Here is a 72,089-nt window from a genome sequence, read left to right on the forward strand (position 1 = left end):
GGCAGTTCTACAAATTCAGAGTAGCAAATCTCCTGGACCGGATTCATCCCAGAGTACTGACAGAACTGAAAAATGAACTTGAGGAGCTATTGTTAGTAATATGTAATTTAATATGTAATTATGTAATATGTAATTATCCTTAAAATCGAGCGTGGCACCGGAAGATTGGAGGGTGACCAATTAATGACGATTTTTTAAAAAGGTTCCAGAGGAGATCCGGGAAATTATAGACCGGTGAGTCTTACGTCGGTGCCGGGCAAAATGGTAGAGACTATTATAAAGAACAAAATTACAGAGCATATTCAAAAGCATGGATTAATGAGACAAAGTCAACATGGATTTAGTGAAGGGAAATCTTGCCTCACCAATCTACTACATTTCTTTGAAGGGGTGAGCAAATATGTGGATAAAGGTGATCCAGTTGATATTGTGTATCTGGATTTTCAGGAGGCGTTTGACAAAGTACCTCATGAAAGACTCCAGAGGAAATTGGAGAGTCATGGGATAGGAGGTAGTGTTCTGTTGTGGATTAAAAACTGGTTAAAAGATAGAAAAGAGAGAGTAGGGTTAAATGGTCTGTATTCTCAATGGAGAAAGGTAATTAGTGGGGTTCCCCAGGGGTCTGTGCTGGGACCGCTGCTTTTTAACATATTTATAAATGACCTAGAGAAGGGATTAACCAGTCTTCCAATTTCCTAAGGTCTTCCTGTAATATTTCACAGGCTGCATGTGTTTTCACAACCTTGAATAGTTTTATGTCATCTGCAAATTTAATCACCTCACTTGTCATTCCAATTTCCATATCATTTATAAATATATTAAATAGCACTGGTCCCAGTACAGATCCCTATGGCACTCCACTGTTTACCCTTCTCCATTGAGAGAAATGACCTTTTACCCCTGTTCTCTGTTTTCTGTCCAATAACCAATTCCTAATCCACCCAGATCCTTGCCTCCTATCCCATGACTTTTTAATTTTCTCAGGAGTCTCTCATGAGGAACTTTATCAAAAGCTTTCTGAAATTCTGGATACACTACATCAACTGGCTCACCTTTATCCACATGTTTATTCATGCCTTCAAAGAAATGAAGGAAATTGGTGAGGCAAGACTTCCCTTAGCTGAACCCATGCTGACTCTGTCCCATTAAACCATGTTTGTCTATGTGTTCCGCAATTGTATTCTTTATAATAGTTTCCACTATTGTGCCTGACACCCACATCAGGCTTACTGGTCTGTAATTTCCTAGATCACCCCGCCTGGACCCTTTTTAAAAATTGTAATCACATTGTTCTATTCAAGCCCTCTATTTATATATTTATTTGGATTTGTCTTACAGTTTTCCAATAGCATTTCAGGGGGAGTTATATTTGGGTACAGAAAGTATTTCCCTGTCCCCAGATAGCTTACAGTCTATGGGGATAATAGTCAGACCACTGGAAGTAGCCTGGCTAACTCCAGTGGTCAGCGGTGAGCCCAGATAGTCAATGCTGGGCCATTTCCGGTGCCCAGCATGGAATACCTGGTTTATTTTTGGCTAGTTTAAACTTAACCAGCCAAGACAATATTCAGTGCTGGCCGGTTAAGGTTATAACGACCAAAGATAGGCCTGCTATTTGGGTGGCCTGATTTGGCCAAACTTAAGCTGATGATTCGCTGAATATTCACAGTTAGCCAGCAACATTGCACAATATAGCCACTATACACTGTGAATACTCAGTGGAAGATAGCTGGCTATCCACCACTGAATATTTGTAGATAGCTGGTTAAGTGCTATTTAACTGGCTAGGAGTCGTTCCTGGATAGTTAAATAGTGCTGAATATTGGCTGGTAATTCGTTACCTGAGCAATGACCAACAATGTGGTAGGTAAGATTTTCAGTCATTCATTTTGGAATACAGAAACTCAGGGGAACAGTATTGTAGATGATTGGGTTAAGGTACTAACAATTGCCAAACAGAGTCATCTAGGAGTTATCATATCTGATGAATGCAAGGCTGACAAACAGCAAGACAAGACAGTGGAGAAAACCAGTGGAATGCAAATGTGCAGATACCTGAGCTTTTATTTAGACCCCCTTCCTGTGTACTTAAGTCCCGGCTTTCTCTGTAATTTAGTATGTGTACACAGTTCATCACTAGGTGTTGCTATTGTGCAATGGGTAGGACTCCTTTTCCCAAAGGGGCCATGAATGCTGCCTTCTCTAGCAGACTCAAGCAGCTGAAGCCTGGCCTGGGAATCAAAACTGTACATCTCATATAATTGCATGCAGCACTGTCACTGAGCCGTAGGCCAGCCCTGATTTCCTTTTTTCTTAACATGATGAAGGTTTAACAAAAATGGAGATTATGGAATTCTATATATTTTTTTATTTAGGCCATTTAGCAATTGATAGAAATTATTTGAAATCACAATATCATTACTTCTACAGTAGTGTTTAGGTGGAAGTCAGATGCAGGACTTGATGGTTTGTTTACTAGCTTTTGCCAGTATAACTTGGATTGCCCTGTTGAAATACTTCACCATGTTATTTACAGCCAATTACATGGGATGAATGTGGCTGCTAAACATACTTTCCATTGGTTATCTTCTTCATAAGTGGATTAAAAGTAGCATCCCAGTTTTCATGCTGGGTTACGTCAGATGGTATTTATAATTATGACTACAAAGTCAATATAAATGAAGATAGGAAGCAGTAGACAGGAGAGAGATAAGGAATCATATTAGTAAATTTCAGTACACTAGCAAGTGCAGCTTAATTTGAATTTATTTCATGTCAAATTGTTAGATTTTTTTGCCCTGGCAATCAATCTGTGTTGTTCTACTACATGTTCGCTAGCTGCTGAGGTTTTGGGTTATCCTATTTTGGAGGAGACTCAAATTTCAGGTAGTCCAAATGCTGGTATTCTAAAACAGACTTGAAAAGTTCCTTAGTACTCTGTAAACTGAGTTTGGCATCTAAATAACACTATCAGCTTATTCCTGCTAAATTTTTATTTATTTATTAGGATTTATCTACAGCCTTTTGGAAGGAATTCACTCAAGGCAGTATACAGAAAGAATAAATCAAACATAAGCAATAGACAATTGCAGCAGTAAAAATATTCAAATAACAATACAAAGTGTGGCATTCTCCATTGAGAATTACTTTGAATACTCAAAAATCAAAAAAATATAATGGAGAGCAAAAATAACATGAAACAAAATACTAAATAGTTTGCTCTAAATCATGACTTTAACCCAAGAGATTATCTATAATATAAATATTAAAAAAAAAGGAAACCTCAACATTTAGCCAGGGATGTCTACTGGGTAATTTTAAACTCCAGGCCAATCAGAGCCCAGTCAACAACATTTGAAAAAAGCTGGTTACATCACTCAGCATTTCCTTATCTGTGTTAACTATGGAAAGAAAGGTTAGTTCTTTGTAACAACTTAAAACATAACATGCACCATCTGCTGGCCAAACTAGAGAAATACACTTCAGAATTAATTAAGGTGCCCTTTTACTAAGCCGCGTAGGCGCCTATCCAGCTCATTTTCGAAAGTGATCGCCGGCCATCTTCCGACACAAATCGGAGATGGCAGGCGATCTCGCAACAGCGGCCAAATCGGTATAATCAAAAGCCGCTATTTTGACACCATTGCTGCTTTCCTGTCGCAGAGCTGGCGAAAGTTCAAGGGGGCGTGTTGGCAGCGACGCGAAGGCGGGACATGGGCGGGGTTACAAAATGGCCGGCTTTAGCCCATAATGGAAAAAAAAAGTGACGATGAAGAGCATTTGGCCGCTTTTACTTGGTCCCTTTTTTTTCAGGTCCAAGCTTCAAAAAGGAGCCCGAACTGACCACATGACCACCAGACGGAAGCGGAGATGACCTCCCCGTACTCCCTCAGTGGTTACTAACCCCCTCCCACCAAAAACACCCCACTTTAAACACTTTTGTTTCCAGCCTGTATGCCAGCCTCAAATGCCGTACCCACCTCCATGACAGCAGAATGTGTTCTGTCCTCCGACAGCCTTTTCCTGCTTGTGATGTGGCTCTGGGGTGAGTGTGACACCTTTTCTGTTATTTGCACTGCAGAGTCACATCAGCAATGCATTGTGGTGGGTGTAGGTATTGGTAGTTGGTAGGCTCTACTCCCCTGGTGCTTTTCCCCTGCTTACTGGTTCAGAGTGTGCCCTGTTTTGTTTCCTGTTGTAGTTCATGCAGTAGTAGCCATTTTTGTAAGACAGTTTTAGATCCCTTTCCTGTGTTACCCACGTTAGAGAACATAGTTCTAACCTTGAATGGTGCTGAAAGAGGGCATTGTACACCATTGTGCCAGCTTTGACCTACTGCTCATCTTAGTACCAGGGGACTCTTTGCCAGTGGGGCACAACCTCTGATCTGCAGTTAACTGTGAGTAAACGTGGTTATTTCAAGAAAGGACTTTTTCAGAGAGATTAGTCTTCAGGTGTGAACTGGTGTGCCAAAGTTATACAGCAGCAATACGTCCTAGAGGCTGTATGCAGGTCCCTGAAGCAGTTTTAGTGCGTGCAGTACATTTGTGGGTAGTGGGTGTTTTGGGGGGGGGGGTTGGGGGGCTCAACTCCCAAAGTAAGGCAGCTATGCACGTGGGAGCTTTTCTGAAGTCCACTGCAGTGACCCCTAGGGTGGCTGGTTGGTGTCCTGGCATGTCAGGGGGGCCAGTGCACTAAAAATGCTGGCTCCTCCAACGGCCAAATGTCTTGAATTTGGCCGGGGTTTGAGATGGCCGACATAACTTTCCATTATCGCTAAAACACGAAGCCGGCCATCTCAATCCCCGGCCAAATCCAATGCATTTGGCTGGTCGGAACCGTATTATCGAAACAAAAGATGGCCGGCCATCTTTTTCGAAAATACGGGTCTGGCCAGCTGTTTGCGGCGCCGCCAAAATACATCACCGGCCATGTATTTCGCCGGCGCCGTTCGATTATTCCCCTCTATGTGCGCCCCATGCACGCCAAATTGGAGTTACCGCCTGGTTACTGCGTGGCCCTTGCGGTAATTTCAATTTTGGCATTTGTCCACTACGCGCGTCTGAAAAATATTTTTTATTTTCTGGCGCGCGGCAGCTACACGCGTCAAGTGGCATTTGACGCGCATAGACCATTACTGCCTGGTTATCACATGAGACCTTACTGCTGAAAAATAATTCTGCGCGTACCCAAAACACGTCTACACTACCACAGGCCATTTTTCAGCACACCTTAGTAAAAGGACCCCATAAGGCAAGAAAGTATCCAAATACATTTTACAGGCTTAAAATTCACTTTCTTCACACTTGGGGTGTCCTATCCTCCTGCAAAACAGAGCCTCAATGCAGGGTGAACGTTGGATGAGTAGAGGAGTTCACAAGCTGAGGTACAGGTCATGGTTACAGCTCGGGATCTGAAGATGAAATCAGATCTCTTTTGGTGTCCAGAGATGCTTCTTTTATACTATTCTGGTAGAGACCTTATGTCTGACAATAAGGTAAGCACCTTCTTTTGTTCTGGATATTCTGACCTCAGAAACCACTGACATGCAGTTCTTGGAATTCAGGGAACGTTCCCAGACCCAGGCACCATAGTATCTGGGATAAGTCAACCTGAAGTTGACACAAGAAGTTCAGGGCACAGAGGTTGTGCAATCATGATATCAGCTAAGTAGTCCAGAAAGAGATTCCTGCTGAAGAGCAAATTCAGGCTAACTTTCACCCTGCATTGGGGCTCTGTTTTGCAGGAGGCTGTCAGGCCAAGCTCTGTATTATAGTTATATAGGCAGGAGCTTAGACCCTACAGCTGGACTAGTGAGGCCCCAAGATCAGGATGTTCAACAGCGATTTCCGAATGGGAAAAAAAGTCCAAGCCTAAAAAGAAGGACACCCTAAGTTAGACCTGTTTTAGTCATGTCCAGGGTACAAAAAGGTGCTCTGATTGAGCAACTGACCACTGGAGGGATTAAGGCATGACACCTCCTTAATTTCCCAGTGGTTGCTGTCTCCCTTCCTCTCCTCTGAAAGGGGATACCAGGCACTATGACAGCTTCAGGTATTAGAGGAATTCTTAGCAAAGCAAGAAGTAAATTTGAAGAGTAGCCTAGTAGTTTGTACAGTAGACTTTAAACCAAGAGACCCAGTTCAAATCTTAACTCTTTTTCTTTTTTTTAATTGTGAGCCCTCCAGAAACAGAAAAATACAGCCACCTGCAAGCCTGAAGGCTAGTGAAGTGGTATACATTCAGGTACAGTGTGTATTTTTTTTGTTCCGAGAGGGCTCAGAAGTACAAAATAAAAGAGATAAAGTGGGTTTTGAACCTGGGTCCCTTGGCTTAAAGACCATTGCACTAACCATTAGGCTGCCATTCTTCTAAGAATGCTACCAAACAGATGTCCTTGTCTCTGCTTTTTTGCCATTCATATGTTGGATGTTCTAGTTTGTAAAATGGCTGTTCATGCTGGCCCATCTCACATATTTTCGAACAGGAAATCCTACCATATTTCCTGTTGGAATATACATGTGAGACGGACGTCTGTTTTGGATGTTATGATTTGGGCATCTCTATTCTGAAACTAACCTCCCAATATTCAGGCTGTGGTGGTTGGCATTTTTTAAAAACACCAGCCACCATGGGCAAAAAATGTCACGATATTCAGCAGCAATACTTGGTTAGTGGCTGCCACTGAATATATGGATACTGCAGTGAGTGCCCACACTATCTAGGTAGCAGTAATATTCCACAGCTATCTGGATGTACTTAGGACAGTTTCTTTTGCGGTCTTACGCTATCCAGATAGTTATCCAATAGTGATGATGAAAATTAGTGTGGCCTGGATAACTTTGGTCTTTGCCCTGGATATCTTTTTTGAGATGCGGTGACCAGAATTGCACACAAAGGCATTATAACGTCCTCATTTTTGTTTTCCATTCCTTTCCTAATAATACCTAACCCTTATTCACTTGTTTAGAACCCTTATTTTATCATCCTCACTTTAATATTCCCTTATCTCTTATTTGTCCTGTTTGTCTGTCCTAATTAGATTGTAAGCTCTGTAGAGCAGGGATTGTCTCTTCATGTTCAAGTGTACAGCACTGCGTACGTCTAGTAGCGCTATAGAAATGATAAGTAGTAGTAGTAGTAGTAGTATAAATGCTTATGATTGTTGACCCTAAGTAAGCTTCTGTCCAAGCAGCCTTGTCACTAACCTCTTCTGAAATGCAAAATATTAGGAAGGTCATTCCTGAGAGAGGGACCTACAACACACAAGGTTGGAACAATCTTGCTTGTGAGACACAGAACTCGTAAAAGCTTTGTTCCAGAAAACCATAGCATCCTTCTACTCTGTTGAATAGAGAAGCTGTCCCTTCGATAACAAGGAACAACATTCTGCAGCAAATGAAAAATCAGACAGCAAATTTTAAACATAATCTGATGTCCAACAGGGAGCCACTGCAGCTATGAAAATGAACAGGAGATACGCTGCCTAATAAAGTTCTGAATCATCTGTAAAGCCTTAAACTTGGAGATTGTGAACCCAGACAACAATGAATTGCAATAATCCAGTTTACAGAACAGCCTAACCAGAGAGCAGATTTTGGGTAGGCACTAAATGTCCTCTCCACCCTTGTACTCCCCCCAAACTCAACTTTTAAAAGAAATTATAAGTACCTGAGCTGACAGGGATCCCCAAACGTGGTACCCAGAAATACGTGGCAGTTGGCAGCTCCTTTCTAAGATGCCAATGCCGGCATTCCTGCACATACCAAGTTTCCTTGGGCCATGTCTTTTTAACATTTTGTGAGAGATTGCAGTAAGGTTTGCCTCTTTATGGATGATTCCAGGTTCTGTAATACAGTAGACCTATTCATCCAACTGGTAGTCTGATTCAAGTCCTTGGCCTATCAGTGTAGGGTATTCAGGAAATTGTTGTAGCAGATTCTCTTGCCATGGTCTGAAGGGTGATGAAAACAGTAGGAAAAACATTCCTGTCATAAAACATTTAAGGACAGGGTTAAGGACCTCAATATGCATACGCTGGAAGAGAGGCGGGAGAGAGGGGATATGATAGAGACGTTTAAATAACCTCAGTGGTGTTAATGTACAGGAGGTGAGCCTTTTCCAAATGAAGGGAAACTCTGGAGAGGGAATAGGATGAAGTTAAGTGGAAACAGGCTTAGGAGGAATCTATGAAAATACTATGTCATAAAAAGGGTGGTGAATGCGTGGAATGGCCTCCCAGTGGAGGTTCTGGAGATGAGGACTGTGTCAGAATTTAAGAAAGCTTGGGACAGGCATTTAAGATCCCTTAGGAAAAGAACAGTTAGTGGTTACTGAGGAAGGGCAGACTGGATGGGCCATTTGGCCCTTATCTGCCGTCATGATTCTTTGTTTCTATTCTATCTTTCCTTTGCTAAGGAGGAGAGTTCTCTAGTGAATAAAATCTTATCACAGAGCATGGGGTTTGCTTTGGGATGAACTGTGAATGGAAGGCCTCGATAATGTTGAATAATTGTCCTACAATCATTTAAAACAGCAAGATAAGTTAAGCACACATCTGCAAGGTGAACAAGAATAAAGGAAGATAAGGGTTGTTTTTTTTAGGGTCAGTCAAGTTTTCAATCCACAATCTTATAAAGAAGCAGGCAATATAGATTCATTATTAACAACAAAATATAATATGATTACAAGTTATCTAACCCTAAAACATCCAGACACTATAACATAACGTAACATCTGGTCTTATATCACACCTTGCAGTTCAAAGTGGGTAACAGTAACATCAAAAGCCAAAACAATCCTCTGGAAAGACAGTTGAAAAAGAACAACAATTAAAATTAAAATTATAGTTACAAATCTTTTTGTAGTACAAATTTCTGAAAGAGCAGAGTCTTAATATTCTTCCTAAATCAGATAAGAATGAGATAATCAAAATGTCCTGGCAAATTCTTTCCAGTGACTGGTGGCTTGAAATGTCAGTGTCATTTCAAATATTTTTAGTCTTTTCCTTTCGCCAAGACAATTTAGCCTTCTGTCCTTTAAGAAGACAGCAAATTGGAAATGAGAACATAAATACTTTGACACCAGTCCATGTAACATATATAAAAAAACATGCTAAATAAAAAAAAGCTCTAGCCTCAATGGACAACCAATGAAGTTTAACATAAAATAAACAAATGATGTTGTATTTAGTTAAGCCAAAAATCAGGCATACTGCTGTGTTCTGTACAGTCTGTAGTCATTTCGGTAGACCTTTACTACAGCCCAAGTAACCAAGATTACAGTAATCCAATTGTGAGAGTAAGAGCGCCTGTAACAGGAGTTTGAATTGACCTTTCTCAAAGTAGTTTCGGAGGCAGCGAAATTTCTTCATCAGGAAAAAATGATTTCTTTACTAGGGAGGAGATTTGGGCTTCTATAGAAACTCAACTGTCAACTAGGACACACCCAAGATCTTTATCAGCGTAGACATCTTGTATTCTACTTGATTAATAGGAAACTTAGGTTAAGATAGGATTTTAAAAATGGAAGATAGGGAAACCATTTTTCTCTGAGATGATTGCACAGTGATAGGCCCAGAATGATGCAAGGATTTGCTGGTTCTCTGCAATTCACCTTTGGATATTGTTTTTAAGTTATAAATGAGCCCACCTGTTCACGACAGGGCCACCAAGAGACACAGCCAGGCCCAGAGCAGGACCAACCCCCCCACCTGGGCTGCTGCCGCACCCCCTTCCACACACACACACACACACACACACACACACACACACTCGTGATGCCCCCACACTTGAGCTGCCGCCACCTTACCTTCCTGTGTCTGATCCTCCCTCAGTCTGTCGTCTCCTGCTCCTGTGTGCTGAGTCTCGGGTTATCATATTAACACAATCACCCAGGTCCTGGCACACAGGAGCAGGAGAGAGACAGACCCAGAAGCAGGCAGACCTTGGAGGCCGGGCCCGGGGAATCTTGCTCCTCATACCCCCCCTTCCTGGTGGCCCTGGTTCAGGAAGAACCAGGGCAATGTTTCCATTTGTGCAGATGTGTTTTAATATGTTCTGGGTTGAGCTGACATTCTCCTTGAGTTAGGATATGCAGCCCCAGGTACGTTAATGTCATTGAGGAGCTGGACGAATGAAAAGCTCTGAGAAGGGGGCTGTGAAGTGAGGATATTGGAAGTAGTCAATGGTAAAATGACAAGATGTCTGAGTAACCTCACACCCCCCCCCCCCCCGGACCTTTCCTTCTACCTCAGCAAAAGCCCTAGGACTATGGAATGTGGAGGGGGGGGGGGCGAGCTTCCATTGGGGAACATTATAAGAGTTTGCTATAAAAGACTTGAACCTGAAGAAATGGCTAGGTAGGTTAGGGGAAAAGTCTTATTGACTGAATCCCCTATATCCAGGATAAGCAGTTTGCAGAGAGGCCTGTTCTTGTCCCATGAAGCCTGAGCTGAACCTTATCTCAGAGAAAAAGCTGTTGTGAGTTTTTACTATTGACCTTTTATATAGTAGAATAAATATGTCTGGGGAACTTCTGTTAAGATTGCCATTGAGTTTCACTAAAGGAAACCATATATTTTTACTGAAAAGAAATGTTTTCTCTTACTCTCTGTGTGTTATAAGCTTATAAAATGTATTGGATATTTTCCTGCATTAATTATGTCTTGAAGTGCATTTCTCCTATTTGGCCAGCAGGTGGTGTTTCTTTGTTGTAAGCTGTTACAGAAAAAAAATGAATTTTCTCTCTTTAGTTTAACACAGATAGGAAGCAAGAAGCAGTATATTTTTGAAATGTTCTTGTTCTGGGCTCTAATTGGCCCAGGAGCTCCTTTTCATTTGGAGAGTACTGGCTTTTGCTCTAGTCTTAGCCAGGGAGAAAAAAGAGACAGATTTCTTTGCTGAGGCTCGGTGAATTATATGTCCTTATCTTCCCAGGTAGATAAAAAGAAAAACAAAAAAAGCAACAGTCTACTTGCTACATCAGATCTACATGCTAGAGTGACAGATGCTAGACCAACAGCAGCTGCAGCAAGAGAAAGACCAATTGCAGCATGAAGAGTGTGAATTCCAGCAGCAGCGTGAGGAGCATGAGTGGGAATTCCAGCTGCAGAAAATGAAGTTGGAGATGGAAGTGGCTCACTTCCATAACTCTAGCCCAACCCCTGCGCCAAGGCCCACGGCAGATCCACAGCCCGGATCAGGCCCAACTTGTTTTCGCAGTTTGATGATGTCCGAGGTGACATTAATGGATATCTAACTTCCTTTGAAAAAATTTGCCACCTCAATGAGATTCTTTAGAAAGACTGGGTGCGCTATCTGGGAGGAAAGCTCATTGGTAGAGCACTTGTGGCATTCCAAGGATTATCCATGGAGACATGCTCCCGGTTTGAGGAGGTCCGCAAAGCTTTGTTGAACCGTTATGCTATTACCCCTGAGACCTACAGACTAAAGTTCCGGACTTTGCAAAATGGGGCGGATGATACTCACAGGAAGTTTGTGATTCAGCTAAGATACCAGCATCAGCGGTGGCTCAGTGGAGTTGAAGTTAAAACCCTGGAGGACTGCCAAAACCTGATGGTTCTGGAGCAGTTTCTTCAGCGCTGTTGTCCAGAGATGACAGAAGATGTTCAAGATCACCAGCTCCATACTCCAGAGAAAGTGGCTGAGTTGGTTGACATCTTCACGGCTAACCGGCTCTTGTTGGCAAAGAGAAGCTGTCCATATCTGCAGCAGCCAGTACCTAAGGGCAGCTAGGGCCCTAAGCCAAATATCTGTGAAACCTCAGACTGTCAGCAAACCCTCCAGTGTTCCCCAAAAACCTAAAGACTTTAGGCATGAATGTCTTTGTTATCAGTCTGCGTGTACAGGACATTTGAAAATGGATTGCCCAGGTAACCCCAAGCATGAACTAAAGAGCATTCCTGTTCCTGCACCAAGGCTGGCGGCTTTCATGGGTAGCTCCAGTACCATGAAGGAGACCCACGCAGTTGCTGCAGCACAAAAAGTTACTAGCCATTCATCAAGCAAGGAAGCAGATGGATTTCCACAACACTACAGCACCTCAGTAACTGTGGATCAGATCATGTGGCTGGGCTTGTGGACACTGGCTCTAGAATGACTTTGTTACGACCAGAGCTAGTGCCGTAAGATGCTATTCTACCAGGATGCACTGCAGAGGTAGTGTTAGCCAATGGATCCAGAGAGACTGTACCCAATGCTCGCGTATTCCTGGATTGGGGTACCAAGCCTGGATACAGAGAAGTAGGAATAATGAAAAACATGCCGGTACCAATGCTTTGTGGGACCAACATAGGTCCAATGAACATTACCCTTGATAGCAGAGTCAGCATTTCCGCTATGGTGACCTGTAGCCAGGTCCGGGTGGCCCAACAAGCAGAAGCAGCAGAGATTGTTTCTCCAGTCTACTACTACTACTACTTAGCATTTCTATAGCGCTACTAGGGTTACGCAGCGCTGTACAAGTTAAAACATGGGGAAGGACAGTCCCTGCTCAAGAGAGCTTACAATCTAAAGGTAACCAACTATGTAGTCAGTGTAGTCAGTGTATCATGAATGGGGAAGGTGGTTAGGCGCCAAAAGCAAGGGAGAAGAGATGGGTTTTGAGTAAGGACTTAAAGATGGGCAGGGAGGGCGCATGGCGTATGGGCTCGGGGACCAGGCATAAGGTGATGCGAGGCAGAAGGGACGGAGTCTGGAGTTAGCGGTGGTGGAGAAGGGTACAGATAGGAGTGATTTCTCCTGAGAGCGGAGGTTACGGGTGGGGACATAGGGGGAGAGGAGGGTAGAGAGGTAATGGGGGCTGCAGATTGAGTGCATTTGAAGGTCATTAGGAGAAGCTTGAACTGAATACAGTAGTGAATCGGGAGCCAGTGAAGCGACTTGAGGAGAGGGGTGATATGAGAGTATCGGTTCACGCGGTAGATAAGACGTGCAGCGGAATTTTGGACAGATTGAAGGGGGGATAGGTGGCTAAGCGGGAGACCAGCAAGGAGAAGGTTGCAATAGTCAAGACGAGAGGTAACGAGTGAGTGGACGAGGGTTCGGGTGGTCTGTTCAGAGAGGAATGGGTGGATTTTGCTAATATTATAGAGGAAGAAGCGACAGGTCTTAGCTGTCTGCTGGATATGGGCAGAGAAGGAGAGGGAGGAGTCGAAAATGACTCCGAGATTGCGGGCTGACGAGATGGGGAAGATGAGGGCGTTGTCAACAGAGACAGAGAGTGGGGGAAGAGGAGAGGAGGGTTTGGGTGGGAAGACAAGGAGCTCAGTCTTTGCCATGTTCAGTTTCAGGTGACGGTTGGACATCCAGGCGGCGATATCTGAGAGGCAGGCCGAGACTTTGGCCTGGGTTTCGACTGTGATGTTGGGAGTGGAGAGGTAGAGCTGGGTGTCATCAGTCCAGATCCTGAGCCAGTCTAGGTTGGACCAGCTGACCAAGCGATAAGAGGAGGTGCTCCAGTGCTTCCAGCAGCACCAGTTCCAGAGGTGACTGGGGTCATGAGTATGGAATAGCCTGACTTAACTGACACACCTATTGATTAGACTGTTGACCCTGATTTGTCAGAGTCACCAGTAGAGACCCTTCCTGTTAAGGATACTGATATAGGACAGAAACATGTTTTTCAGGAAGCACAGCGCTTTGACCTGGAAACCCTGAGGCAGAGGGATGGTCAACCAACCAGCGAGACTTGCAAAGATCGTATCCTATGGAAAGGGAGCTTGTTGTACAGAGAGACTGATTTTGCTGATCCTAATAGGCCCTGGACAGAATGCAAGCAACTTATAGTGCCCAGGGCATACAGGGAACAAATACAGATTGCACATGATATTCCACTAGCAGGAAATCAGGGGGTGACACGCACACACACTAGATTGACCCAGAACTTCTATTGGCCAGTAGAATCTCAAGCTGTAGTTGATTATTGCCAAACCCAAGATGCGTGTTAAAGAGTGGGTAAGACCCAAGATCACCTCTGAGCTTCCCTGAAACCTTTACCCATTATCAGTGAGCCCTTTGAGAGAATAGCTGTGGATATAGTGGGGCTGCTAGCTGCCCCTAGCCCGATTGAGAAAAGATATATATTGACAGTGGTGGACTTTACAACCAGATATCCTGAAGTGGTAGCCTTATCCTCCATAGAATCAGAGAAAATTGCCACTACACTGCAAGAAATATTTTCCCGGGTAGGATATCCATGAGAAATACTCTCAGACCAAGGGAGAAGTTTATGTCTGAGCTGATCCAAAATCTGTGGGCACCAGGGGCGTATCTGAACTGCGGCGGTAGGGGGGGCCAGGGCCAGAGTGAGGGGACACATTATAGCCCCCCCCGCCGCCGCCATTGCCGATCCCCCTCCCCCCAGCCGCTGCCATTGCCAACCCTCCCCCTCCGTTGCTCGCCTACCTTCGCTGGCGGGGGACCCCAACCCCCGCCAGCCGAGGTCCGCGTCCTCCTGCCGCTGCCGGCTGCCTTTAAAGAATTCCGTCAGCTGGCGGGGGACCCCCAACCCCCGCCAGCCAAGCCGAGGTCCTTTCATTTTTCCACTGAAGCTGGCGCCAATGAAACTTTCTTTTGAGTCTGACGTCGCTGCACATTGTACGTGCAGGACGTCAGACTCAGAAACAGAATGAAGCTGTTTCTGAGTCTGACGTCCTGCACGTACAACGTGCAGCGACGTCAGACTCAAAAGAAACTTTCGTCGGCGCCAGCTTCAGTGGAAAAATGAAAGGACCTCGGCTTGGCTGGCGGGGGTTGGGGGTCCCCCGCCAGCTGACGGAATTCTTTAAAGGCAGCCGGCAGCGGCAGGAGGACGCGGAGCTCGGCTGGCGGGGGTTGGGGTCCCCCGCCAGTGAAGGTAGGCGAGCAACGGAGGGGGAGGGTTGGCAGCGGTAGGGGGGTCCAGGGCGAAATCTGCGGGGGCCCAGGCCCCTGAGGCCCCACGCAGATACGCCCCTGGTGGGCACACTGTGAAGTGAAATTTGTACGTACTACACCATATCACCCTGAAACTAATGGGTTGGTGGAGAGATTTAATGGAACATTAAAGCACATGTTAAAGACTTCTGTGGAATCAGGAGACCATGACTAGGAAAAATATTTACCCTACCTACTGTTTGCATACAGAGAAGTACCTCAGGAGTCTACAGGGTTCTCCCCATTTAAGCTGCTTTATGGCCGGAGGGTGAGAGGGCCCCTTGACTTAATAAGAGAACATTGGGAGGGGAAAGTTGATACCTCTGATACCCCTGTAATTGAATATGTAGTTAATATGCAGCAGAGATTAGAAGAACTTCTAACTTGTGTGCTTTGACAGAGATAACTTGTAGGCAGCCCAGACTAAACAACAGACCTGGTATGATCGTAAGGCCCAAAATAGAGAGTTTTATGAGGGCCAGCAAGTGCTTGTGTTTGTCCCAGTACATCAGAATAAACTTCAAGCTAATTGGGCGAGACCTTACAATTCATAAGGCACCTGAATAATGCAACCAGCTATGGACTCTCAAGACAGAAAGCAGCGCATCTTTCATGTAAATATGTTAAAGGCCTATGTAAATCGCACAGCCATGGTACTAGCTGTGTGTGGCCCACCAGAAGAGTGTCAGAATAGTGAATCCATATCTGACTTCCTACAGAGACATTATCAGAGGGCTTTGACACTGAAGAGAGACCATCTAAATGTACAGACTATGGAAAAACCTTCAGTCAAAAGGCAGAACTACAAGAGCATGTATAAAAAGACACATATTTTACATGCTCTAAGTATGAGAAAGATTTCAGTATGAAAAAGGAGCTAACATGCACATGAAAAATAGTAAAGAAACTGTATTATGTACAAGTACAGAATATGGGAAAAGCTGTATCAATAAAGCAAAACAGAAAAACACTGATGAGAGAATATCTTCATGTCCTGCTTATGACAGTAGCTTCAACCAGGAAAAAAGCTCCACAAGAAATGCAAAATTTCACCCAGGAGAGAGACCAGTTTCAAGTACAGGTTGTAAGAAAAGTTTCAGTTGCTGGAAATTATTGTCAAAGCAGCATAGAACCCCTTCAGGAAAGAAAATGTTCACATGCTCTTAATATAGGAAAAGCTTTATTCATAAATCACAGCTAACAAAGCACCAGAGAATCCACACAGGAGTAAAACCATTCACATGTGTTGAGTGTGGTAAAAGTTTCTGTCAGAAGATACTCCTCACTATTCACAAAATGAAGCATACAGGATTAAAATTTTAGCATATCCTGAGTGTGGTAAAAGCTTCTGTTATAAGCACCGGAAGGACAATGAACATGGCAAAGCTGATGGCCTCTCCATAAAGGAAGAGCCAGAACCACCCTGATAGGGGCAAAATTGTTCTCACTCCACTAGTGAAGAGATCTGGCTAGACATAACATCGCCTGCAAACTACCGTCCAGTGGCAAACATACCCCTTTTACTAAAGTATTAGAAACCTACATTAGTAAATAACTCTCTCTTTATCTGAAAAAATGTTCTATTTTACACTGGTCACAATTTGGCTTCAGATCATCACACAGTATGGGAACATTACTGCTAGTTCTAACTACATATGTCAAACAACACCTATGCAAAGGCGACCAAGTAATTCTTCTCCAATTCAATATATCAGCGGTGTTCGATGCCGTTAACTACACATTGCTACTTGCCTGATCAGATAGGAATAACAGGGACTGTGCTCAAATGGTTCAGTGAATTCCTTTCAAATAGAAGCTATTCTGTCAAGCAAAACAACCAACTTTCCAACTACTGGTCTACTAACTGTGGGGTCCTGCAGGGACCTCCCCTCTCACCGATCCTGTTCAACCTCTTTATGTCATCCCTTGCCTCAATACACCTGGAACATAATGAACTACTATTATCCTACGCGGATGACATCCTGCTTCTCTTACCAGTAACAGCATCAAACAAAGATCCAACTCTGTCTGTAATGAATAGTATGACTGCTGTTAGCACCTGGGCCCTCACCAATAAACTGAAACTGAATGCGTTCAAAAACAAGGTCCTGTGGTCAATCAGGGAATTGAGGTCTCATCATCAATATGTTTGTCCAGTGGTCAAAGCAGTACAGTCGAATCTGAAACCAGAGTATTAGGGGACTTGCTTGATTCTTCACTCACCTTCTCTTCCTATATTAATCAGCTAGGGAAGAAAACACTATTCAAAATGAGACAGCTGCGACTAGTCAGACCTTGGACAAGGGGCTGTTGGCAGGTGAAAGCAAGTTAGATCAGAGTAGCAAGGGGAGGAGAGGTAGTAAGGAGTAGAAGGTATGGAGAAGAGTCAAGTTACATGAGGGAAAGTTCTGGAGGCAATGAAAAGGGGATGGCTATTGGAGGCAGTAGGAGTGGCGTTTGCCAAGGTGCAACTGCCATTTTGCAGGCTGCTCCAAATGCTCACTACTCACCATTCTCCTTCTTCCTTTTCTTTCTTTCTTTCTGTCCGGCCACTCTTTAGACTTTTCCTTTGGGCTACTGGTGCCATCTGTTGTCAGTCCATGCATATGGCCCTGTAACTAACAGAGACGAGGTGGGTAAGGGTTTGACCTGAAGCAGAAGAAGGTGTGCTGATGGGAGTCAATTCCTTGTGCTGGGTGAGTTCTGTCGGGGTCTGTGGGTCATTTGAGTACTCTGGCCTTTTGCCAAGGTGGGGGGAGCCTCTGCTGTCTGATTCTGCAGAGATGGCATGGGAGAGTGATGTGCAACAGATCAGCATGCCTTTTCTTTTAGCTCCTGTCCCCCTCCCTACCCCCAGGGTAGGATGAACTGGAGATTGGGTTGCTCACAAACCAGCTTTCAGATCAGTTCAATTTCCGAAGAGTGGCAAATGGAAGCTTGGTTTCAGGCATTTATATCAGGTCTCTGGCAATTCCATCAGGACATCAGTCTTCACTTGTGCTAAATGGATTTCCATTCTCATAAGTGCATAAGTATTGCCATACTGGGACAGACTGAAGGTCCATCAACCCCGGCATCCTGCTTCCAACATTGACCAATCCAGATCACAAGTACCTGGCGAGATCCCAAAACAGTACAATATATTTTATGTTGCTTATCCTAGAAATAAGAAGTGGATTTTCCCCAAGTCCATTTTAATAATGGCTTATGGACTTTTCTTTTAGGAAGCTATTCAAACCTTTTTTAAACCCTTGTAAGCTAGCTGCTTTTACTACATTCTCTGGCAATGAAGTCCAGCGTTTAATTGCATATTGCGTGAAGAAATATTTTCTCCGATTCATTTTACTTTACTAATAAGTAGCTTCATTGCATGTCCCCTAGCCCTAGTATTTTTGGAAAAAGTAAACAATTGATTCACATCTACCGGTTCCATTCCACTCATTATTTTATAGACCTCTATCATATCTCCCCTCAGCTGTCTCTTCTCCAAGCTGAAGAGACCTATAGGAGGCATATTTTCAAAGCACTTTGGGAGGCTAAGTTCCATAGGTTTCTATGGAACTTTGGGAGGCTAAGTGCTTTGAAAATGAGCCCGCTAGCCTCTTTAGCCTTTCCTGCACACAGTATTCGAGGTGAGGTCGCACCATGGAGTGATACAAAGTTGCTTTCTATCGGTCTAGTCATAACAAAAATCTGCTTTCTGTTGGTGTAGTAATGGAAGAGGGTAGGGGCACACATTTAAGTCCTTGTCGCATTGCCTTGGGACATCTGTCTTCAGGCATTTCCATCAGGACATCTGTTTTCTTTTGAGCAAATGGATTTTGCATTCCACACACTGCTTTCTATCTGGGCAGTCTTGGAAGAGACACACATCTAATTCTTTACTGCATTGCCTCAGGACACTAGGCTAAGAGGCAAAGCAGGTTTCTACCTGCATTGATTCCTGATTATTCAAGGAGGGAATACACTGCAAAGTTGTCTATGGGCATTTAACTCAGGGCTCCAGATGAGGAACTAAGGGTTCTAGGACATACTTGTGGGTGTATGTTGTTACATACACCAGGACAGAGTTCTCCAGCAAGGTTATTTGCGCAACCCTGTTTTCAGCCTCGGGTTGTCACAGAAAAATACAAGTTGTGTTGCTGTAGTGTACCTACATCAGCGCATGGGTTCTCATTGTCCTATCACAGTTTGTGTATGGTATTTACATTGGGACATCTGGTTTCATGCGCATGAAAGTTGTCTTCAGTGCTAGTTCTTTATTGAGGGAATACACATTGAAGTTGTCTAGGGCATTAGGTTATGAGGCAAAGGGCTTAAGTAAACTTTTGTTGGCAGAAGTTCTACCTGGACAGAGTACCCTACCGGGTTAGTGGCATAAACCAATTTTCAGTTGGCAGTAGTCATTCAGAAATTCACATTGAATTGGAGTAGTATTAGTCTCATCAGCACAGCAGGTTTTTTTTTATTCATCAGCAAAACACTGAAGAATTACACGTAAAGATGGTTATAGCATTCACCTCAGGACAGCAGGTTTTCAGTCTGGTATGTATTTTCATTCCTGTGTGTCCATCAAAAGACATCGGGCTTTCAGGTTCTTTATATACCAGTGGCAACTGAATGAACAGCATGTCAATAGCCTTTGGGCATGGCAGGTTTGCTTACACATCACTTGCACCTGCATGTACACCCCTTCAATAGAATGCAAGCAGGTTGTCTTTAGTGTCCTCAAAGTGCAACCAAGTGTTGAAGCCCAAAATAACGAGTCCTCCATGCCTTCTGTTGATAACATTTGTTATGTAAACCTTTGGCTTTCATCGGTCTCTTCCCTGATCTTTTGGAAGTATTTACATTTTAATAATGACTTTTTGCATGGAATCTATAATGAGCCTTTAATTGGGATCAAAATACTGGTGCAATGATTGAGTAATCAGCTTCCAGCAACTAGCTGAAACAAAGTGCAGCATTCCGAGCACTTCACCATAAAATTTTAATTAGAGGTTTTGTTAGATATTTTAGAAATAAAATAAAACATAGAAAACAAAATAAGATATGGGAAGGAGCATGAAAAAGCAAATGAACAAACTTATGTTTGATATTTTGATATAAGAAATTCTCCATTGGTTAATAAATGCATATATGGGTGCCCAATGATATAATTGCCCTTATAACAACTTGCCCCTAACTGTGCTTTTAAATACTGACATGTTTAACCTCTGAAAATATTCACCAATATGAAGGTGAGCTTATCTTACTTTACAGTTTTGCCAGCCAAAGAGTTTAGAAACCCAGGGTTCTGTTTATCAAGAAAGCAAACAACAAGTGCTTGCTTGATATAGCTATAAAAGCCACATCACATCATCATTTTTATTTAGCCTGAAACCCCACCCTTACTCATCTGAAGGGCAGTATGTATCTAGGGTCGTTCAAGGTGATTTTTACTCAGGGAAAACTCTCTGGAGGTAGCAGATTTGTGATTTAGGAAAAGAAACATACATGCCTTCAGAGTAGGAAACGGAATATTTCATTCAGTAGATTTTTGTTTTTTTAGAACGACAATAACTCTTAATTATAGTTTCACAGTTTAAACTACTGATCTTGGATGGTGCCAGTGCTTTGCAGTATAGCTGAGCAACTATCTTCAGATGGCTTATGTAAGATCCAACTAGTCAGCACGACGTGGATTTAATTCTGAGAGGCATGAACAGGTGGACGCCTCGTTGCTTAACATTGGAAAGATGGACCCAGATTACTGTTGATCTATTTGCAGTGGTTCTGAGAAAAAGAAAGGGTTAATGAAGAAGTTCCAGGGGCAATATTGAATGTGCAGCTGAAGAGGAAGAGGGAGGAACATGCTGACATGAAAAGAACAAATTATCCAGTTGCCGCAGAACCCTACAAATACATTTAAACCTTGGACTCCTGGAAAGGACCAGTAATCCGAGACCACTGTTTCTCTTTAGCTCTTATATATTAAATTTAATAATAAATGACTGCTGTGCAGTACGGTGTTGTGAGATTCCAACCCACTGCCTCTTGCTGGGTTTGGTCAAGGTGACTGCAAAAACAAGGTCTTTCTATGTGAAGCTGCTAAAATCACATGATGAACTAGATCAAAGTACAAAACATTCTATACTGCTTATCCCATAAATAGTGGATTTTCCCCAAGTCCATTTAATAATAGCTTATGGACTTTTTCTTCAGGAAGCCGTCCAAACCTTTTTAAAACTCCGCTACGCTAACTGCCTTTACCACATTCTCCGGCAACGAATTCCAGAGTTTAATTACACATTGAGTGAAAACGTTTCTCCGATTCGTTTTAAATTTACCACATTGTAGCTTCATCACATGCCCCCTAGTCCTAGTATTTTTGCAAAATGTAAACAGACACTTCACATCTACCCGTTCAACTCCACTCATTATTTTATAGACCTCTATCATATCTCCCCTCAGCCGCCTTTTCTCCAAGCTGAAGAGCCCCAGCCGCTTTAACCTTTCCTCATAGGGAAGTCGTCCCTTCCTCTTTATCATTTTCATCGCCCTTCTCTGCACCTTTTCTAATTCCACTGTATCTTTTTTGAGATGCGGCGACCAGAATTGAACACAATATTCGAGGTGCGGTCGCACCATGGAGCGATACAAAGGCATTATAACGTCCTCATTTTTGTTTTCCATTCCTTTCCTAATAATACCTAACATTCTATTTGCTTTCTTAGCCGCAGCAGCACACTGAGCAGAAGGTTTCAACGTATCATCAACGACGACATCTAGATCCCTTTCTTGGTCTGTGACTCCTAACATGGAACCTTGCATGACGTAGCTATAATTTCCAGCACCGGTATCCCACCCAAATCTTCCTTGGTGAAGACCGAAGCAAAGAATTCATTTAATCTCTCTGCTACGGCTTTGTCTCCCCTGATCGCCCCTTTTACTCCTCTGTCATCTAGCGGTCCAACCGATTCTTTTGCTATGTGTTTTGGCCACCAATGCAATCTTTTTTTCAAAGTCCCTCTTAGCCTTCCCTATCAGTGTTTTGCATTTGACTTGACATTCCTTATGCTATTTCTTATTATTTTCAGTCGGTTCTTTCTTCCATTTTCTGAACGATTTTCTTTTAGCTCTAATAGCTTCCTTCACCTCACTTTTTAACCATGCCGGCTGTCATTTGGTCTTCCGTCCTCCTTTTTTAATACGCGGAATATATTTGGCCTGGGCTTCCAGGATGGTGTTTTTGAACAGCCTGATGCAAATTTTTGACCATCGTAGCCGCTCCTCTACGTTTTTTTTCCACCGTTCTTCTCATTTTATCATACTCTCCTTTTTTAAAGTTAAACGCTAACATTTTTGATTTGCTATGTATACTTACTTCAAAGCTAATATCAAATCTGATCATATTATGATCACTGTTATCAAGCGGCCCCAGCACCATTTCCTCCCGCACCAGATCATGTGCTCCACTAAGGACTAGGTATAGAATTTTCCTTCTCTCGTTGGCTCCCGTATAAAGTAATAAAGCGATACACCTGACCATGACTTTCTTTCTCTGTCTTTTTTGTCTCTATACTGCTTTTGTTCAGTGCAACTGTCGCAGGGGTACTGTTGTATCTGTTTCCAAGTTCTTTTCCGCTTATTTTTCTATTTTCCACCTGTGCCTAATCTCCGCACTGGGAACTTGTGGGATGGTGCTCCTGATTCTTGCTGTAGATGCTCACTCCTTATAGAGGCCAAGGTGACCCTTGCAATATGAACTAGGCAACACCTAGTATCACCTGACACTAGTGCACTATTCCACTTTATTGCTTTCTAAACCTGGGCTTTCAATAATGTATGGAAGGAAAAGTTACCCAAAACCTTTAGACCTGGGAAGCCATATAAGGGGCTCTTTTGCAAAGCTTTGGCAAAAAGTGGTCTTAGCGCATCGTTACATGGGTTTCTCCTGCATGCTGACCATTTCTACCGCAGCTGGAAAAAAGCCGATTTTCCATTTTCCGAATTAATGGTCATGCGCTAATGTTGCCATTAGTGTGCAGCTATTAACAACAATTAGAAGCTATTTTGTAAGTGATAAAGGCTCACATGCTAATCATGCAATGTTGCTGCACTAACTGATTAGCGCAGACATGCCCACCCCCAGGCATGTCCTCTTGGCCAAAAAAGAAAAAATGATTTTTTAGTGCATGGGTAACATGTGTACGTGTGCACCTTACCGCTGGACATATCAAAGGGGCCCCACAGTATGCCATTTTAAGCTGTTTAAAAATAATGTTACTCTTATCCTGCCATAAAACTGTCTTTCATTATCTTATATTTTGACCTTCATTACAAGAGCCTGGTCACATACTTAAATTTCTAAACTGTACTGTGGCAATATCTGAATGTAACCCTGTTCTAATTGTATGTTTGCATTTCCATTCCATTCTATTGCTTACAGCCTGCTTAAATCAACCAAGGAATCAAAGCGGGTTGCAGAAAGAGAAACCATCAAATTTAAACAGATCCTAGATATTTATCAAACAAATAATACTTCAAAGCCTTTCTAAACATTAAAGGGCCTTTTCACTAAGCTCCCTAGGTGCCTAAGCATGCCAGTTCGGAACTACTACCCAGCTACCACGTGGCCCAGGCGGTAATTTCATTTTTTACACATGTCAGAAAATATACAGTATGTTGTTTTCCGGAGCATGGCGCTAACCAGGCAGTAATCGGCATTGTATGTGCGCAGATGATTACCGCCCGGTTAACACGTGAGTCCTTACCGCTTAATTGAATGGGTGGTGGTAAGTTCTCAGGCCCAAAATGGAAATGTGCCAATTTTCATTTTGCCACACGTCCATTTTTGGCCAAAAAAAAGGCCTTTTTTACAGGTGCATTGAAAAATGGATCTACGCATGTCCAAAACACACACATATACTAGTGCAGCCATTTTTCAGCGCATCTTAGTAAAAGGACTCCTAAATAGATTGGGATTGTCTGAATATAGACAGGAATAATATTCCAAATCTTACAAGATTGATTCCCAAACAGACTGTCATGAAAATATTTATAGTGCACATCTTTGACTGAAGGAAAGTCAAGTCTCATAAAAGAACTAGAGCGGACCACAATCCTATCAGAAGGAAAAGTTAACAACTGACCGTGAGAAACTGGGCAACAACCTGTAAGATCTTATAAACAAACAGGCCACTTTAAAATCCACCCGAGCTCTTACCGGCAACCAATGAAGTTCTTCCAATAAATGTGATACTTGATCATACTTTCTGCGTTTGTATATTAATTTTGCTGCAGTATTCAACAACTAACATAGTAACATAGTAGATGACGGCAGAAAAAGACCTGCACGGTCCATCCAGTCTGCCCCACAAGATAAACTCATATGTGCTACTTTTTGTGTATACCTTACCTTGATTTGTACCTGTCCTTTTCAGGGCACAGACCGTATAAGTCTGACCAGCACTATCCCCGCCTCCCAATCACTAGCCCCGCATCCCACCACCGGTTCTGGCACAGACCGTATAAGTTTGCCCAGCAGTATCCCCGCCTCCCAACCACCAGTCCCACCTCCCACCACCGGCTCTGGCACAGACTGTATAAGTCTGCCCATCACCATCTCCGCCTCCCGCCACCGGCTCTGCCACCCAATCTCGGCTAAGCTCCTTAGGATCCATTCCTTCTGAACAGGATTCCTTTATGTTTATCCCACGCATGTTTGAATTCCGTTACCGTTTTCAGTCTATTTAACAACTTTTGATGTATGCCAGCATACAAAACACTGCAATAGTCAATATGCGATAGAAATATCATTTGAACTATCAGTCGAAACTGCTCTGGAAAAATAATTGACTGCACTGCCCTTAGTTGGTGTAGCCTAAAAAATATGATTTTATTCAAGTTATTTATCAGATGTTCCATATTCAGTTCATTAGTTTTTATTAGGTAGCTGTCACATAAAAGCGCTAAACACCAGTTGTCAAGGCTATTCAATCTGTCTGTGATCTCATGCTCAGTCCATGCAGGTTTTATGCATATACATGCTAAGGGCAGAAATTGCAAGCAAAATACCAGCTGGTTTTCTAATCACCACCAGATGAAAAGGAAGATCCATAGTACTGCAACTTGGTAAAGTGTTGGTAAGGTTACCCACTATTGCTGGCGGATAAGGCAGTGGCGTAGCTATACCTTTCATTTTGGGTGGGCTCACAGTTAGGATGGGTGGGCCTCCTAAAACTACCCCCCCCCTTTGTCCTGCATCTCTCTCCCTTTTCTCCAACCCCGGATCCAGTATTATCCCCCTGCCCATGGCCTGGCAGCCCTGCAGGTGTACCTCAGCATTTTCTCTGGCATGGCAGCAACACACCTTCATTGTCTGCACCGCCGCCACGATCCTGCATCTATCTCCCTATGTCTCAGCAGCAGCGGACTAGCGGTAGCGATTCATGCTGCCTCCTGCTAACCCGGAAGCGTCTCCTCTGCCGCGCGCCTGCGTCCTGCCCCAGAAGAAACAGGAAGTTGTAATAATGGGGGCGGGATGTAGCTGAGGAGATGCTTCCGGGTTAGAAGCAGAAGGCAGCATGAATCGCTACCGCTGGTCCACTGCTGCTGAGACAGAGGGAGGTAGATGCAGGATCGTGGCGGCAGTAGGCAGCGTCTGGGAAGCAGATGCAGGATCGGAGCTCAGCCTGCTCCCTCCGCTGCCGTTCTGACAAAGGTGCTCCACTGCTGGGTGGGCCTGAACCCAAACTGGGTGGGCCTAGGCCCACCCAGGCCCACCCGTGGCTATGCCTCATGGGATAAGGAGGACCCACAGTAACATTAATCAAATTGCTGATGAGGTAAGAAGGGAACAAAGAGTAAGAAAGTAGAAGGGAGGGATAATCTAAAAAGACAGAAGGTAGAGATCCCTATGAAACACTCCAAATGCCAACTATATTACATGTGGAGGGGCATAATCGAACGGGGACGACCATCTCTAAGGGCGCCCATCTCTAAGGATGTCCCTGTGAAGGGGCGGGGAAACCGCTATTATCGAAACAAGATGGGCGTCCATCTTTCGTTTCGATAATACGGTCGGGGACGCCCAAATCTCAACATTTAGGTCGACCTCAGAGATGGTCATCCTTAGAGATGGTCGTGCCCGGTTTTCGGCGATAATGGAGACCGAGGACGCCCATCTCAAAAACAACCAAAACCAAGCCATTTGGTCGTGGGAGAAGCCAGCATTCATAGTGCACTGGTCCCCCTCACATGCCAGGACACCAACCGGGCACCCTAGGGGGCACTGCAGTGGACTTCAGAAAATGATCCCAGGTGCATAGCTCCCTTACCTTTTGTGCTGAGCCCCCCCCCCCCAAAACCCACTCACCACAACTGTACACCACTACCTGTCATGGAGCTGGGTATGACATTTGAGGCTGGCATAGAGGCTGGCAAAAAATTTTTTAAAATTTTTTTTTAGGGTGGGAGGGGGTTGGTGACCACTGGGGGAGTAAGGGGAGGTCATCCCTGATTCCCTCCGGTGGTCATCTGGTCAGTTTGGGCACCTTTTAGAGGCTTGGTCGTGAAAAAAAATGGACCAAGTAAAGTCGACCAAATGCTCATCAGGGATGCCCTTCTTTTTTCCATTATTAGCCGAGGACGACCATCTCTTAAGCACGCCCCAGTCCCACCTTCGCTATGCCTCTGACATGCCCCCCGTGACCTTTGGTCATCCCTGCGACGGACTGCAGTTGAGGATGCCCAAAATCAGCTTTCGATTATGCCAATTTGGGCGACCCTGAGAGAAGGACGCCCATCTCCCGATTTGTGTCTGAAGATGGGCGCCCTTCTCTTTCAAAAATGCCCCTGATAGTTTTCTACTTTGTGCAATCCTCTAGTTGTAGGATACATATTTCTATATACTTTTCAGATTGACTCAGCACTATGGGCCTCTTTTACCAAACCATGCTAGCAATTCCAGCATGGCTATGCCAACAAAGCCCATTTAAAATGAATGGGCTTCGTTGGCATTGCTGCACCAGGAATCGCTAACATGGTATAGTAAAAGAGGCCCTTAAAAAAAAAAAAAGTAAATATGCTATCTTACATATGTCCATGCAAATCCTTGTAGATTACTGGTGGTAGTGATTCTACACATGTAATCTCTTATATAACTTTGCATATTTTACGGTTCCATCTAGTAATTATGTTTGCATTTGAATATTATGCTCTTTATTTGTTCATAGAGATAATGACTCCCAAAGCTTCTTCATTTATTACTTCTCCTTTTAATTTCACTTTCTTTGTATTTTGGAAGAGTCCTGTTTCCTTCTTTCCCTAATTTCTCTGTCCTTTCTTTCTTTTCTGCAATCAGTTTTCTTAGAAGAAAATACAATTCCGGCTGATACTCGAAACGATTTAAGTGGCCAGAAACAGCTGCTGACTGGTTAAATCGCTTGTTCATGCCTAACTGGACATTTTCAGTGACACTTAACCAGTAATCTTTGCTGAAAATTACCGGTTAGTGCCAAATTTGTGGGTGTTCCAGGGACAGAGTGGGGTTACGTGCAGACGTTCAGCCACTTACTGCATAAGTGAACTGCTTTAATTGGGCTGTATAAATAGCTTTATTTTATTTATCATTAATTTAGATTTTGCTCACACCTTTTTCAGTAGTAGCTCAAGGTGAGTTACACTCAGGTACTCTGGATATTTCTCTGTTCTAGGAGGGCTCACAATCTAAGTTGGTACCTGAGGCAATGGAAGGTTAAGTGACTTTGCCCAAGATCACAAGGAGCAGCAGTAGTGGGATTTGAACTGGCCACCTCTGCATTGCAAGACCAGTGCTCTAACCACTAGGCCACTCCTATCTGTAAGTTGTTTGGCTTATGCAGTCAAGGGCTGAATTTTGACTTAGCCGGCTATCTCCTCTGCTTACTAAACTGTGCTAGTGGCTGCTGTGCGCTAATGCCGACAAAGCCCATTTACTTTGAATGGGTTGTGCCAGCATTGCTGCGTGTTAGTAAACGGGGGGGTGGGGGGGGGGGGGGAATACATGTTAGCTGGCTCAAAAACTCACCGGATATTCAATGCTGAAGCCTGGACAGTGGGCAGCAAAACGCTTACCACCTATTACAGTCCTTGTAATATATTCCTATGGGTGTCTCTAGCGTTAGCATGTGGTAAGTTTTAGCGCACGCTAAAAAGTGTGGGCGCCTACAGTGCAGCTTAGTAAACAGAGCCCTAAGTATTTTAAAGAAAGAAATAAATGTCTTTGATGAACCCAAGCAATTGTTAGAATTTGTGGTTTTGAAGGAAAAGCTAAAAAAAAAGAGTCATGGCTTTCTCATAGCAATTTTTGAGAACATTGTTAGGGCTGGCTGAAGTTGCTCGCTGAATTTTGTGTTTGTTCTATTATTTGTTCTTTTCTTTACTTTTTCCATTATTAAGAATTTTCATATCTTGGTCTTGTTACGTAGAATTGTGGATGAATGTAATTTTAAAAAATTTCCTATATTTTTTGTTGGAACTGAAATATTTCTTTGGTTCATCAGTTGCATTATAGATGTGATTGCATAATTTGAAACTTGCTAAAAATAAAAGTTTTAAAAAAAGAGTTATTCTAAACAGGATCTCCTCTGGTGTTGACTCTTGTCCTCCATCTGACTTATTTTCCTTTTCTTGCGTCTCCACCAGAGCACTCTGACTCACCGCATTCTCTCCTTGCATCGCTTTGCCTGAGACATTGTTTCCCATTTTGCTTCTATTTTCAGTAACTGTTCTCTTCATTGTGTTACTCTTGCACATAAATCTTTCTAGCTTGTCATCGCATTCTTTTATTTTCTCCACTATATAAATGATCTGGTACCACCTCTCTGGACTTGGTTTTTGCTGTCTTTCCAGGCTTGGACTCTTGTAATCTTTCTGTGCTCAGGGCTGCAAAATCTCTTAAACCTCTCTGATCTTCCATACTGCTCATAGCAGCAGTCTTCTCTCAACTCAGTCTGGCAGTATCTGCTAATATGGCTGGGTTGTCCACAGCAGTAGCAGATCAAGGGTTTCTTTCCTCTTTTTGGTCATTCTTATATTGAAGCTTTCTTCTGTTTTCTTCATATTTGTGGCAGTATGGTTCTTTTCTTCTTTGATTGCATTGCCAGTACTCTTCTTGCTCTGCAGAAGTGTTTCATCTTCTCCTGGGGTTAAAGTATGTCCTTTACAGTCTCTGATACTGAGATCTTCTCAGTTCTTCATCTTGCCTTCTGATCATTTCTTCTAAACTAATCATGCAATCTTCCAATGCTGGATACCAGTCTTTTTCCATGTGAACTGAGAAAAACTGTCTCCAGGAGAGAGAATCAAGTGCCACTGTTATGGAGTGAGTGGTATAGCGACAGGTGTCTCCAAGACCACTCCCTCACTGGTGGTGCTGTTAAGCCTCCTTACAGCAGGTGGTGCTAGCTGGCCATCTCAGAGGGGCTCAGGTGAGGATGGAGTTAAATGCCCTGAGTTAGTATAGAGCAAGAGAGGCCCTGAGGATAAGGATCCTTACAAGGTGATCTGGCTAAGGATACAGTACCTGGCAGAGTTTCTGGGGAAAAGGGTGGCCCTAGCTCAGAACTTGTATGCTGGGTGAGAAGAAGAAGTCTAAAGCTTATGCTTGAAGGAATTCCAGGGTTGAGTGCTTGTAAGAAAGAAGATTGCTTGTAGGCTCAGAATCCTTTGATTGCTGAACCATGCTTGTGAGTAATAAAGACAGTGTATATGCAAGAGAGTAGCCATGCCAGAGGCAGACTAATGAAAATAAGATTGTGTTTGAGAGATTTCCATGAAGAGTATTGAACCTATGAGCAAACAGGCTTGTTTATTTCCCCTTGCAAATAGTAATAAAGTTTTCCTTTTTGACCTTACACTGCCCTCTGGTGTGTTTTCTTAGGATACATGCTGCCTTGCCAAATCACACTATCACAGCCACCTAGGAATAAGAGTTATTACCACACAAAGAAACTTTACAATTTCTTGTAAAAATTTATCAGGTAGGATTCTCACTATAGATGGTAGACTAGGTGAGAATCCTGTCTGTGAAGCCAAATGTAAACCCCCTGGTTGTGCAGCAAGGTATTACACTGTATAAAAATTGGTGTTACTTTTGTCACGGTTTGTTTCCCCAATTAATCTCAAGATCAGCCAATGTGACCAAAATGATTAAGGGGAGGTAGGGAAGGAAAGGCTAAAGAGATTAGGTCTCTTCAGCTTGGAAAAAAGATGACAGAGGGGGGATATGATAGAGGTCTATAAAATACTGAGTGGTATAGAAAGGGTAAACATAAATCGATTTTTTAGTACGGGACACTCAAGGAGGACATATTTTTTCACTCAATGAATAGTAAGCTCTGGAACTCATTGCCAGAGGATGTGATATCAGCGACTGGTGTATCTGGGTTTAAAAAAGATTTAGTCAAGTTCCTGGAAGAAAAGTCCATAGTTTTGTTATTGATATAGACATGGAGAAAGCCACTGCTTGTCCCTGGGACCAGTAGCATGAATCTTGCTACTATTTGGAATTCTGTCAGGTACTTGTGACCTGAATTGGTCACTTTTGGAAGCAAGATACTAGGCTAGATGGACCATTGGTTTGATCCAGTATAACTATTCTTATGTTCTTATGTAATGTTAATTTAATATTAAGATTTATTTTTATGCATTAAAATAGAAATATTAAAATGTTAAATTCATTTAATAATACAATTTTGTGCTTTCCAACAGACTTCTAGTTTTGCTTCTACACAACTCCAGAACTCAGAAATACAATTCAAAGGCTTATACTCAGGTAAGTATTTCAGATATTAGTTTAGATCATTTCAACAGAATTACTCAATTCAACTTGACTACGAACTCAATACTTTAAATTTCCTTTTCACCCTTTTGTTTTGCAGGTTCTCCCACTCAGCTGCCTCTAAAGGACATGATAACACATAAGTTTTATTATTCTCTCTCCTATTCTCTATCTGTTTCTATTTCTTTTTCTATGTTATCTTTGAGGGGCATTTTTGAAAGAAACATCTAATTCAGAATTTGGATGTTTTACAAAGACGTCCATTATGAGATTTGGACATCCTTCCGACGGACTTCTGAGAAAGACGTCCATAATGCGGTTTCGATTATACAGATTTGGCCGTTTCTGTGAGATGGACGTCCATCTCTTTTGAAAATGAGCCCACTTGTCTCTTTCAGTGTCTGTGCCTGTATTTCTCTGTCTCAGTATGCACACTTTAATTTTAATATGTCAGTCACTTAGCTGTTTATTTTCTTCCCCGGTGCTCTCTTGAATATCAGGTGCCAGTTGAAGATCCTTTGGAGGATATCACCCAGGTAAGTAGATGCTGTCCCTGTTCTGTATTCTCATCCTCTCCTTTCACACCTACTGCCTACCTTTACCAAATATACAAGGGAAGCCTAACTCTCTGGTGTGTGTATTTCTTTTTTAGTGTAACCTTTTCTTCCAAATTCCTATTTGTCAGCTATCTACCCCCAAAAGAAATGATAATTGTTTTTCTTTCCACTAACTATCCCAACCCACTATTGAAATCACTTCATTTACTGTCATACCAACTTCTCACTGGAAATTTCCACATGGACACTTTTTAGTGTATTCTACATTCAGTTTCCTTTTCTGTACCTAAAATCAAGTCAACTTTCTCATTCTGACTTCAAGGAGTCTGTCTTGTCAGCCATGCTATTTAATCTCTATTTACAGCCTCTATGTAATGTATTAAGGGATTTGAATGTAGAATATAGGATAAATTCTGTTGATGTCCAACTCTTTTTTTTCCTGTAGATGATCAGTTTGTATCTGCTCATTACATATTGCAGTATTTTTTTTTTTTTTTTACATTTGTACCCCACACTTTCCCACGTCAGACTCACAGAAACAGAAGCCTGCGCAGCCTTCTACATGGAATGTTGCTAGTGGAATAGCAACATTCCATGTAGAATCTCCAATAGTAGCAACATTCCATGTAGAATCTCCAATAGTATCTATTTTATTTTTGTTGCATTTGTACCCTGCGCTTTCCCACTCATGGCAGGCTCAATGCGGCTTACATGGGGCAATGGAGGGTTAAGTGACTTGCCCAGAATCACAAGGAGCTGCCTGTGCCTGAAGTGGGAATCGAACTCAGTTCCTCAGGACCAAACTCCATCACCCTAACCACTAGGCCACTCCTCCACTATACAATGCTTAATGAGTGAAAACGCACTAGTTTGAATTTAGCAAAAACAAAAAATTTTATGTTAATGAAAATAGGTGCCTATGATGAACCCGTGGCCCCAATTGTTATGGAACAAATTACCTAGCACTTTGCATCTTTTGCCATCAATACATGGATTTAAGAAAAGGTTAAAATGCATTTGTTTGTAAAAGAATATGTTTGATGAGAAAACGAGGTGAAGAGTGAGATTTGGTATAACATGTTGTATATATTTGTTTTTACTAATATCTTACCACTAGAGTATGATTATTCTTTCAATAATTCTATGTCTCCTTTTAGTATTTTTTATTTTATATATGCAGTGCTCAGTGTTTGTTATGGTGCTAAATTACCATTGTATGTGGTAACAACATACAGCCCAATAACCCATGAACATCATCGCACTGTGCCTGCCTGCCTATTATTCAAATTAATGACATATAGTTTGCTTTATTAAAACTTTTAAACGATGGCAGGAAAAAGCTGCACTTATCTTGTTTTGGCATGTTGGAATCCAGTGCTGGGTATCTGTCGGACTGCAGCTGTTGAAACCCTAGTGATGGTGCTATAATGTGATTTAAAATCGGCGTTCCGATGTTATGCCCTATGTGGGGCCACGTTTCACCATGTCGGCGTTCTCAAGGGAACATATCTGTACAGCGGGAGCGAAACTGTCACAAGCACCTCCCTGCTATTGCGATCTCTTCTACCCTTCAGCAGAATCTCAGCCACTGAGCATGACATCTGGCAGCTGCCTGTTTTGTTTTTTTTTTAATTCCAATTCTCATTTTTAGCATCAACGTAAATTGCTAACAGCAGATTCTATCTGTTCTCTGCTGATCACAGTCATGGAAGCTGTCTTAACCATCGCGGTAGCTCTCTGCATTCATCTCACTTCACAATGGCCCTGCCAGACATTCACCAACTTTTAAAACACTAAGCGTCCGATGCACAAAGCTTATCATTCTGTTAACGTTTGCTTTACTGGTTATAGCCAATTAGTGTATTCTATATTCAGTTTCCTTTTCTGTACCATAAAATCAAGTCAGCTTTCTCAGCCTGATTTCAATTAACAACAATTGTTGGCAATTATTGGTTGTAAGTGCCAATTAGCTCCTAATTAGCTTAGGTGCATAACTGGCACTATTCCCTAACCTGTGTGCACAATTTTGTGCCCTAAGTGTGAAAATGTGCACACAAGTCTATAGAACGAGAGGGGATAATGAGGATAATTTCCAAAAGCCGTTTTATCTGGGTAAAATGAACTATTTGAAAACTGCTACAAGCACTGAAAATTCTTTGAGTTTGTTTGGCTGCCAGAGCGTATTCTTTGGTTTTAATTGCAACCCCTCTTTTTTTTACTCCCCAGAAGCTTCCATCCTAGGTCGCCACCTAGCCTGCCTAATTGTCAAGCCAGCCCTGTTATTAGGTGAGATGGCAGGGCTATATATCACTGATTCTGATGTTTTAAAATACACTGAAAAGATTTAGATCTTGACTGCTTTATATTACGTTACAAAATGACTCCAGCTGACCCCAGCCACTACTTTGCCCTGCACTGACCTATTTCTGGGAGAATGGATTGTCTAGTTACCCATATACTTTTGAACATTTGGCTCAAGTTTATCCAATTTAACTCTTAAAATTTCTTCATGCCAAAAAGCAGGTGAAAATGTGTGCACAGTGTTGTCCTGGGGCAGTATTCAAAGTAGTGGTACGTGCATACTTTCACCCTGAAAATCCAACAATGTCTGCAGACAAACCTATGTACATATTTTATATCTTATTTATTTATTTTGTTTACTATTTATTGCATTTGCATCCCACATTTTCCCATCCGTTGGTAGGTTCAATGTGGCTTACATGTTACATGGGGAGCACTTACAAAGTTTCAATTGCTTAGACATTTAGTTCTAAGTTCACAGTACTAAAAATACCCCCTTGATCTGCATGGCAACCTTTTGCAAGGTAGCACCAGCAGGGAAAAGGTGAGTAGAAATTGTTCTTGCCCTCTTGATGTGTGTGTGTGTGTGTATATATGGACAGGATGCTGGGCTCGATGGACCTTTGGTCTTTTCCCAGTGTGGCATTACTTATATATATATATATAATTTTTTTTGGGTGGGGGGAGTGGTAGGATCCCTTAGAGGATTTTTGTGACCAATTTATTTTAAAGGGTGGAGCTTTTCAGATGGGTATCCTTTTGGTCATTTTGCAGGCCTGTAACTCTCTGTTGGTCATCAGGGATTAAACCATCTGAAAGGTGGTATTTTGTATTCTCAGCCCTCCAGGAATAGAATAAAACCTACTGTACACCATTATAATCGTCTTCCACCCTACAGGTTTCTCCAATACTTAGGCACACAGTAGGTAATTTGATGGTTTGGAGGGCAGAGGGAGCTGCAGCGAAGTTAGCGAAGTCAGCGAACTTAGCTGACAGGCGTGCGCCGTGGCACCCCCCCCAGCGGCGTGCACCTGGGGCAGACCACCCCCACCTTGGTACGCCACTGCTGCTGACTCCTCCTTTCATGATGGATATCAAGAAAGTCTTTTGCCCGGGAATGCCTAGCAGAGCTCCTCTGAACACCAATGACTTCAGTAGGATTTGAGATAAATTACCTATTTGTAAACCACTTTGATTATAGGAAGGGCGGTATATTACATTTTAATTAAACTACTAGCTCCCATTGCCATATTAACCTCCATGAGATTCTCCCACTCCTGCTGTGCAGCATAGACATGTCCCAGGTGGATATTCGAGGGCCCTTTTACTAAGCCATGTAAGTGTCTATGTGCACCCAACGCACGCCAAAATGGAGTTACCACCCGGTTAGCGCGTGGCTCTTGCGGTAATTTCATTTTTGGCGCACATCCGATACACATGTCCGAAAAATAATTTTTATTTTCAGATCCGTGTATCGAATGTGCGCCAAGTGGCATCTGACGCGCGGTCATTACCTCCCGGTTACCGTGTGAGACTTTAATGGTAGGTCAATGGCTAATGAAATTGCACAATCTTTCCAAGACAAAATCAAAAGATTAAGAATTGCTTTAAGAGGTGACAGTGGTGACTTAATAGGTTTTAATATTATAACGGCAAATCCTGAATCAGGCATTATATCTGAGAGGATTTGGGATCGGTTTTCGGTACTGACAATCTCAGAATTAACAACTGTGATCAAAAATATACTCAATGTCATATTGTCAGTTAGATAGTTGCCCTATATATTTGATGAAAAGGGCACCTATAGAATATTTATATGCTCTATAAATATGGATTCAAGATATTTTTAATACAGTAAATTTCCTTCCATCATTAGGTGAAATCATACTTACACCTATACCAAAAAATGCTAATTTGAATATGAGTAATGTAACCAATTATAGACCAGTTGCATCTATACCATTGGTGACAAAAGTCATAGAAGGAATAGTGGCCTATTAGTAGAGTTCTTGGAATATTTTGGAATTTCACATCCATCTCAGGTTTTAGAAATTGTTTTACCATGGAAACAGTTTTGGGGGCTCTACTATTCAAAAGCCTAGGAGATCAAGTACCGATTCTTCAATTTGATCTTTCCAGTGCATTTGACCCGGTGGATCATAATAACATAGTAGATGACGGCAGAAAAAGACCTGCACGGTCCACCCAGTCTGCCCAACAAGATAAACTCATGTGTCATTTTTTTTTTTGAAATGTTGAATTTTTGTGGTATTTGTGGAAATGTAGCCAGATGGTTTAGGAATGTTATGATCAGTCAAACCTATGAATTTGTGAAGCCCAGAATGTGGAATACCACCAGGATCTCCAGTCTCCCCTATACTGTTCAGTATCTTGATGGGTTCTTTAGGCTCAAAGTTGTTAGCAGTTGGCTTCTGTTCTTTCATTTATGCAGATGACATTGCTATCTTTATACAGATTTTAAAGGATATAGAGTTAGTTGTTCTGTGTATTAAATCAGGGATACATTTAGTAGAGACCTGGGCATCTGCCCATCAATTAAAATTAAATTGAGAAACAAACAAGTTTTAGATAGTTGGTAACCAGTTTAATTTTATCTGAAGGTTGTAATTGATGGAATAAGATACAACTTGGGGTCTCAACTTAAAATTGATAATCTCCTGACCTTTGAACCACATGTCCAGGCTGTTTCAAAGAAGATTTTTGGGACACTGAGAGGGGCATTTTCGAAAGAAATGTCCAAGTTGCGATTTGGATGTCTTTTCAAAACGTCCAAATCCATGGACGGGGAAAACCGTATTTTCAAAAAAAGATGGACGTCAATCTTTCATTTCGAAAATACCGTCAGAGATGTCCAAATCCTTAAATTTGGACGTCCCTAGACATGGATGTTTCTGACTTTTGGCGATTTTCGAAACCAAAGATGTCCGTGTCAAAAAACGTCCTAATGCAAGCCATTTAGATGTGGGAGGAGCCAGCATTTGTAGTGCACTGGTCCCCCTGACATGCCAGGACACCAACCGGGCACCCTAGGGGGCACTGCAGTACAGTACATAAAATGCTCCCAGGAACACAGCTCCCTTACCTTGTGTGCTGAACCCCTCAAAACCCACTACCCACAACTGTACACCACTACCATAGCCCTTACTGGTGAAGGGGGGCACCTATATATAGGTGCAGTGGGTTTGTGGTGGGTTTTGGAGAGCTCGCTGTTTCCTCCACAAATGTAACAGGTAGGAAGGGTATGGGCCTGGGTCCGCCTGTCTGAAGTGCACTGCAGTACTCACAAAAACTGCTCCTGGGACCTGAGTATGACATCTGAGGCTGGCACGACATATTTTTAAAGATGTTTTTTGAGGGTGGGAGGGGGTTAGTGACTACTATGGGACTAACAGGAGGTCATCTCCGATTCTCTCAGGTGGTCATGTGGTCATTTCAAGCACCTTTTTGTGCCTTATTCGTAAAAAAAAACACATCCGGGTGAAAAAGTCCAAGTGTCTGTCAGGGACGTCCTTGCTTTTTTTGATTATGGGTCAAAGACGTCCAAGTGTTAGGCACGCCCAAGTCCTGCCTTCGCTACGCCTTCGATACGCCCCCTTGAAATTTGGACGTCCTTGTGACGTACTGCAGTTGGAGATGTCCAAAATCGGGTTTCGATTATACCAATTTGGACGTCTCTGGGAGAAGGACGTCCATGTTCTGATTTATGTCGAAAGTTGGACGTCCTTCTCTTTCGAAAATGAGCCCGTGAGAGAACTAGGAAGGATCAGAAGTTATTTTGAACAGGACTGTTTCAGGTTGATGGAACAAGCATTTGTTCCGGGCCCTTTTTCCAGCAGCTTAGTAAAAGGACTCCTATATTGGTTACCAGTTGAGGCCAGCTGAATTTCTAAATTATGCACGTTGGTTTTCCCAATGTTGCATTGTTAGGTGCTTGAATACGTGGTTAATTAGGTTGAATATTAGCTGAGAAAATGTGATCGTATCATCAGAAGGCAGCAAAATCTGCAATTTCCAAATGTAAGAGACGTGATCTATAAATCCGTTATCTCTCTTACATTAGCTTATCAGGCAGCAAGGTGGTGGAATGCCTTATTTATTGAAGTTAGGACCATAGATCATTATAAAATGTTATGTAAACAATTTATGTTTAGATCATTTTATTAATGTTCCATGAACATGCAATCAATGTACAAGGATGAAAAAGATCTCCTAAGTTAGAATGAATGTCTTCTTTGTTTTCAACCGAAATTCCTCTTACCCACTCCTCCCCCACCCTTACCCAAAAACTCATATTCTGCACTTAGTCCGTTAAAGGACAATAATGAGAAAAATTCCATCCAATTATATATTCAGCAAATAACTGCATGCTCTAGGAGGCAAAATCAGTCAAAATGGCTCCCAAGTCTCTTGAAACTGCTTTCCTGCTGCATCCTCAAAGGAAATAATCCCTTGGTGTTTCATCCTCATTGGTGAATTAAAAGTAAGTCAGGTAAGTAGTGTTGAGTTGAGACCAAACAAAATGGCCATATGAAGAAAGCTTTTGAATATCTTGGGTTGGGTACTCTGTAAATGACTTAAAACTTTTTCATAAATTTTTATCTTAGAGTAGTGTATGTATATATATATATATACTAGTAAAAAAAGGCCCGTTTCCGAAACAAATGAAACGGGCGCTAGCATGTAGGTTTTTTTTTTCTCCTGTAGTTTTTCCTTTGAAGAGAAAAGCACTGTATGAAGCGGCGCTGTCTTTTCCCGGGGTGATTGAGGTCGGGGAATCCTTGAGGTGGGTTAGGGGTTGCCTTATGCCGGGGATGTTTTTTGTTGGTTGGCGGGAGAGCAGCACTGTCTGGGGCCGTCGGTTTTAACGGTATTTTTGGTCCTTGTGGCAAGCAGCGGCGTCTTGTTTTGGGTGGTGTGGTTTGCGGAAGGGAGAGTACGCCACTCTTTCAGTTCGTTATAGGGCAGCAGCGTAGGAACGATGCAGGAGGAATGCAGGACGAATGCGCAGCGGGAAGCAGCGCGGTGTGTGCATCCTCGAGGTGGGTGACGGGTTTTTTGAGGCGGGGGATGGGTTTGCACGTCCTGGGTTGCTTGGTTTGTGAGAAGGTGAAGGGGGGGGAGGTGTTCCAGTTATGTGCACGTGCGTGATGTTTTTTTTTTTTTTCTTTGTTGCCTCCGGTTTTGTATATTGAAGGAATTAGCGGTTTTGTATATTCAAGCAGTTTGCCAGCCAGTCTCTACCGAATCCAAGGCTGGGGAGGAGTAGGGAAGTTTCCCTACTCCTCCCCCCGCCTGGGTCAGTCTGTGATGCAGGCTAGGTCGGGTTTAATTTTTGCAGGTGGCGGCACACGTCGCAGATGGCGAGGGGCACACTTCTTTTTTTTTTCTTTGTTGCCTCCGGTTTTGTATATTGAAGGAGTTAGCGGTTTTGTATATTCAAGCAGTTTGCCAGCCAGTCTCTACCAAATCCTAGGCTGGGGAGGAGTAGGGAAACATGCTCCGCGTGTTTCCCTACTCCTCCCCCCGCCTGGGTCAGTCTGTGATGCAGGCTAGGTCGGGTTTAATTTTTGCAGGTGACGGCGCACGTTGCAGATGGCGAGGGGCACGCTGTACTCCTGTTTCCCCGGGTCTAACAACAATATTTGTGTACATACCCAGTGCTGGGATATTCTCTGTTTCCAGCGGCGTTTGTCTGCTCTCTGTGCTGCTCAGACAATGAGGCATTCTACAGCTGAATGCTCCTCCCTTCTTCTGTTTTTTTCTTCTGATAGGTGAGTTCTATGTCGCATTCCGTTGCCTGGTAACAGTTCTGCTTTGTTAGTGGGCAAGCCCCTTCTGATAGGTCCCTTCTGATAGGTCCGTGTTATGTCGGATGGCTTCACCACCATGAAACCATGAACCCTTTATCGTGTGCTGTGACTTCAGAAACTTTGTCCTCGGAATGTTCACGGTGCGTTTTATTATATTAGATATATATATATACTGTATACACTACTCTAAGATAAATATATATATATAAAATGATTGGTTTTATATATTCCTAGAAATTTCTAGTTTCTCTTTTGTTAGCCACACTGAAACGCTTGAGGTATGTTGCAGGTTACAAATATTAAAATGTAATGTAATATATTGTGCATATTTTTATGTGTGTGTGTGTGTGGGGGGGGGGGGGGGGGGGTTAATGTTAAAGCAGTATTTTGCATGCATTCACTGCCTTTTTAAACTTACCCACTAGATAGTATTTCTAATTTTAGTTTCTAAGTATAGCTTGATTGACAATTGTCCTTCCACGGCATCTTTTTAACAAAACTAGACAGGGTTTCAAAATAAATTCATGTATTGATTTTCAGAGTTGCATCTCTCTTGGCATGTTCAAGCTTGTTTCAAATAGGTCCAAGTTGTACATTTTGCAAGCTATGTTAATGAGTAGCTGACTCTGGAAGTTAATTAAGTCACAAGAGCAGACTGAGTCACATAGCAACATAGAATATGATGGCAGATAAGAACCAAAAAATCCTGTGTATTCTAAATTTGTTTCCTATTCAGTGACATAGACCACAGTCACTGCTCTAATGATTGAGCCTCTCCTCCAGCATTTATGTGCCTTCTTGCTGTTCAAAATGAAACAACTCCTTATAGAATTCTAAAAGAGACATAGACAGTTTTTATGTCTCTTTTAGAACTGGAAATGGGGGGAGAAGGGGAAGGGGAAAGGGAATAGGATTTGATATACCACCTTTAGCAGCCTCCTGTACTTTTTCACAGCAGTGGAACTACTTCAGTTTGATCTATCTATTGCCTTTGACCTAGTGGACCATGACATTTTATTACAGGAATTAGAATCAATTGGAATAACAGGTGGGGTCTTAAACTGGTTTTGGGGGGGGGGGGGAGGGGGGGACAAATAGGTCCTATAAGGTTAAAATGTATTGTCTTACAATTGGCAAAATCCCTCTTCCTTAGGCTCCCTGATATCTTCTCATGGTTTCCACTATCATCTTTATGCTGACGACACCCAGCTTTATCTCTCCACACCAGAAATCACTGCGGATACCCAGGCCAAAGTCTCGGCCTGCTTATCCGACATTGCTGCCTGGATGTCCAACCGCCACCTGAAACTGAATATGTCTAAGACTGAACTTATTGTTTTCCCACCCAAACCCACTTCCCCTCTCCCTTCACTCTCTATCTCAGTTGATAACACCCTCATCATCCCCGTCTCATCTGCCCGCAACCTCGGTGTCATCTTCGACTCCTCCCTCTCCTTTTCTGCGCATATCCAGCAGATAGCCAAGACCTGTCGCTTCTTCCTCTATAACATTAGCAAAATTCGCCCCTTCCTCTCCGAGCACACCACCCGAACTCTCATCCACTCTCTCATTACCTCTCGCCTTGACTACTGCAACCTACTCCTGACCGGCCTCCCACGTAGCCATCTATCCCCCCCTTCAGTCCATCCAGAACTCTGCCGCACGTCTTATCTTCCGCCTTAACCGATATACTCATATCACCCCTCTCCTCAAGTCACTCCACTGGCTCCCAATCAGATACCGCATACAGTTCAAGCTTCTCTTACTCACCTACAAATGCACTCGATCTGCGGCCCCTCCTTATCTCTCTACCCTCATCTCTCCTTACGTCCCTATCCGTAACCTCCGCTCTCAAGACAAATCCCTCCTTTCAGTACCCTTCTCCACCACCTCCAACTCCAGGCTCCGCCCCTTCTGTCTCGCCTCACCCCATGCCTGGAACAAACTCCCTGAGCCCATACGCCGTGCCCCCTCCCTACCCATCTTCAAATCAATGCTCAAAGCCCACCTCTTCAATGTCGCCTTCGGCACCTAATCACTACACCTCTTCTCAGGAAATCTTAACTACCCCAACTTGACATTTCGTCCTTTAGATTGTAAGCTCTTCCGAGCAGGGACCGTCCTTAATTGTTAATTTGTACAGCGCTGCGTAACCCTAGTAGCGCTCTAGAAATGTTAAGTAGTAGTAGTAGTAGAGTACTTCAGGGGTCATCCTTGTCCCTCACATAGTTTAACGTCTTCTTGCATTCCCTGGGATTTGAATAGGAAAAACAGGGATTTAAATCTTATAGCTACACTGATTTATTACAGTTTTAATTCCAATATATACTACATTACAATTAGAGTCACCTAATATACAGAAAGGTATATTGTTAATAGAATCTTGGGTGGACCACCATTAGATGTAATTAAACATAGAATGAAGTTTCTATCGATCAGTAATAGGCCAGAGACAATTTCTGAATCCATCATGATTAAACAAATAGAATATAAACTTTCTCTGTTAATCAAAATCATAGGAGTGCTGACAGCACGTTTTCTGTTGAACTTCAAATTAATGCTTTGGTGAAGAAATGTTTTTATTTCTTTAAGAAAATTATAGTGGATTTGTAATTTTTTTTTGCAGTTGAACAGTTTAAACTATTAATACAAGCTTCATTACTTTCTCAGTTGGATTACTGCAATCTCAGTTAAATAGGCTATACTAAATAGATTTTGGAAAAACTGCAAACAACACAAAATACAGTGGTTTGCCTAATCTTTTCAGTAGGCAAATATGATAGTATTTCACCTTATTACAAAAACCTCCATTGGCTCCCTACGACTGCAAGGATTCTGTTTCAATTATCTTGTATTTTATACAAGGTCTTACATGGAGATGCACTAGCTTATATGGTTTAACATTTTTATTTTGCCAATTCTTCTAGGCCTTGGAGAATACAAAATAATAACCCATTTGTTTTTCCACCTTTGAAGAAGAAAAAGAGAATGAAAATTTATGAGTCATTATTAGCTTTTCAAGCAGCTACAGTAGGGAAGGAGATTTCAAATCTTCTTTTGTATTCTTATGAAGAATTTAGAAACGCCTTCAAAACTTTACTCTTTCGAAGACATGTATTAGTTAATGAATTGTAAATTATTCTTATTGTTTTTTCTTCCATTTTATGTAATTCCTATTTTACCCTTCCTTCCTTTGCCCTGTTTTCCTTGGTTTGAGCGATATATTTCCTGGCGTGAAATGGAGTTTTCTTTCCTTTTACTTTTAGTGTGTACACCACTTTGCACTGCCTGAGGCAGTTATAGCAGTCTAGCAAGTTTTAATAAATAAATAAACAAAAATATTCTAGTCTCTTTTATTAACTGCTTAGAACTGTGAGGTGGTAGTGGTATACAAGAGTAGCAGTTATGTTATGTTAGATGTGAAAAAAATGTGGATGAGTCAGAAATGCTCAAAATGATGCTATTTCAGCCTTTTGTACATATTTTGAGCATGTACGGGGTTATTCTATAAGGAGTTGTTTCATTTTGAACAGCAAGAAGGCATATAAATGCTGAGAATAAGGGAAAACTGGTTCATACCCCACTGCAGCTCCTTATGATATTCAGCAAGTCACGTGGAGGGGCATAATTGAACGGCGCCAGCCAAATAGATGGCCGGCCATCTATTTGGCAGGCGCCACAAAGAGCAGTCCCAATCTGTATTATCGAAAAAGATGGCCGGCCATCTTTCATTTCGATAATATGGTTGGGGCCGGCCAAATGTCAGAGATGGTCGGGTTTGAGATGGCCGGCATCGGATTTCGCCTATAATGGAAACCGAAGCCGGCGATCTCAAACCCGGTCAAATCCAAGGCATTTGGTCATGGGAGCATTTGTAGTGCACTGGTCCTCCTGACATGCCAGGACACCAACCGGGCACCCTAGGGGGCACTTCTAAAAAAAAAAAAATAGCTCCCAGGTGCATAGCTCCCTTACCTTGGGTGCTGAGCCCCCCCCAAATCCCACTCCCCACAACTCTACATCACTACCATAGCCCTTATTGGTGAAAGGGGGCACCTACATGTGGGTACAGTGGGTTTTTGGGGGAGTTTGGAGGGCTCCCATTTACCACCACAAGTGTAACAGGTAGTGGGGGGATGGGCCTGGGTCCACCTGCCTGAAGTGCACTGCACCCACTAAAAACTGCTCCAGGGACCTGTCAGGGAGCTGGGTATGACATTTCAGGCTGGCATAGAGGCTGGCAAAAAAGGGTTTTTTTTGGGTGGGAGGGGGTTGGTGACCACTGGGAGAGTAAGAGGAGGTCATCCCTGTCATTTGGACAGTTGGGGCACCTTTTTGAAGCTTGGTCGTGAAAAAAAGGGACCAAGTAAAGCTGGCGAAATGCTCGTCAAGGCTGGCTTTCTTTTTTCCATTATCAGGCGAAGCCGGCCATCTCAAAGCACGCCCCGTCCCGCCTTCACTACCTTACCGAAATGCCCCCTTGAAGTTTGGCAGGCTCCGCGACGGAAAGCAGTTGGCGCCAGCCAAAATCGGCTTTCGATTATACCGATTTGGCTGGTTTCAGGAGATCACCGGCCATCTCCTGATTTGTGTTGGAAGATGGCTGGCAATCTCCTTAGAAAATAAGCTGGTTAGGGGTCCTTTTACAAAGGCGCGCTAGCGTTTTTAGTGTATGTGTTAAATATATGTGCACTAAATGCTAGAGACGCCCATATATTCCTATAGGCATCTCTACCATTTAGCGTACCTTTGTAAAAGACCCTCTTAACCTTCCATTGCTTCAAGAACAAACTTAGGGGCTCTTTTATTAAACTATGTTAAGCACATACCCCCAGTTGCTATATACCCTGACGATACTTCCTGTTTAGTGAGCAGTAAGCCCATGCTGGGCTTACCGCCGCTTTGTAAAAGGGGCCCTCAGTTAAGTGGCCATATTGGACTGCATAAAACACAGTCCTATCTTTATGCGGGGTCACGTGGAGGGGCATTTTCGATGTGACATCTAAGTCCGACTTTAGACGTTTTGCAAAAAATGTCCACAACCTGAATAGGAAATAAGTTCATTTTCAAAAAAGAAAAATGCCTATATGTTTTTGAAAATACTGTTTCTAACAAGGTTTTGTGCTTTGGACGTTCTGGTTTTTTGTCCATTTTCATAAAAAAAAAAGTCCAAGTGAAAAACAGAGAAAATCAAGCCATTGGGATGTAGGAGGGGCCAGCATTTTTAGTAGACCGGTCTCCCAGAAATTTCAGAAGATAAATGGGGCATCCTAGTGGACTTCAAAAACATGCTTCCAGGTACAAATCTCACCATTGCTCCCTTATCTTGTCTGCTCAGCCCTCCCAATCCCACCTAAAAAACCACTGCCGACACCTGTACACAATAGCCCTTATGGGTGAAGGGGGGCACCTATATGTGGGTACAGTGGGTTTCTGGTGAGCTTTTGAGGGCTCACAGTTTCCACCAGAAATGTGAAAGGTAGAGGGAGATAGGGACCAGAGTCCCCCACGCCATGGTGCACTGCACTGACCATTACACTACTCCAGGGTCCTGCATGCTGCTCTAATAGACCCGGCTCTAACATCTGAGGCTGTCATAGAAATTCCTAAATGATATTTGTATTCACATTTGTGGGGGGTGTGAGGGGGGTCAGTGACCACGGCGTGGGGGGGGGGGATATTGGGGGGGGGGTCACCCCTGATTCCCTCCAGTGGTCATCTGTTCATTTAGGGCAACCTTTTGTGCCTTATTCGTTATAAAAACAGGTGTAGCATAAAACGTCTTAGTTTTAGTTCTGGATGGTTTTGTTTTGTTCCATTATGGCTGAAAAACGTCCAAAAAGGAACGCCCAGATCTTGCCTTTAACACGCCCCTGACATGCCTTCTTGTGATCTGAACACACTTCTGATGGACTTCTAAAAATTGGTTTTGAAAATACGAGTTTGGACATTTTTGTGAGAAAAATGTCCAAATGCAGATTTATGCCACTTTTTGGGCACTTTTCTCTTTTGAAAATGAGTTCCTTAGGCAGTTAACTGCTGAATGTCAAACTTAACTGCTTAAGAGATAGCTGGCTGTATAAACCCAAATATTCAATGCCGATGCCTGTATGTAGCCTAGGAATAAATGCTCACTGTTACAAGCAGAATATCTACTCCTTCATTATTCCTTAAAATCTCAATTGAATAGCTTCAACAAATATAATTATAAGAATGTTTTGCTGTGGTGGTACAGTTTTCACAAACCTGTTACCATCTTTCTCTAAATGCTGTGAGTTTAGTCCTGAAATAATAAAGCAAATATGCAAAACTTCTGTAACCCTTGTTTGCCTGGGTGATCCTCAGATGGGTTACTATGCAGGTTTGGACTGAAAAAACATCTTTTTTTTGTGGCCGAAAATGGACGTGCAGCAAAATTAATACCAGCACGCGTCCATTTTCAGCCTGAGACATTACCACCACCCATTGACTTAGCGGTAAGGTCTCACGCGCTAATTGGCCGGTAAGCAGCCAGCGCACGTAAACTGCCGATTACCGCCAGGTAAGTGCTACGTGGTAGAAAATATTTTCTACCGCGTGTTTTCGGCGCACATCAAAAATGGAATTACCGTCCGGGGCACGTTGAGTGATACACTTTCCTGTCTTGAAATGGAATTCTTTTCTTTTAATTTTAGTATGTACAATGCTTTGCTCTGCCATATTGGAACTATCGTCCGGGGCACGTGGTAGCCGGGCAGTAGTTCCAATTTGGCACTCATTGGACAAGAGTAAGCGCCTACGCGTCTTAGTAAAATGGCCCTAAGTTTCCTGTCCATACTAATCCTCCAGCCAAAGAGGGATTATGGGTAAGAAAACTTTGAAAAGAAAGAACTACTACTACTACTACTTAATATTTCTAGAGCGCTACTAGGGTTACGCAGCGCTGTACAAATTATCAAAGAAGGACTGCCATTTTAATTTGCTCTAGGTGACATGCATTTGACTACTACTTAATATTTCTAGAGCGCTACTAGGGTTACGCAGCGCTGTACAAATTATCAAAGAAGGACTGCCATTTTAATTTGCTCTAGGTGACATGCATTTGATTGACTGCTGGCAATGGGTGAGACCATTGTTCCCTTAATAATCCCTGCCACAAAGAGAAATCTTTACAAATGGTTGTCTAACATTCATATCTAGATAGGGGAAGAAGCTTACAAAGGTATTATAATTGGGATACCAATGTAACAAATAAATAAATAAACCCTTGCAATTTGCTTATAGAACAACGTAGTATAGAAAGTGCCTAAAACGTAAATGTCATGTTATTGATTTCCAACAAATCTGATAGAAGGTAACACAGAAAACCAAACTACACATTTGGTGAAAAATAAATTAACACAAACAACTGAAGATTCATATAAAGAGGGCACTAATCAAAGATCTTTTCATGGATGGAAATAGATTTTTTGATTATTGCTCACTCTGTATGCAGGTAAAACTATGTGTATTATTCCACAGTGTTTGTCCTTTCACCCAAGGGGTTGAAGTTGTGTGCACAGGACAAGGAGGGAGGCATTTATATTTTTTGCTTTGATTATCACAGTAAATCCCACGGTACAAGCTACTATGGAGTTAGCCAAAATACAGACAGTTTTGTGATTTACTCCAAAGTGGTTAGAACAAAATTCAAAGTTATAATCTTGGTGACATGCCACAAAATAGTTTTGGAATCTTGGTACAACACATTGTGAAATTAATGTACTTCTTTTCCTATCAGTGCTATTAGTGAGCCAAAGCTATTGAGCTGAACAGATGGCTTCACACTGCTGAACTGAACTTATCACGTGACAACATCCAGATTCTGTTCCGATTCCAGGCAATGCCCATGCCAACAATTATGCTGCTACCGGAGAAGAGGCACAATAATATGCAAAAATTTAAATATAGGATATGTGAAGAAACCCATCAGCACAGCACCCCAGAGAAACTATTGTGACATCCATATAAAGTGTTTTGATTTATTTCTAAGGATTAAAAGTTAGTAAGTGATATTATTAGTCCAAATTCTAAATCCCCTTATGAACTGTGAGATGAAAAGCTTGTTAGGAATTTTCTGGTGGAATAACTTGTTTATTTTCAGTACCCATGTGATCCTCTGGACATGAATCAGCTTTCTGCAAAACCAATACATCTCCTTTTAAGCTGCTATCAGCAGTCTTAAGCATGCGAGGTTGCTTACAGTGCATTAACTTCAAGTTTTGTCCACATCCCATCTCTACCCATGACCCACTACATTCCCAGTCCAACCCACAGTGAACAGCACGGAATTTGTACTGCACTGGCTGGTTTTAGTGTGCAATAGTCAGTTCAGGTCCATACTAACTGCTTTGGGCAGTTTAGCAAACATACCCCAAAGATCCTTCTCCCTCCCCTGAACCCCCTGATCACTAAGATCTTCCCCTGAGCTCACTGATGTAAAAAAATCCTTCCCTGAACTTCCCTGCACCCTCATAAGAACAGAAGAATAGCCATATTGGGTCAGACCAATGGTCCATCTAGCCCAGTATCTTGCTACCAACAGTGGGCAACCCAGGTCACAAGTACCTGGTGTCGGCATCAGTTCAGATATTTAAATCCAGAGAAACACACACACACACACACAAACAAACAAACAAACATATATACCTTCAGACCCACACACCCCATCCTACCTGCAGACATTCCACACACATCTCTCTCCTCAGCTCTGACAGAAGAACAGACTCTCGTTCACTGATAGACTAACCCAGAATCAGAGGGACAGGCAAACACAGACACACAGAAACAGCTGCAATACCTTTCTGCCCTAAGTGCTGTATGCCTATCTCTCTATATAAAAGGCAACCCCAATGTTCTGAAGCCTCCACGGAAGTTGAGGCGCCCGAGATATCCGGTGTGCACTGGAGTGTCTGCACCCTGCCATCGCGTCAAAACGTCATGACGTCGAGGGCGGAGCTATGACACTCGACGAGGGCCGAAACGGAAACGCCACAGCGAACAAGGCAAGTAGCTCCGAGGGACGGAGGGAGAGGGCCCCTTGCTAGCGCCCGTTTCATTGCACTCAGAAACAGGCATTTTTTCCTAGTTTCTAAATAAAACACCATAAAACCCAGAACGAGACGAAATCCAGTGCTGACATCTGACCTCTGGGGACCATTACTAACACCTGGCAGAAACCCAAATTGTGGCAAACAGTGGCTTCCTCCATGTCTATCTCAATAGCAGACTATAGACTTTTCCTCCTGGAACTTGACCAAACCTTTTTTAAACCCAGATACGCTAACCGATGTTACCACATCCTCCAGCAACGAGTTCCAGAGCTTAACTATTCTTTGAGTGAAAAAATGTTTCCTCCTATTTATTTTAAAAGTATTTCCATGTAATTTCATTGAGTGTCCCTTGGTCTTTGTACTTTTCGAAAGAGTGAAAAATCAATTCATTTTTACCCGTTTTATACCACTCAGGATTTTGTAGATCTCAATCATATCCCCCCTCAGCCATCTCTTTTGCATGTTGAAGAGCCCTAACCTCTCTAGCCTTTCCTCATATGAGAGGAGTTCCAACCCTTTTATCATTTTGGTTGCTCTTCTTTGAACCTTTTCTAATTCCGCTATATCTTTTTTAAGATACGGCGACCTGAACTGAATGCAATACTTGAGGTAAGGTTGCACCATGGAGCGATTCAGAGGCATTATAATATTTTTGATCTTTTCCTAATAATTGCTAGAATCCTGTTTGCTTTTTTGGCTGCACATTGGGCAGAAGATTTCAGTGTATTGTCTACAGTGACATCCTCAAGATTACAAAGATCCTTCTCCATCCCACAAGCCCCCCCCCCCCCCCCTCCAACATCACAAAGATCCACTCCAAACACCCTCACACTCCAAGTATCTCTAAGATCCATCTCCAACCCCCCCCCCCCCCCCACTCTCCTATATTTCTGTAATTAAACACCATTCAATAAGCATTTTAGTGAAAAGGAGAGACCATCATAAATAATATCCAAGCCATATATACAGCCATAAATTCATTTGTTAATGAAGGCTAGAACTAATTTTTAATCATAAGTACTCTGCAAGACAAATATTCAATGCTCAATTGAAACTCATATGTGAGCTCCGGAATAATTGTTTCCAAGTGACATGTATGTACTTCTTCATATGTGCTCAGAAAAGATATTCAAAAGGCTTAAAAAATGCTTTGAAATACTTCATAATATGATTGTGGAAAAATATTTATCTTGTACAGTTTGCAAATTTCTATGGCTTGTCCTGTAAGTTAATGCCCCTAGTGAAAACTTCCTAAGATCTGACTGAAAAACAGAATGGACAGAAAGAATTTGTCAGTGCTTATGAATGATCTGACCTACTTAAAGGGCCATACAAATGTCTCCATATTATCTTTTCATTTATCCTGTAATAATAGTTTTCTTTGTGCATACCATGCTCTCAGATATGCCAGTTTAATGATTTTTTTGAGTGTACCACTGATGCATAAATGATGGACTAATAGTTGAGCCTGTTGTTTAAAATCCAAATCAGTGCTGTCATTAAAATTGTCCAGTAGGTAAAGTTAGTGAGTTCCATAATGCCCATCAATGACGGTAGTAGCCAGTTGATTGAGGGGTATCAGTTATGCGGACACTAGCCGGTAAATATTCAGCCTGTGGTGGTCAGCATTTTTTAAAAACTTCTGCCTGCTGTGGGCAGAATTAGCCTCGGATATTCAATGCCAGGCCATGTCCAGACACCAGCATTGGATATCCAGTTGGGATCCGCATAAGACACATGTGGATCCTAGATAAATATCGGCCAGGACCCGCATAACAAATTCTGGCCAAGTATTGACCCTCCCTTCCGCTCCCCCTTGCCTGCCAGAACTTCAGAATCCCCCCTTATGATCCCCCTCCAACCAAGTCCCCATGAAGAAAATCTAATCTGGCTCCAGGCCCCAGCCCCCACTCCCATAGGTCCCCCGGGCCTACCTCTGCAGGTCTCTGGTAGTCTAAGGGGAAATGGGCAGAAGCAATGCCCTCTCGCTCCTGCCCACACTGGCCTGCACTTCAAAATGACTGGTGTGACCTCTAGTGGCAGTCTCGTTGTACTTCATGAACTTACTGATTACTACCCGGTGCTTAACCAGGCAGCAGACAATATTCAGACTGGTGCCCGATTAACCTCACCGCATAAAGGTGGGACAACCTTTTTTCTAATTTTATGTGGTTATCTAGCTAGCTGGTTAGTGGACTGAATATCACCACTAACCCCTGGATTCTATATAGCACGCCTAGAGATTGGCGCAGATTCTATAACAATGCTCACAATTTAACAAGCTTAACTAGCTAATGAGCGCTGATAACAGCACTTAACAAGCAATAATGAGCACTAACTGGCACTGATTAGAATTTAGGCACACAACTTGCTAAGTGTGTGCTGTAACGATGTGTGCCAAACTTCTAATGTGTGCAGGCAAAAAGGGGCTGGTTATGGGCAGGGACATGGACGTTTCATAGGCATTCAAACATTTAGGTGCCTAATTATAGAATATGGCCCAATGCACCTAAATCTATGCACCAAGATTTATGCCATAGATTTAGGTGCTGACAATGTATTCTATAATCGGTGATTACAGAATACACTTAGTTGGCTCTGATTTCAGCGCTGAGTTTTCAGGCGCTATATATATAGAATCTCCTCATAAATGGCTAAGTCGCTGTTCTGCCCAAACTCCAAACCTGGCCCACCCCTAACTTTGCCAGTTAGAGGATGGCTGGTTAGCAGGAATATTCAGTGCTCTGTTTGGTTAAGTGTTGCTACATATCTCTATTCTAAATTGTGTTGAATATGGAAGAATGCACAAATTGGATGAATCCACTGACAAATAAGCAGTACATGATATGAGATTTTAACTACCTGTACTACTTCCTTTGTTATGTATGTGATAAGCTGCCCTTGCCAAAAATCTATATGGACAGACAATAAAGTCCACAAAAATCTATTTTACTGAACATAAAAGTAGCATGACTACAAAGACTTTCATGGCTCCTTTGGCTTCTCGTTCATTCTTTTCAGACCTTACGTGATTCATACGCACAATTTTGGATTTTGAAACTCGATCACATTCTCCTGTAGGATTGAATGAGGACACTGAGTGGAACAGTATTCTGAGACAATTTGCATTTTTCTCTCAAATTTATAATTTTTAAGTGGATTCAGGGAGGGGAGGTGAATACTTTTTAAGCTTTAGGTTAAGCTTTTTAGAAAGTGTCATCAATACCTGCTCATTTGTTTCAAATTTGATGCTCATTATTATTGTTTCCAATGTATTTTTTCCAAGCTTTATTAATGTCTTCTTATTTTTTCTTTAGTAATATTAGGAGTAGATTTAGTAAATGGCTCCCAAAGTTAGGCACCAGGATGATGCATGGAATTGTCTTTATAGAATATTAGCTTAAGTCATTTTTGTGCTTAACTTTAGGTGCATCTCAGAAAAATGTTTTTGAAAGAGGATCTTCAAGTAGTACCTCGGTTTTCGTTGACATCGGTTTTGGTCGGTTTCGGAATTCGTTGATTTTTTCGACGAGAAATTTGTCTCGGTTTTCGTTGGTTGCCTCGGATTTCGTCGAAAAGAAGGATGTCCATCTCCCAATTTGTATCGGAAGATGAACGTCCTCCCGATTTTGGCCATCCTTGTTAATTGCCTCGGTATTCATCGGTTTCAGATTGCGCCGATTGTTTTCGGATGGATTATCGACGAAAACCGAGGTTTCACTGTATTACAACACAAGTTCTGCAACTCCATCATGTCTTTAGCAGCACTGTACAAATCATCATCGATCCAAACTTTTTTTTTACTTTTTAGCTTATTAACTTTTTTTCATATACTGCAATACATGTTTCAAATAGCAAAAACCACTTAGCTTTCAACAGCAGTCAGAACCTCTGTCAACAGGGCCAATTTCATTTTTCTTCATCCGATTTCCTTCTTACCTGTATAGAGGTATATGTGATGTTAAAGTGTATGGTGGCAGAAAACATGATTTAGCTGCTGGGAAATTAATTATAGGTTTATAGGTGTCCCTGTGCATTGAAAATTTAGTCCTGTTTATTTGATTTAACTTTAGGTGCGAGAATTTACACCTTCCAAAAGCGGCTGTTGTGGAATGCACTGCCACTTAACTTAAAAACAATTTACGAACGAATTAACTTTCGTAAATCCCTGAAGACCTATCTCTTCAACAAGGCATACCACAATGATCAATTACTGAAACTGTAACACATCACCACTCCACCTTATATTCTGTATGTTCTCTTACTATATCTGCTTGCTTAACTCAATTATGTCATCCATGCTCTCTATGTAACACCAATTGTATCTTTTACTCTGGAATGGCGTATGCCATGATGGAACATTGTAAGCCACATTGAGCCTGCAAATAGGTGGGAAAATGTGGGATACAAGTGCAACAAATAATAATAATAATAAATGCTCCTGCCTAACTACTGCTCATCAAGCAACGTGTTGTGCTTTGAATAAAGATGATTAAAACATACAAAATAAGTTTTGGATGTTACTGAATTCTATTATTCTGTCTCATTGTATTTCCAGTTTTGGCACACAAGGACAAAATGTAAGAAAACCAATGGACTGCATTAGGGACTTATTTTTATTATTTTGACCTATGAAAACCAGTTGTCCATGAAACATGCTCAAAATAGAATAATCCATTTGTACAAAAGAGATGAAAATGTGATTCCATGTGCCCCAATGAAAGGAGAGTTCAATTTTATTTCCAGTCTTTATAACACCAGGTTTCTCAAGGCAGATTAGAACAGTTGAGATGAACCCATCAGTAAATAGAATATCCTCACTGAAATTTTGCCCTGTTTCACTGTATTGTATAGAACAGTACAGAACAATGAGCACATAATACAGCCTTTATTAGTGCTGTTTCTACCAGCTACAATAAGTTTTGAAGCTGTTTTAGTGATATTCAGTTTTGATTTCATGATATTTATATCTACATATGAGAAGCTTTCAAATAAATTAAAAAGCTGTCAAATAAGTAATAAAAAAAACTTTTGTCCTCCATCTTTTAAGGCACTGCCAATCCAACTGGAACAGCATTTGCCTTTTTACAGATGGACCACGCATAGGCAGTCTGCTATTTCTAATCTTTTGCTATTGTTTTCAATAGTGTTTGCTATTGTTTTGGGTGAGCCAGTATGGTGGCAACCTCTGCCTACCGCCAGCAAGCTCCACCTACTGGCTTCAACCCATATAATGGGCTAGATAGCCTCATACTGTCTTCTGTTCTCAATCTAACTTCCTTGGTAGTAGCAGTTCCCATACTGTGTGCCGCAGTTCCCTATTAGGGTGGGGGGGGGGGGGGGGGGATACCTTTAAGAGGAACACCACAGACAAGCTTGTTGTTATGATTGGGGTCTGAACCCCTCTCAAACTTACCTCTTTCCTGGGAGTCAGCTTCTTAGCTGGCTTCTGTTTCTTTCTCTGTCCTTTCTGAGCTGGCTCTGTCTCTCTGTGCTGGCAGCTTCCAGCAGCAGGGCTCTAATTGTTTCACTATACTGCACCTGTGTGGGTAGTCTGAGTTGCTCTAACTCTCTTTGGGTGTACTGGCTTCAAGTGTTTCACGGTTTTGCATTGGTGTGGGTTGGGCCTCTCTGGGTCAGTGTGCTTTTGCCTAGGTCTAGGGAGTGTGACATCATCAGGGAGGGCCTTGATAAGGAAGTGGTGTTGTTTCCTTCAGGGCCTTTGCAACAGTGGTGTTTGCTGTAGGTAGGGTGGTGCAGTGTGCACTTCTGACGTTGTGTCTAGTTTCCCTGCTTGCTTTTGCTAAGGTCCAGGTTAGTGTTAGTGCAGTGTGCATTGGTGACTGTGTGTTTAGCTTTCCTGTTTTTTCCCTTATGGTTCCCCTGCTTTTCCCTCTTGGTTTTGGAAGCATTGCTATGTGTAGGGCTTTGGAAGCTCTGTTGCTGATAGAAGTACTTCAGGGTTTGGTGTTGTTAGGAACACTGCAGAGTTTGCTGTTAGAAGTACTTCTGGTGTTTGTGCTATTGGAAGCATTGCTATGTGTAGGGCTTTGGAAGCTCTGTTGCTGATAGAAGTACTTCAGGGTTTGGTGTTGTTAGGAACACTGCAGAGTTTGCTGTTAGAAGTACTTCTGGTGTTTGTGCTATTGGGAGCATTGCAGTCTTTGCTGTTGGTGTTTGGTGATTTAGAAGCACTTTTGGCTTATGTGATAGCTTCACTGCTTTTTCCTTGTGGCTCCCCTGTCTTCCCTTTTAGTGCTAGGAGCTCTTCTGGTTGCTTGCCAGAGCAGTGCTTAGGAAGCACCTTGTTAGTTGTATCTAGCTTGCTAGAGCAGTGCTTAGGTAGCTGGTTAGTTCTGTGTTTAGCTTATTAGTGTAAAGCTCTGCTTGTAGCTTGGTGCTTAGTAGCACCTGTGTTAGCTTTGTGTTTAGTTCCCTGCTCTGTTAGTTTAGGGCTTAGGAAGTCCCTTTCTTGAGCAGGGCTTAGGAGCTCCTGGTTAGTATAGGGCTTAGGAAGTCCTTTTGTCAGTTTTCTGTTAGGAACACTCCTGCTGGTTTAGGGCTTGGGAGCACGTAGATCAGTTTAGGGTTAGGAGCACTTCTGTTTCCAGTCCTGGTCCCTATGTCATCCGGTATCCAGTAAGTCCTGTCGGCTACTCGAACCCAGGAGCTCAACTTCTGGGGGGCTTAGTAGCTAAGTGCAGGTGAAGCTGTGTGGACCAGTCCAGTGTGCTCCAGTCCAGTGTTCCAGTCCTGTGTCCTCCTGTTCAGGGATTCCAGTCCAGTGTTCCAGTCCGGGGTTCCAGTCCTGTGTCCTCCAGTCCGGGGAATTCCAGTCCGTGTGTTCCGGCTCGCTGGGCGGTGCCTGCAGTCCCTGCCGGTGTCGGTGTGCTTGCCCAGCGTTGGTTGGTGGGTTTTGCCTGCTGCTGTCGCTCCTCGTCAGCAGCCCAAGGGCTCACGTTTGCTCCAGAGCCCGGCCCCGCGGGCTCTGAACCTGAGAACCTGACAGATTGCAAAGGCCATGAGCCCGGCAAGAACCCCCGCCCAGCTGACCCAGCTGGGGTCCAGCTCCATCGTTGTTCTTGATCCTTCTATGACTCTTCGTCAGTATCGTGGGAAGCTTTTGTCTCATCCTGTGTTGAAGAAGACCCCTGAAGCAGCAGCTGAGAGAAAACGGTGGCTTGGAATCGCTGAAAACCCAGTTTCAGATATGGACCCTTTTATCACGCTCACTGAATATCGCCGCAGCCTGGTCTTGAATCCAGCTTTGTGGGATACTCCTGAAGCTGTTGCTGAGAGGAGACGTCTTGGGAATTCCACGCTCTGGGCCCAGCAGGGGTCCAGTCCCGTTCAAGCAGCGCGCCTAGACAAGCCTCTGAATCCAGTCCGAGCAGCACGTCCAGCCAAGCTTCAGAGTCCAGTCCGAGGGACGCTTCTGACCGAGCCTCCGATGCCAGTTCAAGTGGCGCTTCCACTCAAGCCTCCGAGTCCAGTCCGAGGGATGCTTCTGACCGAGCCTCCAATGCCGGTTCAAGTGGCGCTTCCACTCAAGCTTCAGAGTGCAGTCTGTGGGACGCTGCTGGCCGAGCCTCCGATTCCAGTCCGAGAGGGGCTTCTCACCGAGCCTCCGGTGCCAGTCCAGATGGCGCCTCCACGCAAGCCTCGGAGTCCAGTTCAAGTGGCGCTTCAAACCAGGCCTCCTAGTACCAGCTTGGATCCCAGTTCCAACCCCATTTTTGATCTGGATCCGTTTCTGACACTCCAGGATTACCGGGTTGCACTTTTGTCTGATCCAGCCCTGAAGAATACTCCTGAAGCTGCAGCGGAAAGAAGGCGTGTCTCCTGGCTTGGGTTCGAAGAAAACCCAGTTTCTGCTATTGATCCCTCTACCAAGCTGTTCTTTTACCGCTTCCAACTCCTATCGGATCCAGCCCTGCGGGATACTCCTGAAGCCCAAGCTGAAAGAAGGTGGCTTCCTGATTTTTCCCGCCAAACTTCTGAGTCCAGCCTGAAGGGCTCTGCCTGCCAAGATGCTGAGTCTGGATCGAGTGGCAGCCGAGATGCTGAGTCCGGTGCGAGTTGTAGCAGTGACAGCCGAGATGCTGAGTTCGGAGCGAGTTACAGCAGGGGCAGCCAAGATGCTGAGTCTGGAGTGAGTTGCAGCATTGGCAGTCAAGACGCTGAGTCTGGATCGACTTGCAGTTCCAGTCAAGACGCTGAGTCTGGATCGAGTTGCAGTTCCAGTCAAGATGCTGAGTATGGATCGAGTTGCAGTCCCAGCCAGGATGCTGAGTCTACACCGAGTGATGAGTCTACACCGAGTGATGAGTCCATGATGAATGCTGAGTCTGGATCGAGTTGCAGTTCCAGTCAAGATGCTGAGTCTGGATCGAGTTGCAGTTCCAGTCAAGATGCTGAGTCTGGATCGAGTTGTAGTTCCAGTCAAGATGCTGAGTCTGGATCGAGTTGCAGTTCCAGTCAAGATGCTGAGTCTGGATCGAGTTGTAGTTCCAGTCAAGATGCTGAGTCTGGATCGAGTTGCAGTTCCAGTCAAGATGCGGAGTCTGGATCGAGTTGCAGTTCCAGTCAAGATGCGGAGTCTGGATCGAGTGGTAGTTCCAGTCAAGATGCTGAGTCTGGATCGAGTTGCAGTTCCAGTCAAGATGCTGAGTCTGGAGTGAGTTGCAGCATTGGCAGTCAAGATGCTGAGTCTGGATCGAGTTGTAGTTCCAGTCAAGATGCTGAGTCTGGAGCGAGTTGTAGTTCCAGTCAAGATGCTGAGTCTGGATCGAGTTGCAGTCCCAGCCGGGATGCTGAGTCTACACCGAGTGATGAGTCCATGATGAGTGCTGAGTCTACACCGAGTGCAGAGCCCAGCCAAGATGACGAGTCCACGATGAGTGCTGAGTCTGCACCGAGTGCAGAGTTCAGCCGAGATGCCGAATCAGAATTGAGTTACAGTCCCGGGCAAGATGCAGAGTCTGGGTCAAGTTACAGTCCCGGCCAAGATGCTGAGTCCGGTGAGAGTTGCCGTCCCGGCCAAGATGCTGAGTCCGGGTCAAGTTGGAGTTCCAGTCCCAGGCAAGATGCTGAGTCTGGGTCAAGTTGCAGTCCCGGCCAAGATGCCGAGTCCGGGCCAAGTTGGAGTTCCAGTTCCAGGCAAGATGCTGAGTCCGGGTCAAGTTGCAACGCCGGTCAAGATGTTGAGTCCGGTGAGAGTTGGAGTTCCAGTTCCAGGCAAGATGCTGAGTCCGGGTCAAGTTGCAGTCCCGGCCAAGATGCTGAGTCCGGAGCGAGTTCCAGTGCCAGCCGAGATGCTGAGTCTATGCTGAGTACCAAGTCCAGCCAAGATGCTGAGTCCGAGTTGAGTGGCAGGTCCGGCCAAGATGCTGAGGCCGGACCAGGTTGCAGTCTCAGGCAAGATGCTGAGTCTACTCAGAGTTCCCATTTCAGCCAAGATGTTGAACTCCTTCTGAGTTCCAGCTCCAGCCAAGGGGCAAGGTCTAGTCTGAAGTCCAGTTCAAGTTCCTGTCTGGCTTCAGATTCCAGGATGGGTGTGGGCTCTAGCCCAGTTCTGGCTGCTACAGTGGAGTGCCAGGAAGTCAAGGAAGTTGTGGACTCCTTCAGGAGATGGTTCCTGTTGAATAGAACTCCACTTGTTGCATCCAAGACTCTGATCCTGCCTAGCAGCCGTTCTAAAGAGCCTCGTGGCGGCCAAAGCCATTCTGGTTTCCTAGTTCCAGATGTACTTGTCACGTCCTGCCCAGCCGCCCAGATTTATGTTGTGAAACCCATTGGGAGATTTCATCACAGCTACCCATGGAGACCTAAATTGTCTTTTGAGACCTGGGGCTCCCGTGGGGACAAGGGAGCCTTGAGGGGGAGGTGCTGTTATGATTGGGGTCTGAACCCCTCTCAAACTTACCTCTTTCCTGGGAGTCAGCTTCTTAGCTGGCTTCTGTTTCTTTCTCTGTCCTTTCTGAGCTGGCTCTGTCTCTCTGTGCTGGCAGCTTCCAGCAGCAGGGCTCTAATTGTTTCACTATACTGCACCTGTGTGGGTAGTCTGAGTTGCTCTAACTCTCTTTGGGTGTACTGGCTTCAAGTGTTTCACGGTTTTGCATTGGTGTGGGTTGGGCCTCTCTGGGTCAGTGTGCTTTTGCCTAGGTCTAGGGAGTGTGACATCATCAGGGAGGGCCTTGATAAGGAAGTGGTGTTGTTTCCTTCAGGGCAGTGTTGCCAGGTGGGCGGTTTTACCGCCCAATTGGGCGGTTTTCCGCGACCCGCCGCGGGAAATTTTTGCCCGCGGCGGGTTGCGGTTTTTTGGGCTGGTTTTTGTGCTTCGGGCGGTTTTTTTCGGCCGCGGGGGGGGCGGGGTTAATGACGTTTTTGGGTGGGGTTAATGACGTTTTGGGCGGGGTTAGTGACGTGGGAGGCGGGCCGATGACGTGGGAGGCAGGGGCCGATGACGGGGAGGCGGGGTCGATGACGTAAGAGGCGGGGCCGATGACGGGGAGGCGGTGCCGGTGACGTGGGAGGCGGGGCCGGTGACGGCGGGGGCGGGGTTGATGACGGCGGGGGGCGGGGGTGATGACGCGGGGGCGGGGGTGTCAGGGGCGGGGTTTGTGTTTGGGCGGTTTTTGGGCTGTTTTTTGGGCTCCAGTGGGCTGGAAAAAAATTTTCCACCTGGCAACCCTGCTTCAGGGCCTTTGCAACAGTGGTGTTTGCTGTAGGTAGGGTGGTGCAGTGTGCACTTCTGACGTTGTGTCTAGTTTCCCTGCTTGCTTTTGCTAAGGTCCAGGTTAGTGTTAGTGCAGTGTGCACTGGTGACTGTGTGTTTAGCTTTCCTGTTTTTCCCTTATGGTTCCCCTGCTTTTCCCTCTTGGTTTTGGAAGCATTGCTATGTGTAGGGCTTTGGAAGCTCTGTTGCTGATAGAAGTACTTCAGGGTTTGGTGTTGTTAGGAACACTGCAGAGTTTGCTGTTAGAAGTACTTCTGGTGTTTATGCTATTGGAAGCATTGCTATGTGTAGGGCTTTGGAAGCTCTGTTGCTGATAGAAGTACTTCAGGGTTTGGTGTTGTTAGGAACACTGCAGAGTTTGCTGTTAGAAGTACTTCTGGTGTTTGTGCTATTGGGAGCATTGCAGTCTTTGCTGTTGGTGTTTGGTGATTTAGAAGCACTTTTGGCTTATGTGATAGCTTCACTGCTTTTTCCTTGTGGCTCCCCTGTCTTCCCTTTTAGTGCTAGGAGCTCTTCTGGTTGCTTGCCAGAGCAGTGCTTAGGAAGCACCTTGTTAGTTGTATCTAGCTTGCTAGAGCAGTGCTTAGGTAGCTGGTTAGTTCTGTGTTTAGCTTATTAGTGTAAAGCTCTGCTTGTAGCTTGGTGCTTAGTAGCACCTGTGTTAGCTTTGTGTTTAGTTCCCTGCTCTGTTAGTTTAGGGCTTAGGAAGTCCCTTTCTTGAGCAGGGCTTAGGAGCTCCTGGTTAGTATAGGGCTCTGAACCTGAGAACCTGACACTTGTTTTGCCACTGCTGCTGCTCATCTAGAAAAGCAGCAGTAGTGGCTTTTGGTGGCGACGGGAGGGAGGGTAAGGAAAGGGAAATGCGACTTGATGTACCGCCTTTCTGTTGTTTTTGCAACTACATTCAAAGTGGTTTACATAGTATATACAGGTACTTATTTGTACCTGGAGCAATGGAGGGTTAAGTGACTCACCCAAAGTCACAAGGAGTTACAATGGGAATCAAACCCAGTCCCCCAGGATCAAAGTTGGCTGTACTAACCACTAAACTACTCCTCCAGAAAATATGCTTCAGCACCCCTGCAAGTTTGCTGTGGCACCCTGGTGTGCTGTGGAGTACAGTTTGGGAACCACTGTCTTATTGTGATGTCATTATAGGAAGAGTGGCTATGAATGCTGAAACTCTATGGCGCCAATATGGAAGCAGCAGTAGTGGCAACACAGACACTAGTGTGACGTGAACCATAGTGGCAATTTTGAAACATTTGCCTTTTATAACATTGTGCCATTGCGCCGCAGCCCCCGATGCAAAATTTGGTGTAGAGTCAGGCTGTTTGGAACCACCTGAGAAGCTGTACAGGATAAATACTAGTTCATATTTTTGTCCTGTTTATTCTTTCTAGATTTTGAGTAATTTGGTCTGCACTGCAATTCGCTACCTTGAAATTCAGGCACTTTTTCTGAAATGCCTGTGTATTTGATAATAGTTTAAAAGAAGGTGTATAAATGGAATAGTTTTCACACGTCATTCTAAGTCACATTTGTGATGCAGACGCTTATTCTGTAGCTTCTTACTATTATGCTATTACATAGCTCTCAGGGGTTTTTTTCCCCCATGAAAAAAGATCGCTTCCCTTTTAAATTCCTGCTTAGTTGCTGCTTAGTGGGAGGAAGTACTTCTGAATGTATCCTAGTTAGAAGTTCAGATGATTGTATGTTTGATTAAAATTCAGTTGGGTTGGGGTTCAATTAATACTGAGTCCCACAAGATGTGGGCCAGTTTAACATCAGAGATTAATATAAGGTAACACCAGACCAACGGAGAGCATTAATTAGATGTAACATATTTACCAAATTTAAAAAAAACCCAAAAAATCACAGTTCAATCTCATATGAAAATAATAAACATTTCTTTTTGAAAGTTGTATTTATACTATTTTTTATTCATTATTTAAAATAAAATCATATAAATAGAAATGCATAAAAAAAGAAAATTGTTAGTGTACCACATGCACATATCCTCTCATTCTATAACTTGGTGCTTAAATAAATGTCATTTGCATGCTTAAATTTGTAGAATATGAGCACATAGTTAAGCGTACACTTGCGAGGATAAGGACAAGGTGAGAGCTCAGCACTATTCTATACATAACATGTGCAGCTCACTTAGGAGTCCTTCTACTAAGCTGCTTTAACCCATTTTTGTCAGTGTTCCAAAACAGGATTCGAAATCTAGGGCAAAAAAAAAAAGATTTTCAGCAAAAATGGGTTAAGCAGCTAATACAGGGTTCCGGAATGTTGATACTACAGCCGAACTTACCGCCACCTCAAGAAGAGGCAGTAAGTGCAGTTGTGTTACCAGCAGTCATATAGTGCAGTGAGCTGTCACAGGTGGTGAGGCGGGACAGACTCTAGTACCCTGTGATCAGAATCCCATACCAACCCCAGCCTCCTATTTCCCCTCCAATCATACCCTGCACTCACCAAATCAACCTGAACGCCCCAATCAATGACCAAACCCTGATCCTCCACTGAATCAACAGCCCCACCCCCATGAAAAGCCCTGCCTCTGACAGCAAACTGTCTCCCCAAAGCCCCCATCTTCTCCCCCACCCTGATCTCACCCTTAGGTTTTACCTGGGGGTCAGAATTGGTGGTGCAGCGGGGTTGGGCTGCAGCGATTCTCCTCTGCTGTCCCCTGGGTGGGCACTAAATTCCAAAATGGAACCGATAAACCCAAGCAGTCGTCTCATGGTACTACTGGCAGTACCACAAAACTTCCAGTAGGGTTCATCGGCACCATTTTGGAATTGGGCATTGACCCAGACTCCATTATAGGAGAATCGATGTCGCCTGGCTGCACTGCACTACCAATTCTGACCCCTGGGTTAGCTCCAGAAGGGACTTAGAGGTGCGGGTTTAGGAAGATAGATTTACTGTCAGGGAGCAGGACTTTTCATGGTGGGCAGGACTGTTAATTCGGGGAGGAAGTCAGGGTTTGGCCATTGACTGGGTGGGGTGTGATTGGAGAGGGGATTAGAGGCTGGAGGTTGCGTGGGGAGGGGGTAGACAGAGATCCAGTTGCACCACCCTGGCCAACTGTCAGTTCACAGTATCGGGACTGCGTTACATGCTTGGGCTGATGTGCCTTTCATGCTATCAGCCTTGCCATCTAAACGCTGTGGCCCTGCATTGTCTGCCTTGTGCTGTAAAAGCAGGGCAGATGCAAGGCATGCCTCCTGCATTTACCGTATAGGCTTTGTACTTACTGCATGTTAATTTTTGCAGTAAACATTACCTCAGTTTAGTAGAAGGGTCCCTTAGCAAGAAAATGCAAGGGGGGCATTCACAGGGGAGGAGCATGGGAGGCATGGATGGGAACAAAATTTACATGCACATATATTTACACCTATTGACATGCCATAAGTGGGTGTGCCTAAATGTAGGTGCATTGATGCTGACTTCCACTAGTATTCTATAAGGGAATCTTGTGAGGGAGTCTATAGATGCTGCCCTTCCCCTTAAAGACACTTCTGCACAGTGTTAGACCTGTCTTAAGATCTATGGTCCCACTCAGGACTGATGTGATATCAGAGGGGTAGAGCCAGAAGAGCAGGAACTAGGAAGTATAAAAGCTAGGGGCACAGCCAGGTTAAGGAGGTCCAGAAGGAAGGAGCGACACCCCATGGCATATGCCTCCATCATCTATGTGGGAATTGCCACTGTTACGGTTAGGTAGGCCAAGCCTCATTTGGAACCTTGCAGATTTTGTATTTTGACCTGAGTACTTGTGGAACTAGGCCAGGGACCAGTAAAGTGTGCTACTGTGCTGAAAGACAGTAAGATAAACAGTGGCACTGCAGGAGCTAGCCACCCAAGGATTTTGTTGCATTACAGACTAGTTTATGTTGCTTTTTTCTCCTATTTGTGAATGGAACAGGACCCCTGACCTACAGCTTTAATAAATGTTATTCTCCTTTGCCTGCAACCACTGTGTGGCTCTGTCTTACTTGGACTCTGACCCTTCCCTCATTCACATTACCACATAAGGTTGTGGTGGTAGGATCTGAGCTTACCCTGCCAGAAGAAGCCAGACTCCTTAGCCTCCTGGGCTCTGGGTCTTGTAGGAGTATCATAAAAGAAAAGCAGGCATATACCTGGGCTTTGTACTGGTCCCTCCTTGAACAGGCTTGCGAGACACAACTGCTACCTTTTCTCCCCCCACCCGCTTTCCTATCAAGCAATGTACTTCCTCTCTCCTACTTTTCCCCCATTTTTTCTCTCCTCTCTCTTCCCTGCCTCTTTTCCATTGTAACTAGTGTGCCTTTTGCTCTTTCATTGTTGTTTTGATTGTACAGCTCTCAGATGGATACCGATCTGAGGTATATCAAATTCTGAATAAACTTGAAAACTTGGCAAAAGGGGTTAGCTCTGCCCTACTTAGGAGCTGGAAGAAGTATAGTTAAAGCCCCTCACGCAATTCATGCTTGTGTGCACTAGGGCTACTAAAAAATATGAAAAGACTGCTCCAGGCCCTAGTTTAAGGGCAGCAGCAACAGCCGCTGCTGCAGACTATTGTGCAGAAGTAACGTGAGCAAAAATAGGCACTGCAAAATTATTTGGAGGTACAGCAAAACTCTCTGGTAAAGTAACCCAAGAGCTACAAGCACCCAGGCTACACACTAGTTCCAGTTTTACAGAAGATGGTACTGGAGGATAACTCAGACTACTTTTTAACAAACTTTGAGAGAACTGCTCGCCTGGCTGGGTGGCTGGAAGCATCATGGATGGCATATTTAAGGAACATGCGGACTGGCTGTAGCCAGATGACATTTCAAGCTCTAATGGAATGGTCACCTATGCGGAAGTAAAGGCCACCATTCTGGAGAAGGCAGGTTGCACTCAGGAGACCTACTGGAAATTGTTCCAAAAGGGGTTTCTACAAGTGAAAGAGAACCCTCGGAGTTTCTTATACCAGCTCAAGGAGGTAGCCTGGAAATGACTCCAACCAGAAGGCAAGAGAGGCCTGGAGATAGCTACAGATCTTCCTTGAATATCTTCTTGAAGGGCTACCTCTGTCCATGGAACAGTGAGTGAGGTGACACCCTAAATTGACGACGAAGAGTGCTTTGGAGGCAGCCAAGGCCTTTTTCCATGCCGAACCTGAACCAGAGCCCTACAAAGATAGAAACCAAACTAGGAGTCCTGGGTATAGAAGAGAGAAGGAAGGATCCAAGAATTCTATGGACCCGAACCAGCCTTCTGGCCAGGCACCCCAGGGAACGGGTTGGAGTGATGGAGATCCTTGTCCCCATGTACCCAGTGCTCTCTCTCAACCCAGGCATGGGAACAAGAGGTCATATGGCCCGGGACTGCCCAGAGGTAGATGAGGATGCCAAGTAGGTGAACATGGTAGCTGTCATGTGTGTATGGGGACCAGAGACAACATTCTACAACTCACGTGTCCAGCAAAATGCCAGTCAGGCAGCTCAGTTGGAGGTGACGATTTTGCCATGGCTTCCCTACCCAATTGTTCTGGGTCAGGATTTTCCAAACTTTGGACCCCTCTGGGTCCAGAGGACTGCTGGCCCAAAAAGGAAAGGTAGTCCCAATCAATATACAAAGAACTCAAAATAAACTAAACTTCGCTGTCAGTGGTGGTTAGAGGAATTGTCCTGCTTTCAGAATTTAGGAGCAGTAGTTGATGAAGAAGCCTTTTTAAATAGTTGACCTGAGTGAATTGGAGAAAGAACTCCTTGCAGACAAGGAACAAAGAGGGAGGCCCTTGGTTGTCTGTCAGCAATGGTGTATCACTCATGGGAGGAGAAGGACCATCTTTCAAGGTCAGCCAGTGGGAGTTTAGGACCGACCCTTAGGTCAATAAAGAAAGATGGAGAGAACTAACAGCTACAGTGGGGGAAATAAGTATTTGATCCCTTGCTGATTTTGTAAGTTTGCCCACTGACAAAGACATGAGCAGCCCATAATTGAAGGGTAGGTTATTGGTAACAGTGAGAGATAGCACATCACAAATTAAATCCGGAAAATCACATTGTGGAAAGTATATGAATTTATTTGCATTCTGCAGAGGGAAATAAGTATTTAATCCCTCTGGCAAACAAGACCTAATACTTGGTGGCAAAACCCTTGTTGGCAAGCACAGCGGTCAGACGTCTTCTGTAGTTGATGATGAGGTTTGGCACACATGTCAGGAGGAATTTTGGTCCACTCCTCTTTGCAGATCATCTCTAAATCATTAAGAGTTCTGGGCTGTCGCTTGGCAACTCGCAGCTTCAGCTCCCTCCATAAGTTTTCAATGGGATTAAGGTCTGGTGACTGGCTAGGCCACTCCATGACCCTAATGTGCTTCTTCCTGAGCCACTCCTTTGTTGCCTTGGCTGTATGTTTTGGGTCATTGTCGTGCTGGAAGACCCAGCCACGACCCATTTTTAAGGCCCTGGCGGAGGGAAGGAGGTTGTCACTCAGAATTGTACGGTACATGGCCCCATCCATTCTCCCATTGATGCGGTGAAGTAGTCCTGTGCCCTTAGCAGAGAAACACCCCCAAAACATAACATTTCCACCTCCATGCTTGACAGTGGGGACGGTGTTCTTTGGGTCATAGGCAGCATTTCTCTTCCTCCAAACACGGCGAGTTGAGTTCATGCCAAAGAGCTCAATTTTTGTCTCATCTGACCACAGCACCTTCTCCCAATCACTCTCGGCATCATCCAGGTGTTCACTGGCAAACTTCAGACGGGCCGTCACATGTGCCTTCCGGAGCAGGGGGACCTTGCGGGCACTGCAGGATTGCAATCCGTTATGTCGTAATGTGTTACCAATGGTTTTCGTGGTGACAGTGGTCCCAGCTGCCTTGAGATCATTGACAAGTTCCCCCTTTGTAGTTGTAGGCTGATTTCTAACCTTCCTCATGATCAAGGATACCCCACGAGGTGAGATTTTGCGTGGAGCCCCAGATCTTTGTCGATTGACAGTCATTTTGTACTTCTTCCATTTTCTTACTATGGCACCAACAGTTGTCTCCTTCTCGCCCAGCGTCTTAACTGATGGTTTTGTAGCCCATTCCAGCCTTGTGCAGGTGTATGATCTTGTCCCTGACATCCTTAGACAGCTCCTTGCTCTTGGCCATTTTGTAGAGGTTAGAGTCTGACTGATTCACTGAGTCTGTGGACAGGTGTCTTTCATACAGGTGACCATTGCCGACAGCTGTCTGTCATGCAGGTAACGAGTTGATTTGGAGCATCTACCTGGTCTGTAGGGGCCAGATCTCTTACTGGTTGGTGGGGGATCAAATACTTATTTCCCTCTGCAGAATGCAAATAAATTCATATACTTTCCACAATGTGATTTTCCGGATTTAATTTGTGATGTGCTATCTCTCACTGTTACCAATAACCTACCCTTCAATTATGGGCTGCTCATGTCTTTGTCAGTGGGCAAACTTACAAAATCAGCAAGGGATCAAATACTTATTTCCCCCACTGTATATTGCTGAATTGGAGGAGGATTTGAAGCAAGCAACTAGATGTATAGGGAGACTAAGGAAAGAGAAAAAATTTCTCTACACTCAACTGACCAATGCTCAGAGTCAGATTAGGAAACAGGCTCAAGAAATGAAGGAATATGAGGACAGCCTGAGAATGTGTGAAATCTGGCTTATATAGAAGGTGGAGGAGTGGCATAGTGGTTAGGGTGGTGGACTTTGGTCCTGGGGAATTGAGGAACTGAGTTTGATTCCCACTTCAGGCACAGGCAGCTCCTTGTGACTCTGGGCAAGTCACTTAACTCTCCATTGCCCCATGTAAGCCGCATTGAGCCTGCCATGAGTGGGAAAGCGTGGGGTACAAATGTAACAACCCCCCCCCCCCCTTATACAACAAAATGGGAAATTTATGGCTGAACTTCAGTCTATCCATGACACTGTGGAAGAACAAAGGAGAAGGCTGTTGGAAGCCATTGAGTGACAGGCCCAAGAAATAAGGCAGTTGGGGACCAAATCATGGAAAGGGAACCGTGCACGAACAGGATTGCAGTTGGAATCTAAGTCCCCAAATATCCCATCAGGGTCCTGGGAAGAAGAATGGAATAGTACAGGAGAGACCCAAACTGCATGACTCAGCAATAAGAGCAACTAATCCCCAAAAGACTCTTCCAGAAGGTGTTGCAGTCTAGGTGGAGGCCATTGCAAGAAAAAGAAAGGAGGTGAGTTCTTAGTTCAGCCCCGAGAGTCTGGACGGCCAACAAACCCTGGTTCACCACAACCAACTGCTGTTCCCCGGGAACTGAGCCCCCAGGTGCAGGCAGCCAGTGGGATTTATCCACACCAGGGAAGAGATCTAGTTTCATGCAGGGATGCCCAAGTCTCAAGCAGGACTCAGGTCTCAAGCAGGGAATCACAGTAGAGGTGAACTGGTCTCAAACAGGACTCTGGTCTCAAGCTGGAACTTACAGTACAAATTCTCAGGTCTCAAGCAGGACTCACAGTAGTAGGCATTGGTTTCAGGCTGGGCTCGGCCTCAAGCAGGAGTCACAGTAAAAGGCGCTGGTCTCAGGTCTCAAGCAGGACTCACAGTAGAAGGTGCTGGTCTCAGACTAGGCTCTGGTCTCAAGCAGGCATCACAGTTGAGGCACTGGTCGCAGAATAAGCTTGGGTCTCAAGCAGGGCTTGGGAACAGGCTACGGAAAACACCACGTCCAAGACAAGCATTGCCGAAGCGCCGAGTGTCCTGAGGCGTCAAGACTTAAAGGGCCACGTCGGATGACAGAGGTTGGGTGAAAGGCATGTGGCCACCATCAAAACACACTGAGAAGAACGCCACTGTGTCAAGACACCTGGGAGCACACACATCCACCCCGAAGCCACGCCTGGATGCACTGTACAACACCGCCCCACCTGATGTTGGGACATCGAGCTTCTAGCCATCAGGTGCCCAGTGTCATGCCACCCTGCCTGGTGTGAGGACACCGAGCCCCCAGCCCTTGCCGGTCCACTGACCAATGTGCTCCCCTGAAGAGCAGCCAGGTGAGGGACGCAACAGAAGGTTATGCTGGAGTAGGTTGAGGAACTGCTCAAGGAACTGCAGGAAGCCAAAGAGATTGCTCAGGTGACCAAAGAACAACATGAGAGTGTCAGGGGGAGGTTAAGCGGTTGCAATAGGAGTTTATAGGAACAGTACCTCTGTGGCAGTACTTCAAGCTGCAAGTGCAACTAAGACGAACTTGGTGGAACTAGAATGAGTTCAAAAATGCTGGTCAGCATGAATACTGCACTACAACTACAAGTTCAAGAACTCCAAAGTGAGCAGCAGAGCTGGACAGTAACACATGAGCCCTGCAGGAACAACTGGTCTAAGTGAAAGCATCTAACCATGTGAAGTAGAAGGAGCTGGAGGACCTAGCTAACTTGCTCAGAGAAACTTCCCAGAGGAAAGACACCTTCAACGAACCATATCACAGGATGAAAGAGCAGCCCAATAAAGTTATGAGGAGTCCCAAAGGAAAACCATTGGGAGCCCAGGAGCCCCCTACACAGGAGGTCCAGATCATTAGGAATGAATTGCTCCCCCACACAGAAGGGTTATTTTGAAGTCAGGTTATTAATGCTGGATAGTGCAATGTATTAAAATCCCATATAGCTTTGCTATATAGGAACACATATAGGGCCAGATTCTACATATGGTACCTAAAAACTCTGCGCGGAATAAATTTCCACCTAAAAGTATTCTGTAAGCAGCGCCTATATTTATGCGTGGTATATAGAATACGCTTAGTTGGTATCACAGCGCTTAAAACTATGTGCATCCATTTATACCAAGGAAAACGTGGCATAAATGCTGGCACGTAGGTTTAGGCATACAGGGACATATTCTATAACAGTGGGTATAAATTTTGGAATGCCCACAAAATGTCCATTTTGCCGCCCATAACCATGCCCCTTTTTGGCTGCACACATAATTTAGGTGCAGTGCATTACAGAATATGCTTAGCGAGTTGTGCATGTAAATTCTAATTATTGCCAATTAGTGCTCATTATTGCTCAATAAGACCTGTTATTAATGCTTGGATTTGAGCATGGAACACTAGGGGGTCTTTTACAAAGGCACACTAGCATTCTTAGCATGTGCTAATCATTAGGAATATATGGGCATCTCTAACGTTTAACGCATGCTTATTTTTAGCACATGCTAAAAATGCTAGCGTGCCTTTGTAAAAGGACCCCCCAGTGCACTAAACAGAATCTGGGGGATAGTGCTTCATAGTGCTTGTTTTGCTCCTATTGCAACTGCTGTCTGACACAAGGCAACCTGAAATCCAAATTTCTCCAAAGCCTTTTGCATAGAAGCTATCTTGATATCACTTTCAACAAATTTTTCAGATGTCTCATAAGTAAACTTACTCTAAAGTGAAAGGGGCATTTTCGATATGATGTCTAAGTCCGACTTTGGACGTTTTGCAAAAAACATCCAAAATCTGAATAGAAGAGCAGGCTATTTTCAAAAAAGAAAAATGTCTATCTTTTTTTTTGAAAATACCGTTTTGAACAAGGTTTTGTGATTTGAACGTTTTGATTTTTTGGTCCATTTTCGGAAAAAAAAAAAACCACGTCCAAGTGCAAAATGCACAAATTCAGGCCATTGGGATGTAGGGGAACATCCTAGGAAAGCAATAGGGTACCCTAGGGGGCATTGCAGTGGACTTCATAAAATGATCCCAGGTACACATCTCACCATTGCTCCCTTACCTTGTCTGCTGAACCCCCCAAAATCCACTACCCCAACTGTAAACCACTACCATAGCCCTTAAGGGTGAAGGGGGCACCTATATGTGGGTACAATGGGTTTTTGGTGAGTTTTGGAGGGCTTACAGTTTCGTCCACAAGTGTAACAGGTAGGGGGAGGTAGGAGCCTGGGTCCACCTGTCTGCAGTACACTGCACCCATCATTAGACTACTCCAGGGACCTGCATGCTGTTCTAATGGACCTGAGTTTAACATCTGAGGCTGGCATAGAGATTAGCAAGTAACGTTTTTCATCACATTTTTGGGGGTGGGGGGTGGGAGGGGGTTAGTGACCACTAGAGGAATAAGAGGAGGTCATCCCTGATTCCCTCCAGTGGTCATCTGGGTATTTAGGGCACATTTTTGTGCCTTATTTGTTATAAAAACAGGTCTAGCTCATAACGTCTAAGTTTTAGTCCTGGACGATTTTGTTTTGTTCCATTATGGCTGAAAAACGTCTAAGCCTTAGGAACGCCCAAGTGCCGGCCTGAACATGCCCCTGACACACCCCCTTGACATTTGGATGCACTTCTGATGGACTTAATAGAAAAACGTCTAAAAATCTCTCTCTATCTATCTCTATATATCTCCTGCTTTTAAACAGGACATTTCCTAAAAGACATATATGAGGTATGTATTTCCTTAAAAGACACATATGAGGTTTGCCTTGAAATTGGCAAGGACAAATCTAGATCAGGTATACATATGGTATGTGATACTTCATATGTATACCTGATCTTGATTTGTCTTTGCCATTTTCAAGGCAAACCTCATATGTGTCTTTTAAGGTGTCAGACCTGTGAGTTCTTGTACCAAATAGAGCACTGCAGAGCCCGTTACTCGGACCAGGTTCTGCTTGGCGGCCGGACAACCCCGGGTTTCACCTGCACTGACCGCCGTTCCCCAGAGGCTGAGCCCCTAGGTGCAGGCGGCCTGCAGGCTTACGAGATGGAGCAGGAAGCGGGGTGATGAACATGATGGCCAGACAGGCAGCAGGCAAGAGAGTGATCCAGGTACAGGCAGAGTCAGTAGGCAGGCAGCAGGTCAAGAGAGTAATCCAGGTACAGGCAAGGTCAGGAGGCAGGCAGCATACACAAGAGTAATCCAGGTACAGGCAAGGTCAGGAGGTAGGCAACAGTCACAAGAGTAATCCAGGTACAGGCAGAGTCAGTAGGCAGGCAGCAGACATGAGAGTAATCCAGGTACAGGCTAAGTCAGCAAAGAAGAACAAAGTAAAGGAGAAGCACACTACTGAGCAAGTAACACCTACCAAAGTAGAAGCTGAAGCAAGGAGTCTAGGGAGAGCTCAGCTGATAAAGTGCTGGCGTCTGACATCTGCAGGGAAGGGGCACAGCCATAGGACAAGAGCAGGGGAAGGAGGAACCAGAACATAGTAACATAGTAGATGACGGCAGAAAAAGACCTGTTCCTCCTTTCCTCCAGGGTATACATGTTCAGGTCAGCAAGTCTTTGCTCATACGTCTTGGAACGCAAATCCCATACCTTTCTCGTAGCTTTTCTTTGCACCGCTTCCATTTTTTAACATCCTTCGCAAGGTACGGCCTCCAAAACTGAACACAATACTCCAGGTGGGACCTCACCAACGACTTGTACAGGGGCATCAACACTTCCTTTCTTCTGCTGATCACACCTCTCTCTATACAGCCTAGCAACCTTCTCGCTACGGCCACCGCCTTGTCACACTGTTTCGTCGCCTTCAGATCCTCGGATACTATCACCCCAAGATCCCTCTCCCCCTCAGTACCTATCAGACTCTCCCCGCCTAACACATAAGTCTCTCGTGGGTTTCTACTCCCTAAATGCATCACTTTGCATTTCTTCGCATTGAATTTTAATTGCCAAACCTTAGACCGTTCTTCTAGCTTCCTCAGATCCCTTTTCATGCTTTCCACTCCCTCCCGGGTGTCCACTCTGTTGCAAATCTTAGTATCATCCGCAAATAGGCAAACTTTACCTTCTAACCCTTCGGCAATGTCACTCACAAATATATTGAACAGAATCGGCCCCAGCACCGATCCTGAGGCACTCCAC

This window comes from Microcaecilia unicolor, chromosome 1 (assembly GCF_901765095.1).
Source record: "Microcaecilia unicolor chromosome 1, aMicUni1.1, whole genome shotgun sequence".
Classification (NCBI taxonomy): Eukaryota; Metazoa; Chordata; class Amphibia; order Gymnophiona; family Siphonopidae; genus Microcaecilia; species Microcaecilia unicolor.